The 72,089-nt window shown below is 43.3% G+C and overlaps 1 protein-coding gene across 2 annotated transcripts; it reads left to right on the top strand.

Annotated features, from left to right (window-relative positions):
- Nucleotides 1–19,374: 19,374 nt before the first annotated feature.
- On the top strand, nt 19,375–69,281 carry TRABD (TraB domain containing). 2 transcript variants are annotated; one of them, XM_073328290.1, is made up of 11 exons: nt 19,375–19,537; nt 37,783–37,844; nt 40,466–40,544; nt 41,044–41,210; nt 43,588–43,728; nt 47,629–47,739; nt 48,619–48,719; nt 55,283–55,422; nt 57,532–57,699; nt 61,848–61,959; nt 66,089–69,281. In XM_073328290.1, exons 1-11 carry the CDS (start codon nt 19,384–19,386, stop codon nt 66,264–66,266), a joined length of 1,413 nt encoding a protein of 470 aa, XP_073184391.1. In that variant the 5' UTR covers nt 19,375–19,383; the 3' UTR covers nt 66,267–69,281. The 2 variants fall into 2 exon arrangements, with proteins under 2 accessions (XP_073184391.1, XP_073184392.1); XM_073328291.1 differs by lacking the exon at nt 48,619–48,719 and having other exon boundaries at nt 57,527–57,699.
- The last annotated feature ends 2,808 nt before the right edge of the window (nt 69,282–72,089 follow it).

Below are 72,089 nucleotides of genomic sequence, written 5' to 3'. Positions count from 1 at the left end.
GAAGGATTAGATTTTTAGCTGCAAACATCTATTTCACTGTACACACATAAACGGATGAAAAAATATTTCTATTGATAATCAAAAGTCGCAGACAGGCAAAGTAAGAAAAGCTGCTTGAGAACTTAGAGCATGATTTAAGAATATTTACTTTGTATATTCTGCATGTGATGCTGACAATTTGTGTTTTAACAATTTATAAAGCATTAACTTTTTGTTTCTCAACATTTATTGTCGTTAAATTATTGTTTTACTCTCACTGTTGTCTGACACCCTTCCTAATTTCCTGCAACTGTGAAATTTTAAATGGATAAAAATAGGGAAATAAAATCTTAAATAAACATTAATATCTGTCAAAATTATTTAAAAAAATAAAATCCTATGCTGCCAAGCCTACTCATGAAGTTAATGGAAGTCTTTCCATTGACTTCAGTGGGCTTTGGATCGAGCCCTAAGGCCCTGATCCCGGAAGATACTTAAACACATTGGCCAAACCGGACAGTCTCTACATAAAAGAATTAATGGACACAAATCAGACGTCAAGAATTATAACATTCAAAAACCAGTCGGAGAACACTTCAGTCTCTCTGGTCACTCGATTACAGACCTAAAAGTCACAATATTACAACAAAAAAACGTCAAAAACAGACTCCAATGAGAGACTGCTGAATTGGAATTAATTTGCAAACTGGACACCATTAACTTAGGCTTGAATAGAGACTGGGAGTGGATGGGTCATTACACAAAGTAAAACTATTTCCCCATGTTTATTTTTCCCCCATACTGTTCCTCTCACCTTCTTGTCAACTGTTGGAAATGGGCCATCCTGATTATCACTACAAAAGGTTTTTTTTTCTCCTGCTGATAATAGCTCACCTTAATTGATCACTCTCCTTATAGTGTGTATGGCAACACCCATTTTTTCATGGTCTGTGTGTGTGTGTGTGTATGTATATACAATCTTCCTACTGTATTTTCCACTGCATGCATCAGATGAAGTGGGCTGTAGCCCACGAAAGCTTATGCTCAAATAAATTTGTTAGTCTCTAAGGTGCCACAAGTACTCCTCGTTCTTTTAAAAAAAAAAAAAAAAGGATTTTAGGCACCCCTCCCCAAACATCCCCCTTTTGTGATCTGCGCAACTGGGATTTTTTTTTTAAAGTTAAAATACATTTTTCTGTTTCAATGAAAACTGTAGGGCCTTCTTACAGTACTAAACAGTAAATCACCATACACAACAATCCTTAATGTTACTGTACCCTCTCCTGATTGGGGGGACCTTGCAGATATCAATGTATGTCTTAGGGTTGTTGTTTTTTTAAACGTTTCTTTCATGCTTAAAGTTTTGATTTGTTTTTAAATAAAATTGATGTAGCACAGTCATAGTAAACACTCTACAAATACCCATAGCTTTAAATGTTTGATTCTTAGGGATTTTTTTCATAGTTTTTAAATGTTTGATTGTTCTTACAGCAAATGCTTATTTTATACAGTATGGTGTATTTTCTTTAAAACACTGTCAGGGTCTCGACCAAATTGCATAGCATTTACAAGGTGTCACCTTGTGCTACATGTTCTTGAGTTAATGACTTTGACTATTGCATAGCATAACCTATGGCAATAACAGCGTTTAATAAGCTTTCCGAACACAGTTCAGCACACAGGTCCCGGAGCTTGCAGTTTATATCCTCTGAAGTTCAAGTCACACAGTCATGGTGCTGTTGGCCTGGCACATCTATGACACAGCCCTCACAATCTTCTACAAGCTTTTCCCTAAGACAGTGATTAAGGCCAGGATAAACAGCAACACGTACAATAGACCGCATGACTTTTTACACTCCTGACGTGGCACTGGCTCAGTTAGTTCTATGCCAACCCTCCTCATAAACTCCACATAGCTGTAATCCTTGGCATCCTCATCAATGATTTGTACTGGCGTTGAGCAAAAACAAGGCAGGCCCTGTTTATCTTCGCTGTCTGATACAACACTGTCCGGGGATTCCAGGGCCTCTAGAAAGGCATCGTCGAACTGTCGAGAGATTTTCAGAAAAGAAACAGCTGTAAGCCCCACCGCTTGTTTTTTAGATTAATGCAACCCCCAGTTCGGTTCCTACCCCATTACATCCCATCCTCAACCATCACTTCTTAATCATTCATTTACCTGAGCGACGTCTTTTCTGTTCACCTTGTCCACCAGTGATTCCAATGAGCCACGGTGGCCTTCCTCCTCTAGGGGGGTGGATGATGGGATGCTCTCACACTCGTTGCTCTTCCTCGCGAGCACTTGGGTTTTGGGTTTGGGTTCCAGTGTATCCATCAAGGGTTGGGCCAAAGGGCTCCCCATGACCACTCCCTCCTCCTCCTTGGAACTGTCGCTGATGTAGCGCTTCCTCCGTGGGCAGTCGAAGGCCCTCGGCACTAAAACAAAGTCTGAAGTTCTCATGGGGGTGGTAAAGGAGTCCATGTTTTCTCTCAGACTTTCCATGAGTTCTAAAACACACGTTCTTGGAGTGAAATTGGTTAGTCTCTAAGGTGCCACAAGTCCTCCTTTTCTTTTTGCGAATACAGACTAACACGGCTGTTCCTCTGAAACCTGTTTCTTCTGTGCAGCACTGGGGCTTCCCAGTGCAGCGCTGTGCTCTGATTGCTAGAGGGAAGTAGGGGGAGAGCTTAGAGGGGTCACATGACCCTCTTCTGGGCAGGTCGACCCCGCCCCCGAACTCTCCCCGAATTGGTCAAATCCACTCTTGGGGAGGTCCTCTGTGGCAGAAACCCATCCTGATTGGTAGAGGGTGATGGGAGGAGTTCTTAAAGGGGTCACACGACCCACTTCCGGATGGATCATCCCGCTCTGGAACTCCCCCTGATTGGTCAAATCTGCTCTTGGGGAGGTCCTCTTCTGCCTGAACCCATCTTGATTGGTAGAGGGCGGTGGGAGGAGTTCTTTGAGGGGGTCAGATGACATCTTTTGCTTCCAGTCATGTGTCTGCCTTGACCCCGGAAGTAATACTGCCAGGGGCGGGGCTTGAGGGGTCAGGTGGGGCCTGAGGGGGCAGGGCTTACGTTTGATTGATTGTAGGTCCCTTATATTAAAAATGCCGAGTCTTGTGGGAAGATTGCCTTCTCTCCAGCCTTTGGGTTATAGCAGTTTTGAACCATGCCCTTTGGCATCCATGGAGCTCCTGCCACCTTCCAGTGGCTCCATCTTCACGGTTTGTATGACAACGCCTCTTTGGATGATGTGGTTATCTGTAGACAGGACTGGGAAACCTATCTAAACCAAGAAGTTACAGTCCTCCAGTCTCTAAAGGAGGCTGGGTTGATAGCAAACACAGCAAAATGTAAAATTGGAAAGTAGGAGATGGCTTACTTGGATATACACTGCGGAAAAGCCAAGTCCGCCCCCTGACGGACAAAGTCCAAGCCTTAAAACCTACTCTGGTCCAACAATGAAGAGACAGGTTCTGAGATTTCTCAGGGTCATGGGGTATTACTGCAGATTTGTACATAGATTCTCCACGATAGCGGCCCCTCTCACGGACCTAATTAAAGGTAGTGATCCTAGAAAAGGCCACTGATCTGAAGGAATGTGAGAAGGCCTTCCAGCCACTGAAGGATTGCCTAAGTAGGGCATCAGACACTTCAGAAGTAGGATTGGGAGCCATATTGTCCCAAGATATAGATGGAGAGGAGCATCAGTGCTGTATAAGACTGGAAACATATTTTCCTGGGAAAAGGCTTACTCCGTCATTGAGAAAGATAGATTGATTGGTGGTGAAATGGCCATCATAGGCTCTGACTCCGGGGGTGCTCCAGCCCTGGAGCATCCATAGGGGAAAAAAAAAAAAAGGTGGGTGCTGAGCACCCATGGGCAGCCCTCCCATTAGTGCCTCCCCCTCTTCCCCCCGCCCCCCAGCACTTTCTGCCCGCTGCGGATCAGCTGTTCCATGGTGTGCAGGAGGCGCTGGGCGGGGAGGGGCAGAGGAGTGAGGGCAGGACACGCTCGAGGGAGGGGAAGGAACCGGGCAGGAAGAAGTGGGGTGGGGGTAGGAAGAGGTGGGGCAGGAGTGGGAAGAGGCAGGATGGAGGTGGGCTTGGGAGAAGGGGTGGAGTGGGGACACGGCCTGGGGCGGAGGCAGGGGTGAAAGTGAGCCGGTACGGCATACCAGTGAGAACCCGCGCCGGCCCGTATGCAGCCCACATTAAAACGCTGCCGGGGCAGCACTTTAATGTCCCTGCCCCTTTGGCCTCCCCCGTCAGTGGCCCTGCTGGTAGGGTCTGTACCGGCAGGGCCGCCGACAGGGGCGGGGGGAAGGTGCAGCAATGTGAGGATCCTTAAAGCGTTGCCGCGGCAAAGGACCGTCCTTAAAGCGCTGCCGCGGCAGGGCTTTAACATCGTTGCCCCTTCCCCTCCCCCCGTCAGTGGCCCTGCTGGTAGGGTCCGTACCAGCAGGGCTGCCCACAGGGGAGGCAAAAGGGGCAGGGACGTTAAAGCGCTGCCGTGGAAAGGACCCTGCAGTGCTGTAACATCCCTGCCCCTTTCCCCCCCCTCGGCCACCGAGGGGCAATGGAGGGGCAAAGGGAGCAGCAGCCCCGGGGCTGGCGATTTAAAAGGGAGCGGTAGTGGCAACGGCATCCGGAGCCCCGGGCCCTTTAAATCGCCACTGGAGCCCCGGGTGGCGCAGGCCAAGCGGCCTGGAAGGGCTGGCTGGGGGATGCTGCCCCTTCTGCCCGAGGTCCTGCCCCTTCCAGGGGCCGGAGCCAGCCTGGCCCAGTACCGGTCACTTTCATCCCTGGCTGGAGGCTGTCCTTGAAGCTGCCTGGAAGGAAGAACCAGCTGGGGATAGAGCTTACATAGATACATTTAAGGATCAGAGCCACGTTGGGACAGGTAGGCCTGTTTCATTTGTTTTTATAGCTAGTTTGACTACCCTATTGCTTTGGGACCTGCAGAAGAGTCAGTGGGGGAAAAGACTGTGAGAAAGGTCTAACTAGTCATGGTAGGAAGTAGTTCAGGGATGTAGCAGAGGGTCTGAACAAACAGACTTCCTAGGCTTCATACAGGGTCCTTGGTCTGAAACCCAGAGTAAAGGGTGGGCCTGGGTTCCCCTCCCAGCCCGCAAAGGGTGGGGTGTGAAGATCCTGGAGCCAAGAGCTGGCTGGCAGGCCCTAAAAGCCTGACATTGGGGCAAACCTCCAGTGTGATGGTGCCAAACCACTGACTTGCCTGGCTTGTTTTTTCCAGAGGAGGCATGACTAAAAGTGAGCTGCCTGGATGGCCAAGTCACAGGAAAAGGCAGACCACTACAGGGCCAGGGCAGCTGTTGGCAGGGGCCACCAAAGGAGAAGAGCTTCTACCCCATGCTGAATCCAGGGAGGCACGCCTGCCATGAGTAGACTCCGCTACAGTTTTGTAGGTTAGAAATTAAAGAATGCCAGTGTGACATGCAAAATTTAATCTTTCTGTTCACCAGAGACACAAAGAAGTTCCATGATGGAACATAATGTCAAAGCTGAGGAAGATAAGATGAAAAAGTTGCTTTTATTTAGAGTCCTGTTGCTGCATAGAAACAATTAAATCACAGGGTGCTCTCTTCAAATAATGAGTCTGAATTAAACCAGAAGAAAAGGAGAACCTGAGCTAATGCCAAAATGCCATTTGTAGCCCATGTTTTTCTGACACGGGGCAAGAAAACAGTGGGAGGTTTTGGTGTAATTCTTGAAAAAAAAAAATAGCTGAGTTAAGGATAAATGCCTTTGAGCGCATAAAACTCCTATTGAAGTCAATGGAACATTTGGATGCACTGCACAAGAAATGCAGGGGGAGAGGGGAGCTCAAAGTCTTAGATTTATTGGTGCATTAAAAGCATTACTTTACTTTTCTATTAAAACCTCCCCTCTTCCTAAGTGCACCAGTAACCACTGGCAGGCCAGTATTTAAGGCTATGTTCTGTGTGTGTGCTCATTTAAGGTCTGTGCTTGCACTCAATGAAGTCAGTGACAAAACTCTGACTGACCTCAGAAGCTACAGAGGTAAGATTTTAGATGTGAAATGCCTAGGATTTTTTAAAAATTAAAACTTCTTTTTGATAAATAAGGCATAAAAGGCTTTTAAGGAGGTTTCCTGCTTGATTTTTAACCTTTTAATTATCAGATGTATTGGGAACTCTTACATCTTAACTGAAGGACAAAGGTATGCTGAATCTCTACTCACAATCTTGTTTAATTATTGAAATTTAAAAGGTGTTAACAAGAACAAACAGAACAACAGTGGGTGGCATCCTGGCTCACTCAGGTCAATGGGAGTTTTGCCATTAATTTGAAAAGAGCCAGGATTTTCCCCAATGAGTTTTAAACTGCCATTAAAACTGGACAAGGTGGGCTGATGCTCTGAGGTGGCACTGAGCATTCTCTCTTGTGGGTGCTTGCCTGGCTTATAGGCGCCAACTTTGTGGGTGCTCCGGGGCTGGAGCATCCACAGGAAAAAAATGGTGGGTGCTCAGCACCCACTGGCAGCCCCCCATCAATGCCTCTCTCTCCCCCCAGCGCCTCTCGCCCACCATCAGGTCCCGCTGATCAGCGCCTCTTGTCTGCTGTAGATCAGCTGTTCCGTGGTGTCAGGAGGCGCTGGGGGGGGCGGGGATGAGTGAGGGCGCAGCACACTTGGGGGAGGGGGCAGAACTGGGTGGGGAAGAGGCGGGGTGGGAAGAGGAGGGGCGGGGGCAGAGCAGGGGTGGGAAGAAGCAGGGCAGGGATGGGGCATTGGGGGAAGGGGTGGAATGGGGGTGGGGCATGGGCAGAGCTGGTGGGAGCACCCCCCGGCAGATTAGAAGACTCGACGCCCATAGCCTGCCTGGTACTTGTTCACGTGCTCAGGGTCATATGTAGGGTCAGGAAGGGATTTTTCCCCAGGTCTGATTACTAGTGTCCTTGGGGAGTGTCATAAATATAAAGGGAAGGGTAAACCCCTTTGAAATCCCTCCTGGCCAGGGGAAAGCTCCTCTCACCTGTAAAGGGTTAAGAAGCTAAAGGTAACCTCGCTGGCACCTGACCAAAATGACCAATGAGGAGACAAGATACTTTCAAAAGCTGGGAGGAGGGAGAGAAACAAAGGGTCTGTGTGTCTGTCTTATGCTGGTTTCTGCCGGGAATAAACCAGGAATGGAGTCTTAGAACTTTTAGTAAGTAATCTAGCTAGGTATGTGTTAGATTATGATTTCTTTAAATGGCTGAGAAAAGAATTGTGCTGAATAGAATAACTATTTCTGTCTGTGTATCTTTTTTGTAACTTAAGGTTTTGCCTAGAGGGGTTCTCTATGTTTTTGAATCTAATTACCCTGTAAGATATCTACCATCCTGATTTTACAGGGGGGATTTCTTTATTTCTATTTACTTCTATTTTTATTCAAAGTCTTCTTGTAAGAAACTGAATGCTTTTTCATTGTTCTCAGATCCAAGGGTTTGGGTCTGTGGTCACCTATGCAAATTGGTGAGGCTCTTTATCCAACATTTCCCAGGAAAGGGGGGGGGTGCAAGTGTTGGGAGGATTGTTCATTGTTCTTAAGATCCAAGGGTCTGGGTCTGTAGTCACCTAGGCAAATTGGTGAGGCTTTTTACCAAACCTTGTCCAGGAAGTGGGGTGCAAGGTTTTGGGAATATTTTGGGGGGAAAGACGCGTCCAAACAGCTCTTCCCCAGTAACCAGTATTAGTTTGGTGGTGGTAGCGGCCAATCCAAGGACAAAGGGTGGAATATTTTGTACCTTGGGGAAGTTTTTACCTAAGCTGGTAAAAATAAGCTTAGGAGGTTTTTTCATGCAGGTCCCCACATCTGTACCCTAGAGTTCAGAGTGGGGGAGGAACCTTGACAGGGAGTTTTTGTCTTCCTCTGCATCTGCAGTGTGGAGCACTGGTTGTTTGTCAGGATTATGTGGGTATATCTCACTTACTCAATTTCCTGCCATTGCAGGGGCCACTGGCACTGGTACACTTTGGTCCCTTCTGTTCTCTGCCTGTTGTACATAATAGTTTGGTCTCCTGAGAGCTGTAATACCCTGTTCTAATTTCAGTTGTTGGGTGTAGTATGCAGGTGTTGGGTGGGGTTGGTGCCCTGTGGTATACAGGAGGTCAGATTGGATGATCTGATGGTCCCTTCTGGCTTTACATTCTATGACTCTATGAAAACCACATCCCCTCTCTACTTTCAGTTGCTTGACTTTGTGATGCCATCACTTCACTAGTTCTCCAGTCTCCATGAAGTCTTTCAGGGCAGGCAAGACCTGAATTACTAATGTAAAACACGGGTAACCCCCTCCTTCCTGCAGTTCTTTTTTAAAAGACCACACACACATACACACAAGCCACCAACACTACTCAGATTTTCTGTATACATCATCAAGAAACGTAAAAGGGCGCAGGCTCCATGTGTGTGTGTGGTCCTTTTAATGTCTCCTCAGTGCCCTGCAGTGCTGACACAGCAGCTGATCAGTGAGGTCCTGCTTTGGAGCCCCCTAGAGGAATGTGTACATTTTACTAAAGACACTTCAAAAATGTTCTTCAGTGCTCTATGGTGGTTGATGGCTAGCCACTGAAGTTCTTGTGCTCTATGGGAGTTGATGGCTAGTCACTTATGCTCTTCTGCTGGTGCTATGTTGGAGCCCCATACTGAAATACTCTATACAGTCTAGGCACTGGAGCATCTGACCTGCATGGATCCTGTATCTGGAAAAGCTCTTCCAAATAATCAACAGCTGTGAGTGGCCTATAGAGTTGGGAAGAAAGTAACATTCGTTTACTCTGATTTTATTTTCTCATTTTGCTGACAGTCCCCAATGTTTCACCTAAACATGTTAAGGAGTTTTAAAATAATCTGAAATGTGACATCCTGAGAGAAAGCATATATCAGCCCCCCTATTGCTGCCTCCCTGTTTCCCACTGGCTCTTGTCACTGGCACCAAAATTGTTCCAGGTCAGCAATGAAGTTCTCAAAAAGAGACACATGGTATTAAGGCCAACTCAAAAAGCCAGATAGATCTGTTATGCTAAGCTACTTAGCAGACAGCAATAACCTACCTAGTAACTGCTAATTAATTCAATACAATTAATTCAGCATTCAGTTTACAACAATCCTCTCTTCCCCAAAACTACCACAAAAAAAAAAGGAAAAAAAGCACAGCTGTCAGCACTGTCAACTATGTCACTTGAAAAGTTCCTGCGGAGGGCATCTCTAATGATACAAGCAAGCCTGTTTTTGTCAGCAGCTGCTGAGTCCTGCAACCCTTGGGACCCTGACTGTAGCCATGCTGCGGCTTCCTCTGCCTGATCAGTCCCCACCCTTTGGAGCACTTCCTCTTTGCTTTCAGAAAATGTTGTGCAACATAGAGCAGGCTGAAACAATACAGAGGGTACAGTCAAGAACATTGTTTCTCTGCAGAAGGCCCCTCCATCTTACCTTTGTCCTTGCAAAGGCACATTCAACCACCATTCTGCTCTTGCTGAAGCAGGAGAGAAAACAATAATCAAAAGTGGAAACATATGCCCCTGTTGACATAACCAGGGGACAGTGTCATAAACCAGGGGAACAATAGGTAAGTAGGGTCTCGCACTATCTCAAATGAACGTAGGAATTGCCAGACCAGAATAGATCGGTACGTCCCATCTAGCCTGTCTTGGATGGTGATCTGTACCAGATGGTTTCTGAAGAAGGTGTTAGAAAACCTTTAGTGGACATCTGTGGAATAAGCCGCTCATTGGGGAAGTTTCTTCCTAACCCATCGGTCAGTGGTTGGCTTATGTCCAGAAGCAAGAAGAGTTATACCCCTTATACATTGAATTGATCATATCTAATATAACTGTTCATGTTCTCTTCCATGTCCGTGTCTAATCCTTGGTTGCGTGGTAAGTACAAACTATTATTACTCTTAATGGAAAGTGTAGTTCCTTGCCATATCAAGAAACATTAACATGTTTGTACCTGATTTCCACATACTACATATTTCCGAACCAATTCAGCCCAACTCTGAGCTATAATTTGTTAATCAAGTAAAATATCTGAGTGGAAGAAAACCAGATGAGGAACACTATAAAGTTTGTGTTAAACCCTGTTCTAGTGAAAACTCTATATAAAGAAGAAATATTGTCTATTCTGAATATATAAATGCCAATGACAGGGAGGAGGCGCAGTAAAAAGGGACTAGACAAGGTATTAGTAAACAATCGGTTCCTATAATGAGCTCTCACACACCTGGCCCCACAGGAAGAGGTTTTTCAGACCCAGAACATATTCTATCTGAGACATTTTTACATGTTTAGTCCCATTTTTTGTTTCTGAAATATTGCATTATACAGCCTGTGATTAAACAAGTGTTGATTTTTCCAGGTTTTACAAGTATAACATTAACTATGCAACAACAGAGGCAAGGACGGACCATGGGGAAAGAGAGGAAATGGAATGAAGGAGACCAACAAAGTCAGGAAGGGGGACGGAGACAAAAGAAACAAATAGCAGGCGTATTCACAGTGGTCATAGCTCTGAACTGGACATGTCATAATAATGATACCTTACATTTACAGGTTTCAGAGTAACAGCCGTGTTAGTCTGTATTCGCAAAAAGAAAAGGAGTACTTGTGGCACCTTAGAGACTAATCAATTTATTAGAGCATAAGCTTTCGTGAGCTACAGCTCACTTCCTCAGATGCATATCGTGGAAACTGCAGCAGGCTTTATATATACACAGAGAATATGAAACAATACCTACTCCCACCCCACTGTCCTGCTGGTAATAGCTTATCTAAAGTGATCATCAGGTGGGCCATTTCCAGCACAAATCCAGGTTTTCTCACCCTCCACCCCACCACACAAATTCACTCTCCTGATGGTGATAGCCCATCCAAAGTGGCAACTCTTTACACAATGTGCATGACAATCAAGTTGGGCTATTTCCTGCACAAATCCAGGTTCTCTCACATCCCCCCCACCCCCATACACACACAAACTCACTCTCCTGCTGGTAATAGCTCATCCAAACTGACCACTCTTCAAGTTTAAATCCAAGTTAAACCAGAACATCGGGGGGGGGGGGTAGGAAAAAACAAGAGGAAACAGGCTACCTTGCATAATGACTTAGCCACTCCCAGTCTCTATTTAAGCCTAAATTAATAGTATCCAATTTGCAAATGAATTCCAATTCAGCAGTTTCTCGCTGGAGTCTGGATTTTAAGTTTTTTTGTTTTAAGATAGCGACCTTCATGTCTGTGATCGCGTGACCAGAGAGATTGAAGTGTTCTCCGACTGGTTTATGAATGTTATAATTCTTGACATCTGATTTGTGTCCATTTATTCTTTTACGTAGAGACTGTCCAGTTTGACCAATGTACATGGCAGAGGGGCATTGCTGGCACATGATGGCATATATCACATTGGTGGATGTGCAGGTGAACGAGCCTCCGATAGTGTGGCTGATGTTATTAGGCCCTGTGATGGTGTCCCCTGAATAGATATGTGGGCACAATTGGCAACGGGCTTTGTTGCAAGGATAAGTTCCTGGGTTAGTGGTTCTGTTGTGTGGTATGTGGTTGTTGGTGAGTATTTGCTTCAGGTTGCGGGGCTGTCTGTAGGCAAGGACTGGCCTGTCTCCCAAGATTTGTGAGAGTGTTGGGTCATCCTTTAGGATAGGTTGTAGATCCTTAATAATGCGTTGGAGGGGTTTTAGTTGGGGGCTGAAGGTGACGGCTAGCGGCGTTCTGTTATTTTCTTTGTTAGGCCTGTCCTGTAGTAGGTAACTTCTGGGAACTCTTCTGGCTCTATCAATCTGTTTCTTTACTTCTGCAGGTGGGTATTGTAGTTGTAAGAAAGCTTGACAGAGATCTTGTAGGTGTTTGTCTCTGTCTGAGGGGTTGGAGCAAATGCGGTTGTATCGCAGAGCTTGGCTGTAGACGATGGATCGTGTGGTGTGGTCAGGGTGAAAGCTGGAGGCATGCAGGTAGGAATAGCAGTGAGTAGCCTTTTTGATTATGATGTCAGAGTTGTTTCTGAGGCTGTGGATGGCATTGTGTTCCGCATGGCTGAGGTTATGGGGCAAGTGATGCTGCTTTTCCACAATTTCAGCCCGTGCACGTCGGCGGAAGCACTCTATCATAATCAAAAAGGCTGATAAAGGAGGTGCTGTTGTCATCATGAATAGGTCGGAATATGAACAAGAGGCTGCTCGGCAGCTCTCCAACACGAGTTTCTACAAGCCATTACCCTCTGATCCCACTGAGAGTTACCAAAAGCAACTACAGCATTTGCTCAAGAAACTTCCTGAAAAAGCACAAGATCAAATCCGCACAGACACAGCCCTGGAACCCCGACCTGGGATATTCTATCTACTACCCAAGATCCATAAACCTGGAAATCCTGGGCGCCCCATCATCTCAGGCATTGGCACCCTGACAGCAGGATTGTCTGGCTATGTAGACTCCCTCCTCAGGCCCTACGCTACCAGCACTCCCAGCTACCTTCGAGACACCACTGACTTCCTGAGGAAACTTCAATCCATCGGTGATCTTCCTGATAACACCATCCTGGCCACTATGGATGTAGAAGCCCTCTACACCAACATTCCACACAAAGATGGACTACAAGCCGTCAAGAACACTATCCCCGATACTGTCACGGCTAACCTGGTAGCTGAACTTTGTGACTTTGTCCTTACCCATAACTACTTCACATTTGGGGACAATGTATACCTTCAGATCAGCGGCACTGCTATGGGTACCCGCATGGCCCCACAGTATGCCAACATTTTTATGGCTGACTTAGAACAATGCTTCCTCAGCTCTCGTCCCCTAAAGCCCCTACTCTACTTGCGCTATATTGATGACATCTTCATCATCTGGACCCATGGAAAAGAAGCCCTTGAGGAATTCCACCATGATTTCAACAATTCCCATCCCACCACCAACCTCAGCCTGGTCCAGTCCACACAAGAGATCCACTTCCTGGACACTACAGTGCTAATAAACAATGGTCACATAAACACCACCCTATACCGGAAACCTACTCACCGCTATTCCTACCTGCATGCCTCCAGCTTTCACCCTGACCACACCACACGATCCATCGTCTACAGCCAAGCTCTGCGATACAACCGCATTTGCTCCAACTCCTCAGACAGAGACAAACACCTACAAGATCTCTGTCAAGCTTTCTTACAACTACAATACCCACCTGCAGAAGTAAAGAAACAGATTGATAGAGCCAGAAGAGTTCCCAGAAGTTACCTACTACAGGACAGGCCTAACAAAGAAAATAACAGAACGCCGCTAGCCGTCACCTTCAGCCCCCAACTAAAACCCCTCCAACGCATTATTAAGGATCTACAACCTATCCTAAAGGATGACCCAACACTCTCACAAATCTTGGGAGACAGGCCAGTCCTTGCCTACAGACAGCCCCGCAACCTGAAGCAAATACTCACCAACAACCACATACCACACAACAGAACCACTAACCCAGGAACTTATCCTTGCAACAAAGCCCGTTGCCAATTGTGCCCACATATCTATTCAGGGGACACCATCACAGGGCCTAATAACATCAGCCACACTATCGGAGGCTCGTTCACCTGCACATCCACCAATGTGATATATGCCATCATGTGCCAGCAATGCCCCTCTGCCATGTACATTGGTCAAACTGGACAGTCTCTACGTAAAAGAATAAATGGACACAAATCAGATGTCAAGAATTATAACATTCATAAACCAGTCGGAGAACACTTCAATCTCTCTGGTCACGCAATCACAGACATGAAGGTCGCTATCTTAAAACAAAAAAACTTAAAATCCAGACTCCAGCGAGAAACTGCTGAATTGGAATTCATTTGCAAATTGGATACTATTAATTTAGGCTTAAATAGAGACTGGGAGTGGCTAAGTCATTATGCAAGGTAGCCTGTTTCCTCTTGTTTTTTCCTACCCCCCCCCCCCGATGTTCTGGTTTAACTTGGATTTAAACTTGAAGAGTGGTCAGTTTGGATGAGCTATTACCAGCAGGAGAGTGAGTTTGTGTGTGTATGGGGGTGGGGGGGATGTGAGAGAACCTGGATTTGTGCAGGAAATAACCCAACTTGATTGTCATGCACATTGTGTAAAGAGTTGTCACTTTGGATGGGCTATCACCATCAGGAGAGTGAATTTGTGTGGGGGGGTGGAGGGTGAGAAAACCTGGATTTGTGCTGGAAATGGCCCACCTGATGATCACTTTAGATAAGCTATTACCAGCAGGACAGTGGGGTGGGAGTAGGTATTGTTTCATATTCTCTGTGTATATATAAAGCCTGCTGCAGTTTCCACGATATGCATCTGAGGAAGTGAGCTGTAGCTCACGAAAGCTTATGCTCTAATAAATTGGTTAGTCTCTAAGGTGCCACAAGTACTCCTTTTCTTCTTACATTTACAGTGTGCCTTTTATTCCTATATATTTTTATACATCATCACTGAAATATAGTCAGCTCTTCATAGAATCATAGAACTGGAAGGGACCTCAAGAGGTCATCTAGTCCAGTCACCTGCACTCAGTGCAGGACTAAGTATTATCTAGACCATCTCTGACAGGTGTTTGTCCAACCTGCTCTTAAAAATCACCAATGATGGAGATTCCACCACCTCCCTAGGCATGTTATTCCAGTGCTTAACCACTCTGACAGTTAGGAAGTTTTTCGTAATGTCCAACCTAAACCACCATTGCTGCAATTTAAGCCCATTGCTTCTTGTCCTATCCTCAGAGGTTAAGAAGAACAATTTTTCTCCCTCCTCCTTGTAACAACTTTTTATGTAGTTGAAAATTGCTATCATGTCCTCTCTCAGTCTTCTCTTTTCCAGACTAAACAAACTCAATATTTCAATCTTCCCTCATAAGTCATGTTTTCTAGATCTTTAATAATTTTTGTTGCTCTTCTCTGGACTTTCTCCAATGTGTCCACGTCTTTCCTGAAATGTGGCACCCAGAACTGGACACAATTCTCCAGTTGAGGCCTAATCAGCGCGGAGTAGAGCGGAAGAATTTCTTCTCGTGTCTTGCTTCTAATAGATCACAGAATGATGTTTGCTTTTTGTGCAACAGTGTTACACTGTTGACTCATATTTAACTTGTGGTCCACTATGACAGCCAGATCCCTTTCCGCAGTACTCCTTCCTAGACAGTCATTTCCCATTTTGTATGTGTGCAACTGATTGTTCCTTCCTCAGTGGAGTACTTTGTATTTGTGCTTATTGAATTTCATTCTATTTAATTCAGACCATTTCTCCAGTTTGTCCAGATCATTTTGAGTTTTAATCCTATCCTCCAAAGGACTTTCAACCCCTCCCAGCCTGGTATCGTCCACAAACTTTATAAGTGTACTCTCTATGCCATTATCTAAATCATTGATGAAGATATTGAACAGAACCAGACCTAGAACCGATCCCTGCAGGACCCCACTCGTTATGCCATTCCAGCGTGACTATGAACCACTGGTAACTACTCTCTAGGAACAATTTTGCAACCAGTTATGCAGCCACCTTTATAGTAGCTCCATCTAGGTTGCATTTCCCTGGTTTGGTTATGAGAAGATCTTGTGACCCAGTATCAAAAGCTTTACTGAAGTCAAGATACACCCTGTCTACCGCTTCCCCCCTATCCACAAGGCTTGTTACCCAGTCAAAGAAAGCTATCAGGTTGTTTTGACATGATTTGTTTTTGACAAATCCATGCTGACTGTTACTTATCACCTTACTATTTTCTAGATGTTTGCAAATTGATTGCTTAATTATTTGCTCCATTATCTTTCCGGGTACAGAAGTTAAGCTGACTGGTCTGTAATTCTCCGGGTTGTCCTTATTTCCTTTTTATAGATATATTATAGATATATATTTATTACAGATATACTATATTTGCCCTTTTCCAGTCTTCTGGAATGCCTCCCATCTTCCATGACTTTTCAAAGATAATTGCTAATGGCTCAGATATCTCTTCAGTCAGCTCCTTGAGTATTCTAGGATACATTTCATCAGGCCCTAGTGATTTGAAGACATCTAACTTGTCTAAGTAATTTTTGACTTGTTCTTTCCCTATTTAGACTCCCACAGTATTCTTGTCAGCAAGTTAAAGAAGTATGGGCTGGATGAATGCATTATAAGGTGGGTAGAAAGTTGGCTAGATTGTCGGGCTCAACGGGTAGTGATCAATGGCTCCATGTCTAGTTGGCAGCCGGTGTCAAGTGGAGTGCCCCAGGGGTCGGTCCTGGGGCCGGTTTTGTTCAATATCTTCATAAACGATCTGGAGGATGGTGTGGATTGCACTCTCAGCAAATTTGCAGATGATACTAAACTGGGAGGAGTGGTAGATACGCTGGAGGGCAGGGATAGGATACAGAGGGACCTAGAAAAATTGGAGGATTGGGCCAAAAGAAATCTGATGAGGTTCAATAAGGATAAGTGCAGAGTCCTGCACTTAGGACGGAAGAATCCCATGCACAGCTACAGACTAGGGACCGAATGGCTAGGCAGCAGTTCTGCAGAAAAGGACCTAGGGGTGACAGTGGACGAGAAGCTGGATATGAGCCAGCAGTGTGCCCTTGTTGCCAAGAAGGCCAATGGCATTTTGGGATGTATAAGTAGGGGCATAGCGAGCAGATCGAGGGACGTGATCGTCCCCCTCTATTCGACATTGGTGAGGCCTCATCTGGAGTACTGTGTCCAGTTTTGGGCCCCACACTACAAGAAGGATGTGGATAAATTGGAGAGTCCAGTGAAGGGCAACAAAAATGATTAGGGGCCTGGAACACATGAGTTATGAGGAGAGGCTGAGGGAACTGGGATTGTTTAGTCTGCAGAAGAGAAGAATGAGGGGGGATTTGAGAGCTGCTTTCAACTACCTGAGAGGTAGTTCCACCACTGAGAATAGTCTAGAACCATCTGGAAGAGGACAGAACAAGGAGTAATGGTCTCAAGTTGCAGTGGGGGAGGTTTAGGTTGGATATTAGGAAAAACTTTTTCACTAGGAGGGTGGTGAAACACTGGAATGCGTTGCCTAGGGAGGTGGTGGAATCTCCTTCCTTTGAAGTTTTTAAGGTCAGGCTTGACAAAGCCCTGGCTGGGATGATTTAATTGGGGATGGGTCCTGCTTTTGAGCAGGGGGTTGGACTAAATGACCTCCTGAGGTCCCTTCCAACCCTGATATTCTATGGTTCCTACCTCATTTTCACTGGTATTCACTATTTTAGATGTGCAATCACCACTAACCTTCTTGGTGAAAACCGAAACAAACAAGTCATTTAAGCACCTCTGGGTGAAGAATGATAGCCCTGTGGCCAGCCAGAGACCAACACTAATGTGAAAGAACATTTTGGTTAAGGATACCAGAGTAAAATGCTGCTCATATAGAAAGTGCCATGTGATTAAAGTCTGTGGAGAGCAGATGGACCTTGGGTTTTAAGATCTTGACCAAAATACACCCTTCACCCCATTACATGTAGACAGTAAACTGGAAAGAACTGATTAGTCTGACTTAGATGGAGGAAAGGCTGAGATGACCGGATTTGGATATGTGGGTCTAGCACAGGGGTGGGCAAACTTTTTGGCCTGAGGGCCACATCGGGTTTATGAAATTGTATGAAGGGCTGCTTAGGGGAAGCTGTGCCTCCCCAAACAGCCAGGCATGGCCCGGCCCGCACTCTCTATCCGACACCCCCCCCCCCGCTTCTTGCCCCCTATATCCGCCCCTGGGACTCCTGCCCCATCCAACCCCCACTGTTCCCTGTCCCCTGACTGCCCCCCGCCGCCCCATTCAACCCCTCCTCCCATTCCTGACTGCCCCCCCCGGGACCCTTGCCTCATCCAACCACCCCTTCTCCCTGTCCCCTGACCGCCCCCGGAACCCCTGCCCCTATTCAAATCTCCTGTTCTCCATGCTCTGACAGCCCCAACCCCACTCTGAACTCCCCTGCTCTCTATCCAACCCCCACTCCCTGCCCCCTTACCGCGCTGCCTGGAGCGCTGGTGGCTGGCGGCGCTACTGCTGTGCCACCCAGAGCACCAGGACAGGCAGCCGCGCCGCCCGGCTGGAGCCAGCCACACCACCGCGCAGCACAGAGCACCGGGTCAGGCCACGGCTCTGCAGCTGTGCTGCCGCCCACAGCATTGCACCAGTGACGCAGTGAGCTGAGACTGCGGGGGAGGGGGAACAGCAGGGGAGGGGCTGGGGGCTAGCCTCCCGAGCCAGGAGCTCAGGGGCTGGGCAGGACGGTCACGCGGGCAAGAGTTTGCCCACCTCTGGTCTAGCAAGACTAGGGGTAAAATTTTCAAAAAGTATTGAAATGACTCAGGGGCCCTAAGTGACTTAGGCCCTTAGGAATCTAAATCCCATTGCCTTTGTGATATGTAGGCTCCTAAGTGCCCAAGTCACCTAGACAGGTTTCAGAGTAGCAGCCGTGTTAGTCTGTATGCGCAAAAAGAAAAGGCGTACTTGCGGCACCTTAGAGACTAACCAATTTATTTGAGAATGAGCTTTCGTGAGCTTATGCTCAAATAAATTACTTAGTCTCTAATGTGCCACAAGTACGCCTTTTCTTTTTGCAAGTCACCTAGGTCCTATTGAAAATTTTATTCCAACTCTTTGCTACAGGCTTATCTCTAAACATCCCCTACTTGTGTCTGAAGAAATACAGTAGGCTGCACAGGGCTTCAGTCGGAGTGGGTGATTTAATGATACCAACAACAAGAGTTTAAATGTCAGAAAACTATACACTGAGCCCCCCGTAGATTTGTTTTATGAGGAGACAGGAGGTGGCCCCTGAGTAGGAGCTATAACCTTTAAACACACACTTTAAACTCTGCCTCCTGCCCCGCCGCTGCTCCAGGGGAAGGAGGAGCAGGGGCAGGACTGGATGACCGCATCTGCAGTACCGCGTGGGTCGGTTTGTCGGTTCTGCTTTGAGCACGGGGGTGGACTCACTAGAGGACCCTCCTGGGGTCTCTTCCCACCTTAATCTTCTAGGGTTCTGCGATCTGCCACACCAGGCTAAGGAGACAGGCACGCTCTGCCGCGCCCCAGCCTCCCAGCGGCTTCGCTCTGGGCAGGGGAGCCAGCCACATCCCACGACAAGCCCCCTCTCTGGCAGCAGGCGGCCGCGCTGGGCAGACGGGATCGGGCAGCGCCAGCCACGCGCCCCCAGCTCCCAGCCGGGGCAGAGGGGAAACTGCTCGCAGCAGCCTGGCACGTGCGCGGGCGGTGCACCCTGGGAGCTGCAGTTTATCATCCCCCGCTTCCCGGTGCGGCGCCGCCCGGGGGGAACTACAGCTCCCAGGGTGCAGAGCGACCCGCTTTTCTCCTCCCCCTCCCCCTCCGCCTCCCCCGCCCCGTATGAATGACTAATACAACATGTTGTCCGGCGGCTAACGTGCCCCTCGGAGCCGGAGAGCGCCGCTCGCCTCGGCTTCTCCTTCCCCCCGGGGCGGTGCCTGAGCAGCCGCGAGCCAGCCTCCCTCGCGGGGCACTCACCCTCCGGCGGCGCCCGCCAAGTAAGTCAGTGGGGGCGGGGTGGGGGCTTCATTCTCCACCCCGGCTCGCCCGGGCTCAGGGCACCGAGGCGGGGGCTGCCCGGGCTGTTCCCCGGCGGCGGCGGCGGCGTGTTGTTGCCGTGGTGCAGCTGGGCGGCGGGCTCAGGCCCCGGCTCGGGGGCTCCGCGGTCCGTGCGGCGGCCGCCCCGCGCCTGCCTGCGACAATGTGTCCGAGCATCCGGAGGGGGGTGGGGCTGTCACCTTTGTGCCTCCTGCTTCGCGTATTCCAGGCTCTGGGCAGAGATTTTTTGCCAGGGGGGAAGTTTAATATTAAGAGCCAGGATATCCGCCTTTGCTTCCCAAGCCACGCCGCCCCCGCCCACCTCTGCTTAACGACTTTCACTCGAAAATATCGCCTCTCTTTGTGATTCTCCACCCTGAAGTGGGTTTCTTCTTTGGGCAAAGGGCGTGCGTGTGAAGGAAGAGTTCGGAAAATGTTTCATAGTTGCCGAGCTTTCGTTTGATCAGGAAGTTGGTAGCATATGGGGGTGGAGGGCGGAGAGAATTCATAGCCTGGGACTTTTGTAGTCTTTCCAGGGGTCTTGTGACCAGTCAAAAACTGACCCTACCGTGCTATTTAAAGTATGTGTCACAAAGTACTTGTATGAAGCAAAAGCTTCTTCTGATCACTTCCTGCTCTGCTCTCCTTCAACTGCTTCATTCCTTTCCCAGGTGCTGGGGGTGGCTCACCTTGCTCATGACAGTCAGGTAATTAGGAACAGGGCACTTTAAAACCTATAATTGCTAGCAAGTTTTCGGCAAGGTACTGTGTACATGCATGAACAGCTCTTTCCGTGGGAGAAATCCCTTCACAAGCAGAACTGTTTGACGTTATTTTCATAGTCGGCAAAGTTCTGGAGCTTTGGGAAGAGTTATCTTTTTAACAAACTTCAAAAGAAAATCGGAAGCAGTCATGAAGGGGCAAAAGTGTGTCGACTTAAACCAAACGTTGCAAATTGTTATATCTATTGCTGAATAACTTTAAACAACTTTCAGGGCTCCCCCACACCTCACTATAGAGTGGAGAAAATAATTGAAAATCAATATTAGGTTTAAATAAACTGTAAGCCTTAAGTTCTGTGTCAGGATGTACAATGTGATAAAGGTACAATTATTGATGCGTGTGAATAACCAGATAGAATGGCTGTCAGATTTGCTGACAACAAAACAAAGTGAAGTAGCATGCTCTTGTGGACTGAGGACATGGCTGGGAGGTAGGAACCCTAACCCAGGTTATGCCACTGCCTTGCTAGATAGCCTTATGCAAGTTGCTTTAAACTATCTGCAAAAAGAAAAGGAGTACTTGTGGCACCTTAGAGACTAACCAAGTACCCCTTTTCTTTTTGCGAATACAGACTAACACTGCTGTTACTCTGAAACCATTAAACTATCTGTGCTTCAGTTCCCCTTTCTGTAAAACTGAGATAATGATATTCAGCTCAGAGAGAGCAGGACTTAAAACATTAAATCGATATATAAAGAAGAGGGGGGGAAAGCCATTTTTCCCACCACTTGGCCCTGAATGCAGCTCAAGGGACAAAGCAGCATGAAGCATTTAAAAAGGCTTTCTTCATATATCATAGCTTCCTAGTTTCCAAGGCCAGAAGGGATCACTGTTGTCCTCTAGTCTGATTGCCTGTACAGCACAGGCCAATGGCCATAGAACTTCCTCAGCATAATTTGTAGAGCAAGAGTGGATATAAACCCAATTTAAAGTAAAAAATCCATCTTTAAGACAGTGGTCCTGCAAATGGTTGCACAAATCCTTGTACAAATTCCCGTTGGTTTCAAGAGGTCTGTATCCTGGTGCATGAGTCTGTATTAACAGGCAGTATGGCAGGATCAGGATCTTGGTGGTTGCGTGGTGATTTGAAAACAGTTCTAAGAGCTTTGGACACTTCTGTGATTTTGTTTGTTTGTTTGGTTTTTGTTTTACTTCAGTCTTAAACAGCCGCCACCACCACTCTCTCCCGCCCCCATTTTTATCTTATACTCCTGTTTTCTTGTCAGATGTTAGTGTTGTCCTATAACTTAAAGTAAACTCCTGTGAAATAAAGAGCTTGAATTAAGCTCTAAAAGTAGTCATGTTTCACACAGACCTTGGTAGCAAATTTTTGGCCTCAAACCTGCCATCATTTCAGCACATGCTTAACTTTACTCAGATGAGTAGTTCCAGTGAGCTTTAAACTTGGGACTATTCCCATGTGTTGCTGTTTGCAGGATTGGAGTATTTATTTTTAACCAGTTTCCAGAAAAAGTTTTTGACTTTTGGGTGTGTTTTTTGTAAGGGTTTACTTATCTGAGAGACTTTCATTTTGTATTTATTGAAGTAGAAAACAACTTGACAACTGCTAACTCTCGCTTCTGGAGGAAAAATGCCCAGGAGATTAAACTTTTTGCAGTGACACTGTAGTTGTGCATGCATGGTACTGTCAATAACACACACACAAAATAGAGGAAACTTGCTTCTAGGAATTTTTCAATCCTCCATTTTCAGCAAATATTAAGCTTACACACAGGGAAAATACATTTACATAACATTATCTCTAGATATTTAAATTGCTTGACTGTAGTGGGTTGTATGGGTTTCTTGGAAAAAAAAAATGTAAAGGTATGCTAATAGAATTCATTATCTTGTCCTTTTTCTGTTTGTGGATTAAGCAGACTCTCTCACATTTCAGCAATTTGATTTTTCTAGGTTTTGGGTTGTGATTGGTTGTGTGTTTTTTGTTTTGTGTGTGTGTGTCATACCTGTAACATCAGCATCTAACCGTAAATCTCAGTGTTCTAACAGTATACTCATGTCTTGTTTAATTCAGTGATGACAGTGTTAAATGGATTTTTTTGGGTGGGAGGGTGTATTCTTACTGCTACATGCTGAAAAATAAGTCGGGCACAGACCTAAGGCCTTTCTTGTTTTTGGGAAAGGGAGGTGAGTGTAGAGGGGAACCACCTGGAATAGGAATAAAATATGTTTTGGAGGGTGGGTTTTTGGTTACAATTTTTGTTTATAAATACTGAGATATAGATTGCCTTATGTATCAAATGTGATTGTTCTGTCCTGAGCAATAATATTGAAGCAGGTGGGCAGACTTGTAGGAAAGAGATCTTTTATTGAGTATGTTGAGTGGACAGATCGAAAATTCTAGAGGGTGTCAAGATCCAGTGTTCTGGTTGGGTCTACCTCTAACAATAAGTTAAACAGGAAGCTGGGGGGAGCAGTAGATATGCTGGAGGGTAGAGATAGGGTCCAGAGTGACCTAGACAAATTGGAGGATTCGGCTAAAAGAAATCTGATAAGGTTCAGCAAGGACAAGTGCAGAGTCCTGCACTTAGGCGGAAGAATCCCATGTACTACTACAGGCTGGGGACCAACTGGCTAAGTGGAAGTTCTGCAGAAAGGGACCTGGGGATTACAGTGGATGAGAAGCTGGATATGAGTCAACGGTGTGCCCTTGTTTCCCAGAAGGCTAATGGAATATTGGGCTGCATTAGTAGGAGGGTTGCCAGCAGATCGAGGGAAGTGATTATTCTCCTTTATTCAGCACTGGTGAGGGCACACATGGAGTATTGCATTCAGTTTTGGGAGCCCTCCACTACAGAAAGGATGTGGACAGATTGGAGAGAGTCCAGCAGAGGGCAACCAAAATGATTAGGGGGGTGGGGCACATGCTTTGTGAGGAGAGGCTGAGGGAACTGGGCTTTTTTAGTGTGCAGAAGAGAAGAGTGAGGGCGGGGATTTGGTAGCTGCTTTCAGCTACCTGAACGGGGGTTCCAAAGAGGATGGAGCTCGGCTGTTCTCAGTGGTGGCAGATGATAGAACAAGGAGCAATGGTCTCAAGTTGCAGTGTGGGAGGTCTAGGTTGGATATTAGGAGAATGTTCACTAGGAGGGTGGTGAAGCACTGGAATGGGTTATCTAGGGAGGTGATGGAATCTCCATCCTTAGAGATTTTTAAAGCCTGGCTTGACCTGGCTGGGTTGATTTAGTTGGGGTTGGCCCTGCTTTGAGCAGGGGATGGACTAGAGATGAACTGCAGAGATCTCTTCCAACCCTAATCTTCTATGATTCTATGAATATAAAATACTACACACATACTTCATGGCAGAATTCTTTCCAAGGAAAGCTGAAGACACAAAAAAGTCATAGCTCTGCTGGGGCTACAGAATTTGAGAACTAGCAGCCTGGAGAGTGGAATCCACATGCATTCCTGCGTCCTTGGTACCCAACTCAGCTAGGTTCCTCCTAGACCCTGACACTTTCTCCAGTTCCACTCATCAGTTACATATTTCATATTTTATAACAAACACAAATAATTAATTTCTAGTCCCATAAAATGTCCACAGGCCAGAGGTTACTAGCACTTAGCATATAGAGCTCTGAGGAGGCTGTAGGTTCTTATACCATGCTTATCACCTTAATAACTGAGCTCTTTCCAGTAGTGCATTACGGTATGTGACTAATATCTATCACATGTGGCTTGTTCTGTCATCCTTTCTCCAGGAGGGAGAAGTGTGTGTGCAATGTAGTGAGGGTCTAGTGGTAGAGGTGCAATTTCCCATCACTATTCATTGGATGCATCTCTCCAGGAAGGACTCAAACCATCTTAGCACAATACCCTGGACCCCTGCTACCTCTCTTAGGTGAGACAGCAGAATCTCATGGTCAGCGGTGTCGAATGCTGAAGAGTGATTCGGGAGGATGAGAATAAATGCCTATCCTCTATCCATCGACAGCAGGCAATCCTCCATCAGTGCCACGAAAGCAGTTTCGGTCCCATGTCATGGCCTGAATCTAGATTGTGAGAAGTCTAGAATATTAGCTCCAGTTAAAACGGGTTCTTCTCTGTAAAGTCATATCTTTACCATGGACTTTAGGCAGGCACTTAGTCCCTGAGCTAATGTGATTCTTCAACAGATGACCAGACGTGGACTGTACTACTTCTGCCTCTTTATCACCTCTTTCCAAATCTGGCAACCTGTCTCTTCTCAGGGTTGTAGAGTCACTTTAAATTCAGCTGCTGAAATATGTTGATACAAGTATTCCCTGACACACAAGAAGGCAGAACCATGATCTGCAATCGACTGTGGTCAGAGCTAGTTGCTCCTGCTAAGTCTCAGAGGTGTGGGTGGTGCTGGTGAAATGTGCAAAACATAGATAGAATAGGTCACCTTGGTGATGGTTTTGAAACCAAAAAGAAAAGGAGTACTTGTGGCACCTTAGAGACTAACCAATTTATTTGAGCATAAGCTGAGTCTCTAAGGTGCCACAAGTACTTCTTTTCTTTTTGCGAATACAGACTAACACGGCTGTTACTCTGAAACCGGTTTTGAAACCGGTTCAAATTCCTAAATTTGTGTTTGTTGCATCATTGGGCACCAGATTTCAGCTGATGTGTCATGTTGGATATTTGTAGTATGTAAATAGGAAAGAGATACTACTTGGAAATGAAGATGACTTGTCTGTAAATATTGTAAGATTTTATTTATAAGCATTTAAATTGTATCAGCCTTAAATCCTTCGTACCGTTCTGTTTTTTTGTGATAAAAGTAAAAAGAGACATAGGAACATACCAGTTGGCTGGCTAAACTTTCATACTGGGTAAAATATTAGGTTGGGGAAGGGGATCATAGATACACAAAAGGGAGCAATAGATGAGTGATAAGTATGAGTCATGACAGAACCCTGTATCTTCAGCTCCAAAACACAGGTTTGCACCTACCACTTATGCAAAAAAGAGTTATTTGGTTAGTGAGGAGTAGTAGTAGGATCTTGTTAGAGTGGGATGGGACATACTTATCCAGCGTATTACATAAGCAAATGGATTCACAATAAGCTGGCTGTACCCTGACAAACTCAAAAAGCTATCTCTGACAAAATTACAGTTTTAGTATACAAAAGGAATGCAATAGATTTTTAATGTATGTAGACTTGAGTGAGATTTTACTTATGCTTTTTCATTGAAAACAAACAGATAAATTGTGTTCTGTCCAAGAATATTGAAGTATCATGGGACAAGATGGCTCAGGGTTTGCTAATGGAGTATAGAGCCTTTTACATGTGGTTGCTGGTTTGAATCCAGCCCTGGTCATTAATGACCATTGTTACATTTCGTGGCTGTTCTGTGATCTAAGTGAAGTACTTTAGTGGTCTCAGTCTAGTGTCCATAGAATGAATGTTCATATGGCAGTTTGCACTAATTGGCAGTCTTGGCAGAGAGGCCAGGGACTGAATATGCATCAAGGTGGATCGTCTTTCCTCTGAAGCACCTGGCTCTGTCCGAAGACAGGATACTGGGCTAGATGGACCATTGGTCTGACCCAGTATGATTGTTCTTGCATTCCCTACTCCCTAGCACTGATCCCAAAAGAGCAGGGCTGAGGCATATTGGCACGTCAGCATGGGGAAATATGCACGGCTAACAAAGACGTGTGCTATCCCTGTTTGTGGGTAAAGAGGACTTCAGACTGAAGGGTTGTTGGCACCAAATTTGCTCTACACAAATAAAAGGGATTGGAAATTTCAATAGAAGTTGGCACCTAGGTGCTTTTGAAAATCCCATCAGGTGCCTAAATATATTTAAAAATCTGGCCCTTGGGCTCTCAGTGCCTCAGTTTTCCATCTGTAAAATGCAATTAATCTTGCTTCCCTACCTCAGAGTTTATGACGATAAATACATTAAAGTTTGTGAGACGCTCAGATACTATGGTAATGGTGGGCCATATGAGTACCTTATATAGACATTGCAGACAATTAGGCATGTTTATAAAAAGTTGTTGAAAGTTTGTTTCAATGAAAAATTAAAACAAGTTGTAGCAAGTTCCTTCCCGCTGTTTCTGACCAGTTATACCAATGATGTTTGTGCATAGACTGTAATAAACACAGAGCAGTTCTAGAAACAGAGAAAAATATACTGTATTTCCTTAATGGAGATGATAATAAAATGTTGGGTGAAACAAATGCTATTTTTCAAGTTTCTGCAGAGATAATAATGAAGAATAAATACTGTATTGGCTTAAAAAAACCTGGTTTCAAAAAAGTAGTTGACCACATCATATCATTAATAGAAAGGGAGAGAATTTTAAAAAAGCATTTTGTTGATTGACTCCAATTCACTGTCTGAACGGAACAAGTTCTTTAATATTCAGGTGCGTTCAGACAAAGATATAGGGCCAAATTCAATCCGTGTGTGTGTGTGCGCGCGTGTGCAATTTCTACTGATCTGCCTGAAAGTCCTTTCTTCTTATGCTATGCTTGAAATATGTTCCTACAAAGTGATAGTAACAACAGAGGAGGTGAGGAATGACTCTTTGATGGTAACTTGTTTTTAGTGTCTTTCAGTTTAAAGTCCTGTCTGAACCCTGCATTCATGTGTCTGATGACTGTGTGTTTATCCTCTGTTTGCAGTGGGGAGAATAAGAGATCAGGGACAGTTTCAGGTACCTAATTATACAACAAGAACTGAAACAGTGTGGTGAACTAAGACACCATATGCTAGGAAAAAAACTCTTTATCTGCAACCAATAGTTTACTAATAGAGTCCACCCAAGGAGACAGCAAGCATTCTGACACTCTTACTCTCGCTGATTCCTTTTTCCCCGCCATCAGTGTACCTGCAGTGTCCAAGGCAGAGGTGGTGTTACGGATCATACGTTGGCTAAACATGCTGGATGCCTTCCTGAATTGACCTTGGAATACCCATCATTGACGAGGCTGCTAGGAGAATACAAGGCCTGGTGTGATACAGTGCCAGGCTTTACTTTGGGGAAATCTGCTTTTTCACTATATCCTTTATTTATTCATTTCATTTTGTGCAGGATAGGAATTACTGGAAAAGCATGTCCCTTCCTTCAAAGATCTTCAAGTAAATCTGGGTAGTCAACCTTTCCCCCGGCTCCGCGCCTCCCCGCCCCTCCCAAAAAAAATTCTTTTAGGGGAGGATATTGCAGTCTCTTCTCCCCAATCCAGGAAATGTCGGTGTAAGTGAAGATGGCTGCCCACCCAAGCTGTCTTGCTGCAGCAGCAGCAGCAGGAGGAGGAGGAGGAGGATGGTGATGATAATAATACCACCACTTAGATTTTATGCAGTGCTTTTCATGAGGGAACTTTCATCAGTTTCCCCATTTTACAGATTGTGCAGCTGAGGCACAGGGAGGTAAAGTGACTTGCCCGAGGTCATCCAGCAGGCCAGTGGCAGAGCCAGGAAAAGAACCCAGGTCTCCTGAGTCCTAATCCAATGCTCTCTCCACTAGGCAACACTGCTGTGTTTCAGGAAATGTCCCAGTCTCACTCCTGCTATAGGCTGCACGGACTCTGGGGTCTTTGACCTTGTGGAAGGCTTTGCATAACTTTGAAATATCAGTCTTCTTTTGTTGCAGTGCTGAGACCCGTGAACAGGAGTTGGGTAATTTCTTGAGATTCCCTAGTATTATGTGGTTGTATATGTTACTTGTATTACATACAAAAAGAAACTACACTATAAGAATGTTAAAATTGAAAAGTCAAGCACTGAAAAGTTAGCAAAAGCCTGAATTAAGGTTGCCCATGTAACCTTAATTCAGTCTCTTTGTGCATATACATTCTGATACAGGCGTTAATTACATGATCACATACTATTATTATTTTTCTAGAGGCCCATGCCTTATTCAGTGCAAGGGATAGATGATGCTTACTGAACAAGCAGCTGTTCAATCTTTTGTTTTTTCCTCATTGCTCAAACTGTGGCCCAGTCTTATTTACCACACACTATTCAAACACTGCTCTGATAAGAGAATTATTCATTTCCTCACGTGCGCTTTTGTATGGCATTCATCCCTGTAGCATCTAAGTGCTTCACAAACATTAATGGATTTCTCTTCACGACACCTGGGGAGCTACAGTGGTAGTATTCCCATTTTACACATGGGGAACTGAGGCACAAAAGCATTAATGTCAGAAGTGTCCACTAATTTTGGGTACCTAATTTGAGATGATATGGGCCTGAGTTTTCAAAGAACATATAATGTTTTATAGCACTTTATTTATTTGTTATGTGCGCATTTCCCATTGACTTCAGTTGCAGATGTGAGCACTCAGCACTTCTGTAAATCAGACCCCAGGGGTGTCAAGATGGAAATCCAGAAAATGAGGAACGCACAATTAGTGGCCACCTGGGAAAAGTTTGGTTAAATGGCTTGCCCAGCATCACACTGAAAACTCTGTGGCAGAGGCACAGATAGAATCCAGTTTTCCAGTGCAGCATCTAACTGACATTATTATGAGACCATCCTTTCAGTTCCTGCAGTCCCCGGGCTTCTTTACTGCAAACCTTCTGACTTTTTCAACAAATGAGGCAGGAGTCCTACAGACAACAGCCTCCTTCGCTATACAACCCCAACTCATCCCCAGAGCATGTTCCATTCTCGATACTGCAACTGTACGAGGCAGTTGTCATAGGGTGAGCTGATGTGGTAAGGGTGTCGGTGCTCAGATGCATCCTGTGTCAGGTCAGCCCACCTTCCCAGCTGAAGGAAATAAGTCCTGTGATTACAGGACTTAAGACTAGGAGTACTTGTGGCACCTTAGAGGCTAACCAATTTATTTGAGCATAAGCTTTCGTGAGCTACAGTTCACTTCCTCAGATGCATCCGATGAAGTGAGCTGTAGCTCACGAAAGCTTATGCTCAAATAAATTGGTTAGCCTCTAAGGTGCCACAAGTACTCCTTTTCTTTTTGCGAATACAGACTAACACAGCTGTTACTCTGAAACAGGACTTAAGACTGTGTCTCAGAGCCAGGCTGCTGGGATATAAAGGACAGCCTGATTTCAGGGCACAGGCTAGATATACAAAGGAAGTAGAGAGGCCCTCCTTAACTGCCAGATAGATGGCCTGGGAGTACAGTCCTGCAGGGAGCAGACCAGGAAGGTTGGAAACCAGTTTGTTGGAGGAAAGCTGAAGCAGAAGGCCTGAAGAGTCAGACCTGCTTGGAGTAGTTGGGCTCCTTCAGGAGACCCCAGGACAGGTTTATAACTCAAACTTAAGTTAAGCTGTCTTATTTTGGAGGAATAAAATTTGAGCCCTGAATTAAAAGGACTGAAATCGGGCAGCTGAGAATGCTTTATGATGCGCTAGCTGGTCAGTTGGCCCATTGGTTTACACAGGGGTGCTGTAGAAAAAAACAATATGGGATCTTGTGCAGTATGATGATCTTTAATTACATGAATGGGGGAAAACTGGCTTGGCAGCAGCACTGCTGAGAAGGATCTGAGAGTTGTGGTGGATCACAACTTCAACATGAGTCAGCAATGTGATGCTGTTGCAAAAAGGCAAAGGCATTAACAGAGGCATAGCATGCAAGTCATAGGAGATGATAGTACCGCTCTACTCGGCGCTGTTTAGGCCCCAGCTGGAGTACTGTGTCTAGTTTTGGTCACCAATGTATAAAAAGGATGCAGAGTAACTGAAAAGGATCCAGAGGCAAGTGACACAGATGATCAAAGGGATGGAATCAAGCCATATGAGCAAAGGCTGAAGGAACTGAATATGTTTAATTTGGAAAAGAGGCGATTAAGGGGGAATATAATAACGGTCTTCAGATACTTGAAAGCCTGCCATAAAAAGATGGAGAAGAGTTGTTCTCTTTTGCTACAGAGGGCAGGAGAAGAGGCAGTGGGTTGAAATGATAGCAAAGTAGATTTAGATTAAATCTCAGGCAAAACTTCCTAACTGTAAGAACAGTAGGACAATGGATCAGATGCCTCCGGAGGTTGTGGAAGCTACTTCGCTGGAGATTTTCAAAAGGAGGCTGGATTGCCATCTGTCTTCAATGGTTTAGATGCACCAAATCCTGCATCTTGGATGAGGGTTAGACTAGATCAGTGTTTTTCAAAGTTTGGGTCATGGCATGTAAGGCACTGGGTCACCTTGCTCAGCACCCAGGGACTCTGGTGGCTCTGGTTAGCACTGCTGACTGGGATGTTAAAAGTCCTGTTGGTGGTACTGCCCAGCTAAGGCAGACTAGTGCCTACCTGTTCTGACACCGCGCTGCACCGTGGAAGTGGTAATGGGAGCTGCGTGGAGAGGGAGTGGTGCCTGCAGGTGAGAGCCACGCGGAGCCGCTTGCACACCTCTGCCTAGGAGCCGGACCTGCTGCTGGCTGCTTCCAGGGCACAGCGCAGTCCGTGGTGCTAGGACAGGCAGGAAGTCTGCCTCTGCGCCACGGCTGCGCCGCTGACCGGGAGCCACCGGAGGTAAGCCCAGGCCCCAATTCCCAGCCCTGAGCCTCCCCAAACCCAGAACCCCTTCCTGCACCCCAAACCCCTCATCCCCAGCCCTGAGCCCCCCCAATCCAGAGCACTGTCCTGCAGCCCAAACCCCTCATCCCTGGCCTCACCCCAGAGCCTGCACCCCTTGTCCCAGCCGTGAGCCCCCCAAACCCAGAGCCCCAACCCCCTCCCACACCCCAACCCCCTGTCACAGTACTGAGCCCCCCATCTCAGCCCTGAGCCCCCCTGCACACCAAACCCCTCATCCCTGGCCCCACCCCAGAGCTTGCACCCAGAGCCCTGACCCCTTGCCCCAGCCCAGAGCCCCCTCCCACACCCTGAACCCCTCATTCCTGGCCCCACCCCGCAGCCCTCACCCCTGCACCACAACCTTCTGCCCCAGCCCTGAGCCCTCCCCAAACCCCTCATCCCCAGCTTCTTTGGGTTGTGGGCATCAACAGTTTTCTTCAACTGTGTCCCCAGAAAAAAAGTTGGAAAACCACTGGACTAGCTGACCCTTGTGGTCCCTTCTAACCCTATGATTCTATGAACGAGTGGGCTGAATTAAGGTTGCACAGACAACCTTCATGCTGCCATGTCCTAATTTCTGAGGGCTGGGTTTTGCAATATCATTTTGTGTGTGGGTGGTTGGGGGGCGTGTTTAAAAAGCAAACTGAAAAAAACAAATATCCTTATGTGGAACCATATTGACTCCAATGTGGGTCACCAGCAGAGTTGGAACCTTTAGATCCAGAGCACAAACCTCTGCCACTTGGGCTAAATGAGTAATTTATAGCACTGATAGGTTATCTTCTGTGTAGGCCAGCCAGCAGAGAGGAGGGGATGAGGCATGCACTTTGCCAGGGGGGTTCACAGCTATTTGCTGACAGCATAGGAGTGTTGAGACTAGGGCAGGGGTTCTCAAACTTGGGCTCGGGCCCCTCAGGGGGTCACAAGGTTATTACATGGGGGGTTGTGAGCTCTCAGCCTCCACCCCAAACCCCGCTTTGCATCCAGCATTTATAATGGTGCTAAATATATTTTAAAAGTGTTTTTAATTCATAAGGGGGGGGGGGTTGCATTCAGAGGCTTGCTGTGTGAAAGAGGTCACCAGGACAAAAGTTTGAGAACCCCTGGACTAGGGAATGTTGTGTTCCATTCCAGGCTATGGAGGAGAGTGTTCTCTAGTGGTTACAGACCCTTCAGCCCTTGGCCCCTCCAGTTTTTACCAGTCTCACCTCCCTCACATTCCCCTCTTGGCTCCTTGACCTAGTTCCCCTTCCCAACTCTTTTTGATTCCTCATCCCAGTCTCCCTACTTGCCCTTCCCCAAGCCCAGCTCCTTGCCACTCAAGCAATTCCCTCATTCTTCCCCTTGCTGCCTGGGCTCCAGTAATGGGAGTTGTGGCATTATACCCATGTATTCTTCATAGTGATATTGTTATGATATGATTATGGCATAACTATATGATGTATTTTATGCAAGATAAGGCATATGAGATATCATTGGAAAGGTTATAATTTACTGAATATGATTGTCCTATTTGTATGCATGTCTCTTTTCCTAACTTCAGACATAAAAAATATTGTCTATACATCTATTACAAATGTGATTACACCTGGAGAATGCCCACTAGGCAGACTGCAATCAGTCTAGATGGCTGGTTTTGAAGGGCCATTAGGGAAAACAATAGGTCTTAGAAGATGCTAATCTCCCACCGGGAAGCCTTCCTGGGGATGCTGCAAACAGCCTCTGAGTTATGGCTGCAGTGACATGTGACCAAGTTGGCTGGTACTGGACTCCATGATAATACGGGGGGTGGGAATCAAACTGGGAGACACAGGATTCCCGCCATATGCAAAAACTATTTAAGGCAGGGGAGTGACATCATTGTGGTTCGTTCTTCATTGACTCCCTGCCTAAGAAAAAGGACTGCTGGAAACACCTGAGAACAAAAAGACTGGACTGCGGGGAAGGGCTGAGCCCAGGTGAGAGTGTTGTCTGTCTTGTGAAAGAAATATCTGGAGTTTTAAGCTGCAAGCAATGCAGCTTGTCTTCAAGAATCTCTGCAATCTGCCTAAAAAAACATTTAGGGTGAGAATTTGTTACTTATAACCAGTTTCTTTAGTATATTTGTTTTATTTGCTAGGTAATCTGCTTTGATCTGTTTGCTATCCCTTATTATCACTTAAAATCTGTCCTTTGTAGTTAATAAACTTGTTTTTGTTTTGTCTAAAACCAGTGTGTGTTGAAATCATATGTTGGGGCAGAAAGCTGTGTATATTCCCCTCCACATTGAGGGAGAGGGTGAATTTCATGAGCTTATGCTGTACAGTTCTCTATGCAGTTCAAGACAGTATAATTTTGGGTTTACACTCCAGAGGGGATGTGAACTTGAATACTGGGCAGTTCCTTAGCTGAGCCTTCCCATGCAGAGCTGATCTCAGCATCTGTGTGTGTAGCTGCAGCTGGGTGTGTCCCTACCTGTATGTGTGCTGGTAAAGTGCAGTCTGAAGCCTGGGGGAAGGCTGGACTGGCTTGCCGCAGCAATACAGCAAATAGCAGCAATACAGGTTGGTGGGTCAGGCGGCGTCAATGGTACCCCAGTTCCAGGCAGCATCCCGAAGGGGAGGGGGGACCCATCACAGGAGTATTGTGAGCACTTGAGAGACAAGTCTCCCTACTCTCAGTTCTTCTGCTTGGTGCTGCAGCAGTCGCTGGCCGGTGAAAAGAGCAGTTGCAAGAAAAGTCCTGCTTGGTTCCTGCAACCTCGGGGTGGAGTACTCTGAGTCAATGGGATGGTGCATGTGAAATGTGGTCAGACCATAGGAGCTGTGTGGGGACAGAGCATATACTTTTCAGTACAGATGGAATCTTTGTAGAACTTCAGGCCAAACTCTCAAGTCTCTAATGAGCATGTGCAAACTGAGATTTTTTTTTTTTTCAGAGGCTCTGAACGTGGACAAATTTGAACAGATTTTCAGTAAGATTGCAAAAAGCACATCCTAGAAATTTGGCAAGGGTGTTGCCATAGTACAAGTCCATGATCCCAAGCATGGGAGTGCTAAAGCTTCTTAACAGTACCGTTGTAAGAATTTTTTAACATGGGAAAAACAATATATTTTTCTCTGGTTTTGTTTTTGGAAGTGGTTGAACCATTGTCTGAAATCTTCCTCCTTCCATCTCCTCACAAAAAAAATTGTGGACAGCCAGCATGGTAAATTTCAGCCCAAACAATTAACTTTGGCAAAGTTATAAGCAACTGAAAACAGAATCTTAAAATGGAAAGTGTTGATCAACCTCAGCTTTACTGTGCCGCATATCATTATTTGTATTGCAGTACTGCCTAGAGGACTCCAGCTGAGATTGGCGCCCCATTTTGATGGGCATGATACACACAGTGAGAGACAGTGGTTGCCCCAAAGAGCTTACATTCCAAATAGACAGGACAGACCAAGGATGCTGTTGAGGCTAGAATTAACAAGGTGAAGTTCAGAGAAGATTTTTCTGTTAATTGTGCATAGTGGCATTCACAATTTGGTGAGAATTGGAGATGGTCGTTTTAAATTTTATCTGCGTGATGATTTAGAATCACTTGATGCTTCTGTATAACGTGGCTTGGCAGAACTCAATTTTATTTTATTTTTAATAATTTCAACAGGTAATCTCAGTGTTTTATTTTTAAGCATTTTTTCAATTTTTATCAATTTAAATTTTCACCGTTGTGCAAAATTATGGGTGTGGGTGTGTGTCAGACAATGGGAGGGGGTCTGACAATGAATCTCAATAGATATTGAGATTCAAAAACCTAAAGCTTCATAATTGCTAAAACACAAATTGTCAACATCACATGTCAAAATATACAGAGTAAATATCTTTAAATCAAAGTCTAGTTCTCAAGCAGCATTTTTCTTACTTTGTCTGTCCATAAATTTCAATTATTATTGGTGGAAATAGGTTTTCATTGTTTTTTGTGTATACAGTGATACTTACTGATAAAAACCTAATCCTTCCAAGCCTATGTATAAGAGTTTGCTTTTTAAATGGAGCTTCTAATTTACTCTTTAACTCCCAACTGTAGGTAAAAGGCATGTGTTCAAACTTACCAAACCTTTCAGTTTGCCTCTAGAGCTCAGGTGTATGCGGATGCTGGAAAAACTCTGGGTATTTGTACATAAATGAGAAAATCAAGTGCCAAGTTGACCTAGTACAAAGGAATAGGTCAGTAACTGAGGCACAGCTAATTTGGAGTTATGCTTGTCTGCATTGTCTGTTTAGCATGCAAGCTATTTGGAGCAGGAACTCCCTTTCATTATGTTTATGTACAATGCTACTGAGGCATAAAAGACAGGTGTAAGTTAAAATAGCACTTCAGCTACACCCATCCCTTTACCTTAAGTTTTGCATATGTTTTTTTAAAAAGAAAAAGCAGGTGGAGTTGTGGGGGTTTTGTTCTTAACTGCACATGGTAAGAAAAATAATTCTTCTTGAAAGAATGTTAGCAGTTATGTTGCATACGTACAACTCTTGTCTGCATATGGACAAATCATCAGGAACTTAATCCCTTGGAGTCTTTGTAAGTAATTTTTGTTTTGTTAATGTAGTTTGCCCCACAGGCTCAGAGCCTGATCTGTAGCTGCTCTCTGCATAGCATTCCTCTGACTTCATGGGGAATTCTGCCTACAAAGAGTCTGCAGAGTCAGGCTTTTAGGTCTCGTTGTAATTTGTCTTGTTGCCTGAACTGCAGTTGTTCTCCCCATGCCCCTCTCCAGTTTTCTGGGTGACCAGTAGCACTAGACAACCTTATCGTGTGAATCATTAAGGCAGGTCTATTCATATGGGCAGCTGTCTGAGCTACATGCTGATGCTTCTTGCTGCCCTGTTGGATATTTTTTTCTTCTAATATCCAACTTTAAGTGGCAGCCGGAAAGCAATAAAAATCCATTTTAATGAAAACTAGAAGTCTAGCCTGCAACAAAAGACTAAAATGCTATCCTTTTTTAATGTACTGCAATAGAGGTGAAGGAGTATGTACAGTCTTTGTGTCTCTTACATCCCAGTGTGCAAAAAAGAAGATAATCTTGGGTGAGTGTCTTCCATGATCTGCTCAGGTAGACTGACTTGATGGAGGGTGAAGTCATGCCTGATTTTATTAGATGTCGTCAATGCGCTACGTGCTGTACAGAGCACGAAATAAAACCTGGTCCCTGATCCAAAAAGCTCGCATTCTAAGTGTGGTGTCTGAACAATATTATCTCCATGAACCAGGTTACAGAAGACTCTGATTCCAAATCCCTGCATGCTCATTATTTCTTTATTGTATTAACATTTGTTTTGGTGGTTTAACAATCTGTGGAAGAAGTTTGCATAAGGAAGGAATAGTCATTTAGTTCAATAGTTCTTACAATCTGCTGCATGCCCTGGACTAGAGGTTCACAACTTTTCTTATTGCACACAGCATTCCAGATCTACCAGCTGCCTGCGTACCCCTACCCCTCTCATCGCTGGTGTGTGTGTGTATGTTCTTCTTAACGTTGTCTTTAGCCATCTGTCCATATTTCACTGTTACCTACAGATATAGTTAGAATGTGACATATACAAAACCCCTCTTTCCTCCTCCTCCCTCCCGCTCTCCCCCCAAGTTCTGAGCTCAGTTAGACTGGACAGTTGTTGGGCAACTGAACCCATGCTGTACAGTGTTTGGAGGTGAGGGCTCTGTACATCAGTGTCTGTGTGTACCTGTTCTCATTGGTACATCTTGAAGTAAATACCATATTTTATATAACAAATTCCCACAGAGTTTTAAAGCTTTGTCTGAGTAGCCTATTATGAAAATGCAATAAATAATAAATAAGTGACCGTTACATATTTTCTCCCACGCACCCTCCAGAGACATCTCTCATACGCCCAGGGGTACGCGTACCACAGTTTGGGAGCCCCTGCCCTAGACTATAACTGAAGTCCCTTTTTACCAACCTTGCATGATTGGGTCCAGGGAGAAAGAAGGTATTCCAGGTATATGCTGCAGCGTGGAAGAATGCAGCTTGAAAACAAGAGTGGGATGAATTAGGCAAACTTATCTCAGCAGCCTCTAATAGAGTGACCAGATAGCAAGTGTGAAAAATGGGGGCGGGGGGGGATAGGCACCTATATAAGAAAAAGCCCCAAATATAGGGACTGCCCCTATACAATCAGGGCATCTGGTCACCATAGCCTCCAAACAGCCTGATTTTTAAGTTCCACTAAGGCCTCTTTTTCCAGACAGAGAGGTGTGTAAAGGGGCCTTAGGGCTACTGAGAGTCAGGCCTCTTGGTTCATAAAGTTTTGTGTGATGCATGACACCAATATAAATGTTCGTTATGGGAGGCAAAAACTAATGCCTGGGTTCTCAGCCTGGGGTGTGAGAGTCCGCTAAATGGGTCCAGGGTGTGGGGTTTGTGAGCACCTTCCTGTTCTTTAGCCAGGTGGCTGAGTCGTCGCCAAAATAAAGGAGAGGGTGCATAAACTTTTTTTTCTGTTGTGATATGGGTCATCTCAGGAAAAAGATAGAGAACCACATGCAATGGAACAACACTTTTCCTATTACCAAGAACTCTCTCTTCTTCCCCGACACCCTCCCTTGTATTTCCTTTTGTGTGTAGCTGATCTGCAGAAATTGATATAACCCTGTACATTGCAGAACACTGGGTAGCTGGGCTAGTAAACTCCAAATCCCCATTATTTCCAACTCCCGTTGATCCAGATGTTTTTGCTGTCTCTAAAATGTTTTCCATAAACAAGTTTGTACTATATATCTCTAGGTTGCTTCTATTATCTTTTCTGTTTATCTGGAGAAGGTGGGGGATGGAAATGCCTATACTTTTCAGTATTTTTCTTCATTTTTTCATAAATGCTCTGACCTTTGCTAGTTACAACCCATAACCTTTTATTTTCCCCCACCCACCTTTTATTTTTTTTACAGGCCTCTTCAGATTAGTGAAATTAAACTACACTTCAGTAATGCAGGAGGAGCAACAGCCCGAGGTAAGGTTTGGAATAACCTCTTCCCCAGTAGTGATGATAGAAAGCACTTGACAAGGCCCAGAGTCAGCAAGGTACTTAAGCACATGCCCACTATTACCAGCGCCAAGCATTCAAAAATCATGGGATTGGCTTAAAAATAATTAAACCGTGGGTGGTGGTGGTTTGCTGTCCAGATTTGGGACCCCTAGGGTTTATTTTCAGGCTTTTCTTTGCAACCGGGAGGGGTAGAAGTGTACCCTTTTATTTTTAAGTAAAAGCTGAGATTCTTACCTAATTACCTGACTTCAAGGGCTCATGGTAAAATAGTAGGAGTAACTTCAAGCATGCGAGTAGTCCCGTTGTAGGCACCTTAAGTACCTTGCTGAATTGTGGCCTAGATGCCTTTTTCCACCCTTGAATTCCTTCTGTTTCCCTTCTTCTCTTTCAACTCACTTTCCCATGTTCCTGAAATATTTTGCTATGGAAGACGTGTATGTGTACGTGTGTGTGTAATAATCATAAAATTAAGACACTGTTTCATCTGGCAAATAGTATTTACCCCCACCTCCGATTCACCCTCATTATATTGATAAAGCCATTACAAATGGCAGAATTTAAGGGGGTTTTCTATGCCACATATTTGAAAAATATAATATGAAATATTATTAATGTTTGAATAGAGTTGCTTACTCTGAAAGGCTCAAAGAATGGGTACTCAGAGGCTGAGTGGGTACTTGATTATATTGATGATTGTATCTTGTCTATAAATATTCTTTTACTGCAGAACAGGTATGTGGTGCACTGCCTTGAATTACTTAGATTGGGTACTCCAGAGCTGAAGTCAGAAACAGGTTGGGAGTTTGATTGCTACTGGCTGGGGTTGAGAGCCTTGCTGCATCACAGTCAATGGCAAAAATCCCATTGACTTCACTAGGAGCGGGATTTCACCCCTAGTATTTAACAACTGAGAATTACTGACTAGACTAATGAAACGCCCCAAGGATTTGAGAAGTAAAACTTCCTTGCTAAAAGTAGTGTAAAGCTTTCAAGCATCAGATATGTTTTGTCTGTCCTTACTTTCAATTAAAGTGCCCCCAAAAAGGCACCTCTAGGTAAAAATATGAATTAAATGGGATCTGTGATGGGGTAGATGCTGTTGAAACTGCCATATAAGATGAACTTGCAGTCACCAAATACATAATTTACTGTGGTATGTGTTTGTTGGGTTGTTCATCTTGGTCCAAACTTTCAAACTTGGATGCATAAAGGGTGTAGCTATATTTGTACTGAAGCACCTAAGTTGTCTGTGTTCAGGTTTTTAAATATGGGTTTGGATATTTAAGTACCCAAGTTTGTAATTGTTTTTACCTTGGATGGCAAACATGATAAATGTAAACTGTGCTAGAATTTCTGAAAGCAGAAATATTGTGGTATGAAAGAATAAGGTAGATGTAGTGAAAAGTTTCCTCCTATGAGGCATTGTTACATCTTTTGTAGGAAGAAACTAACAAACTTGAAGGTTTAAAAATAGGAAATGTACATCCTTTGGAAATTACATTGTTTACCAAGTAAATATTGGTAGGTGTTGATTCATTACCGGTGCTTCATTTGAAAGGAACTCTGAATAATTATTGAGCCACATCCAGTCACTGGCTTGAGAATGTGCTGATGAAGAATTCCAGATCCTCCCAACAATTACCAGAAATAATTTGAAATAATGCCCTTGCCTAAACATAGCTCGTAGTTGGGCTTTACTTTGTTTGTAGTATCTTTTGGCATTAATTATATTTCTCTGACTTGATTGGAGATTTGGTCAGTCCCAAAATACTGCAGGCTGAATTACAGGGAGTGCTCCAAGTCTGCATTGTCTGTAGTTGTATGATGTTAAAGCTTATATGTTAACTAGGAATTGAAGGGATTTTGCTAGTCAAAGAGCTGCTTCAGATATCTCAAGTTGTAAAATTTTTGAGGTAAATATTTGGATATCAAGTCGGATAGACCTCAATCCTTCAAAGACTTACATGTGTGCATTTACTTGAACTATTCATGTGTGGGAAGTAGCTTGTGAATAAGTGTTTGCAGGATCAGGCCTTATTTTGTAGTCAGAGTCAGTCAGAGTCTCTCTCTCTCTTTCTCTCATATAACTTAAAATGGCATAATACATAACAGACCCTTTTGAAAGAATGTAGATAGTTTGTGATATCTGATTTGCACTCTTCTTAGACTTCCAGTGGTACACAAGTTAAAAAGCTGTGAAATACGTTTTCCATAAGTAGCAATGCTTTTAGAATCATCTGTGCACAGATGATTCTAAAACACACATGATTCTTCTCTATAATATTTTAGAGAGTAGTCTGCTCGATTAGAATGTTTCATCAGATTGTGTGAGCTCTGTATTAGTTATAAATACTATCTCTTTCAAAAGATTTTAAATGCCTTTTGAATATATTTTTCTGTATCATAAATTTCCAGCTTACAAAAGAGCTGTTGAAAAAATCAGATTTTGCTCTCTGTCACTGTCTAACTAATTTAGTTGTTTAAATATTATACATGGATTAAAACTAACCAGACTAACAAGGAGAGAGGAGTATAAACCATTTCATTATAACTCCCATTGTCCTTTGAATTCTTATTTCATGCAGGCTGCTGCAGATCCAATGTCCTCCTCCGATGCACCGGAAGATGACCAAAAGGAAACTTCAGACGCATCACCAAATATTTGTATGTATTAGTTTGATCAGGAAAAAAGACATGTCATAACTGTAGAATGTAAAGCTAAATGTTTGCACTACTAGCAAGAATGTGGTGACTAGTCTAAAAAGGAGCTAATGACCCTGTGTAAAAAAGGTAGACATGTAAGTGGGGGAATTTCATCATTTCTGCCAAAGCTCTACTGTAAAGGCCAAATCTGAAAACAGCAATGATGAAAAAAGGGCATATTAGTCTAGGGTTTTATCTACTCCCATATTTTAAAACTAAAGTAAATATGTTCTGTTGTTGAGATCATAGTTATACCCAGCTTGTGTTTAAGCCGGGTCCTTCTCTCTAGGCAATACTTGGGTATGTACATATTGGATTCTGTATCATGGCACTACAATGACAGTGATGTTGCACTAGGTCATGAGGACGTTTTGTCATTGTTACTGATGCAATGTTATCGTGTTGCAATGGCCAAAATAAACTTTTTTTATAGACGTGCATATTTTAATAAAATTTGTAGCTGATGCAGATGCATTTAAAATTCTCCTGGACATGAAGATGAAGAAGAGACAGAAAAAGCCTAATCTACCAAGCACTGTGACCGAACTCGTGACTGAGGAAGGGTCTAAGGTGTTCGTGGTTGGTACTGCCCACTTCAGTGACAGCAGCAAAAGAGATGTAGTGAAGGTAAGCATGCAGGTGGAGCCATTCAGTAACATTTTATTATATGCCTGTGTCAGGGTACCTTCCCCACTCTGAACTCTAGGGTAGAGATGTGGGGACCTGCATGAAAACCTCCTAAGCTTACTTTTACCAGCTTAGGTTAAAACTTCCCCAAGGTATAAAACTATTTTACCCTTTGCCCTTGGGCTTCCACTGCCACCACCAAACGTTTATCTGGGTTTATTTTATTAGGAACGTGTTGTTTGGAAACTTCTTTTTCCCCCAAAAATCCTCCCAACCCTTGGACCCCACTTCCTGGGGAAGGTTTGGTAAAAATCCTCACCAATTTCCATAGGTGACCACAGACCCAAACCCTTGGATCTTCAGAACACTGGGAAAAAAAGCATTCAGTTCTTGAAAAGAAGAATTTTAATAGAAGTAACAGTAAAAAAGAAGTAACAATAAAAAGAATCACCTCTGTAAAATCAGGATGGTAAATACCTTACAGGGTAATTAGATTCAAAACATAGAGAATCCCTCTAGGCAAAACCTTAAATTACAAAAAAGACACACAGACAGGAATATCCATTCTATTCAGCACAGCTTAATTTCTGAGCCATTTAAAGAAATCATAATCTAACGCATATCTAGCTACATTACTTACTAAGTTCTAAGACTCCATTCCTGTTCTGTCCCTGGCAAAAGCATCACACAGACAGACCCTTTGTTTTTCCCTCCCCCCAGCTTTTGAAAGTATCTTGTCTCCTCATTGGTCATTTTGGTCAGGTGCCAGCGAGGTTATCCTAGCTTCTTAACCCTTTACAGGTGAGAGGATTTTTCCTCTGGCCAGGAGGGCTTTTAAATGTGTTTACCCTTCCCTTTATATTTATGACATCCTGGAAAGTTAACAAGAAACTAACTTGTTTTCATAATAATTAGAATTTTGCTATAGTGTCAGGGCATTTCGGGGTTAGGGTAGCAGAATATAACTGCATGATTCAGCCATGACTTTGCAACTAACATGCATGGTAGTGTATAGGATTGGGTAGCATCCCTTTAAGTAGCTTCTAATAGACATCCCTGTCTTCTATTGCAGAAGCCACTAGATCCTAACAGAGCAACAGTGTATTTATGTAGCTAGGCCTTGTATTTTTGTATACCGTCCCTCAAATCAGTTATTTGGAACCCAACTGTGTCTGTGTTTTTTTCCTCATATTCTTAAAGTTGTGTAGAGAGCAAAGACGTCACAGCTCTAATCTTGTGCAAAGTGCCACGAGTGCTGTTGTATTCATACATGGTTGAGACCTTGGTTTTACATCTCCTCCAAAGTATGGCACACTTTATAGTACCTGGGTCAATGATTCAATACTGCTGTGGAAGGGTAATTAATCACCATATCACAAGTACGTGGCTGAACTGAGAATAGAATCTAAGTCTCTTGACTCAGCCCTGTGCTTTCCTAGACTCCTTCCCTAAGGTTAGCTTGTTGGGTCTACAGGATTATGGTACGAAGTTGTAAGCCATAGTGTATAAACAATAATTTGATTAAAGTGAACTGCTAGCAAGTCCCAAATGTTATCAGTAATTGGCATAAAAGCACCTAATTGTATATTTTTAGGCCAGATGCAGGTATAGTACAGGTAGCTGGCTTCAGGGCTTGCATTCTCTCCTATTGATAATTTAATGATAGTCATTCCAGGAAACTGTAACACTTTTGTGATGCTAACACATGATCATATGTTATCGCATAGTCATTTGGGATCATGCTGAGAATGGAAGCTGGAAGGAACTTTTAATTGCTCTACGTGCTAGGACTGTGGGAAGTGGAACAGGCCTGTAAAAACTGGGATTGTTTCTCAAACTTTGGGGCAGAAATAACTGAATCAGGACAGGTCTGAAGAGCTAGCAGAGCTCCATGTCCCATGCAAACTTTGCAATATAGATTGGCCCCGCCGCCCTGCTTGGCACTGGAAGCTGAGCAGGAGGAAATCTGTGCTAGAATCAGTCCCTCCAGCACTTTGGGCTCTTCATTTAGTCCTTGCTGATGGAAAGGCCTGTCCCAACTAGGTTTGTGATGCAGAAGGTCATAAAGTACCGTTTAAAATGAACTTTGCTAACATGCAGGGAATATGTTAAAATCAGATTTTTTTCCAGCGCAATTGTTACTCCATGTTCCTGTCCCCAGATGGTTGGCAGGTGCTAAAAGCACGTGATAACTCAGAGCAATATCAATGGCCTGAAGCAGTTTATTTTTCATTGCCGTGTTAATTGAAAATGATTTTTTGGAATGGATTCCTATTAAGCCCCATACCTTACAAATAGCTCTCATAAAAAAATCAATATTTGCTGCAGTAGCTCTCCATCTTGTCCACGTTTATGTAAATAAATTCATCTTTTTCAGACAATACAGGAGGTGCAGCCCGATGTGGTTGTGGTTGAGCTCTGCCAATACAGAGTTTCTATGTTAAAGATGGATGAAAAGACATTGCTAAAGGAAGCCAAAGAAATCAATCTGGAGAAACTTCAGCAAGCCATAAAGCAGGTATGATTACCTTAGTGAAAATTAAATCTATCTGTGCTAAAAGGTAGTTCAGCAAACGGAAACATGGCTGCTACCAACTTCTACCACGCCTACTAGCACTTCAGCCCTAGTGTGAGCATAGCTGCAATGGTCAGGGCTTGTCTATGTGGGGAAATAGCCTGGAATAGCTGTTATGGAATAGGTACTCTGCACTAGCTCCCCATATGGGCACTCTTGAAGTGGATTAAGCTAAACTGCACAAAAGCACTGTTAGGGCTACAGTTCATGCTCCCCTAACCCGAAGTGTGGGGCTGTGTAGGCATAGCCTTAGTGCTAAATAAGAGTGTCTACATGGGGAGCTAGTGCAGAATAGCTATTGCGCTTTCAATTCACAACCTAGCTTATTTTGTATTAACTTCACTGTGTAGACAAACCCTCAGAGTTAAGGTTGTTTGTTAAGCCTTGGTTTCGGCAATTCCTGGCTTTTCAGTGCTTACCGCCTTGATTCTATAGTTGGATTTGTACAAGGAGCCCCTTTGATGTCAGCAGGGCTCTGCCTGGGTTTCACCATATGGAGCCTGTTGCAGGACTGGAGATTAACTTTGCAACCTTAATGTTCTTTTGACACTATTTTCTGGAATTTTAGCCAGACATCTTGTATATCTGTGTGTTCTGGGTATATAGTTTCTGAGTGGTAGATTTGGTTGCTTTTCCCCTTCATTATTAATTCCATTCTACATCATGTTAGTATTTGCTATTTGTGTTATATCATGGATGGGTTGTCAGTGGATTACGTTCAGGTCCTATCCAACTGGCTGGTTGTTAATGTGTGAGTGTGTATGCAAATATAAATTCAGCCCTTTTTTATCTTTATCAAACAGTGAATTGTATTTGTGTTTAATGAAGTAAAAATTACTCAGTGGGGCAACAAATAAAAGTTGATTAAATGGTATATTTATCATAACTTGAACAGACTACAAGCATTGGGTCACCAATCAATGGTGTCTTAAATAATCAAGTTAAAAGGACAGGTTCATAATCTACTGCAGATATTTTGATTTTATCCTGAACCTTCGGCATAAGTAGGTAGTATTGACATCAGTGGGACTGCTTGTGAGTTGGTATTTACAGGCTTGGTCCCAAAACAAGAACACTTGTTGCCAATCTGAAATCACATGTGAATAAGAAGTTAGTAATTTTCTGTGTGTGTATGGTCTCTTTCTGACTCCTGTTGCTAGAGCAATAACTAGTCCTTCCTGTTTTGTATTTATGTAGTCTCAAAGACCAGGATATTGCAACATATTTAAATGTTACATTTTTTTGTAAGGTTTTCTTTAAGCAATGACTAAAATTACACAGCCTCTGTGCAATCAAGGGATCATCATCAAAGTTTCTAAACAATTAAAATAGGAACAAAATATTACTCTTTGCTTATTATATCTAAATATGAATGCAGTAGTTTTTTGCCTTGCAACTTTGTTAGAGGAAAAGACCAATGAAAATCTTATAGAAAACTAATTTTAAATCATTGTTGGACCTTTTATATTTTTTCCTAAATAGGAGACTTATGAAAGCTCATGATGGCAGCTCTGTAGTGTCGTGTAGTCAGCAATTCCTGCCAGGACTTGGGATGACTCTCCTTTTGTGCCACTAGGGGCAGTGCGAGTAACACGATATTGGACCTTGTTCACTTTAAATTATTATAATTCTTGTGCTGTTCTTTGAATGACCATTTCAAAATATAAGGTCAATAAATAAAGTTGCCTGTGGATGAGGGTCCTTTGTATATGTAGAAACACTGTGCATCTTACCAATTCCCAATAGTAATCAAGCCTGCCTTGGTTGGATATTTTCAAAGACACCCAAGTCCCACTGACTCTCAATAAGAGCTCGCCCCCTAACTGTCATCTGTGCTTTTGATGGTTTCCCACCTACTCTACAGCATAACTGGCTGTTCTCAGCAACCTGCTCCCTGTTTGTGACAGCATGATGTGTTAGAGCAGTGTGAAACGCCCCGGATTAGTTAGCAGGGATTTTTGAGGCCTCTTTTCCAGTTTCAGTTCTTGTTGGTTCACATCCTGAGTTTTGATTTGCAGTGGAGACGCAAAATACAAAGCAAAGCTCAACCTAAACAGCAGAACTTTGCCTTGATTTCAGTCAAAGAGTCAAAGCCACCCAGTCATCATCCCAGGGTTCTTTAGCAATCAGTGACTGACAGGGAGTGCTGTACTGGGGAGAAGGGAGGGTTTCTGAAAAGTGGGCAGTTCGGGACTCTTGGAAAAGAGCAAATTCCAAACTGCTAAACCCTATAACCAAGAGCTACCTCGCCTCTCATCCTGATTTCTCCCTCCCTCTCTCCTCCCTCCCACCCCACACCTTATGGCTGAAATGACCCACCCTCCCTTATGCCAGGTGCCCATTTGCTTCCTCAAGCTAGAAATTGGCCACAGGGAGGTGGCTGGGGAGGTGGTGTTGTGAGGCCAGGCCAGGTCACCGGGAACTACCAAGTGAAGTGCACCAGGAGTGAGAAGTCATCAGGCCAGCAAGGAGAGTGGGAGGGAAGAGGGCGGGTGGTGAAAACGAGTGTTCGTTCATAGAACGCATGGGACAAATGCGTCCACAAATTCAGGAGAGATCCCCAGCAAAATAAGAGGTTTTTTAATTTTTTTTAACTAAAGCGGCTGAGGCTGGATTCCTGCTGAGATCACTTGCTGCGGTTTGCTTCTTTAGGACAGATGTAATTAATTCTCGCTTGTGTTCTGGGTTTTCTTTTTGAACAGTGATGGAAACACTCCATCCTGCTTTGTAGCAGAAGGACATAACTGCAGTGTATTTCAGTCAATCATGTTCTTAATCTGCCCAAAACGCAGTGCCTGTCCTATTTGCTCAGACTCAAGAAAATAATAGGTGATAGCAGCACAAGTCCAGACAAAGAGATTTAAAGTCTTAAATGAAAATGCACAAACAATTATGTGAGTAAAATGCTGCTGAGAGATTACTCAAATATAGCCTAAGGATGGGGGCTTGTATTTATTGTCTAGTTTATCCTCAAGTACATCCGGTTTGTTTGTTTGGTTTTTTTTTTGGTTTTTTATTCTCTTGCTGGGGACCTCTCCTGAATTTGTGGAAGCATTTGTCCTTTGTTCTGTGAATGAACACTCATTTTCACTACCCTTCCTCCCTTATTCTGCAGCCCCAGGTCGAGTTTAAAGTTGTCTTCCCTTCACGGAAACTGGCAGTGCTACAGTTGCCAGCCCCCTAAGTTGCATCCCTTCTTATGCCCACAGAGTGGATCAAGCTCAGGGTTTTTATTTAAGATCTCATCTGCAAGTCCATGAACAGGAAACTACCTGGTGCTCAGCTTATCTAGATTAGAAAGAGGAAGGTCTGATTGGACTCAGCCAGAGTTCAGCGCTGTTTGAAGAATCTAGCTGTTTCATGGTTAGATTGCTAGATGTAGCCCACTCCACTATCCCTCTAGCAGGACAAATGCAGAGCAAATATGGTCATGTTCTGTGTTACTTGTATTCGGAGGAGAATGCAGTGTTTGTTCTAATTCATTCAATTACAAATGTGTGGTATGAGCTACTCTTACAGTTCACATGGACAGATGCTTTCTTCTCACCTTGGGCAGGGGGGGCTGAAACAAGACTGATTTATTTAATTATTTATTTGATTACACACCAGATTGTTTGCTCAAAGAGCATTTTTAAGGATGATCCCGCATATAAATGATGAAAGCTGAAATAATGAGAATGGTGTTCAGCCCTAAATCAGCTCCAGAGGACGGCTACAATGTTTCTTCATCAGAATGGTTGATGGTTCTCAGTGATTGTCAATGGCACAATGTCTGCGTGTACTTCCCAATAATCCATACAGTTTGATACTTCCTGTTTAATAGTTTTTTCCCTTTTCTGGTAGAATGGAGTTATGTCAGGACTGATGCAAATGCTTCTGCTGAAGGTCTCTGCTCACATCACAGAACAGCTGGGAATGGCCCCAGGAGGGGAATTCAGGGAGGCTTTCAAAGAGGTAGGGGCTGGAAGTTGGTTGTTTCTAAGGTAAAAATATTGGTCTCTTGTACCTCAGTCAAACTAAATAAAGGCACTTGTTTGGCTAGAGTGCTCTTTTCTGATCCCTGCCTTATACATGGTGAGGCCAGAGAACTAAAGATCTTTTCCTTAAAGGTGAACTACAAAGAAGAAGGGAAAATGGTGGTGTCTGCTCCTTTCTGATGTGTATATAAAGATGGTTCCATAAAGACTTTACAAAAAAATTTGGCTTTTTTTTTTTAACGGCTTTTGTCTTCTCCCTAGAAATAGTGATATTCAGTTCTTACATCTCTGTTTTTGCTGGGGGATAATGAAATCACAGTAGGACTCCAGCTGAGAGAGAGGGGTTGCTAAACATTTCACACACAGCTTTTCTCCCAGTTTTGGCACTGGTCCTTCAACGAACTCCTTGCGGGTGGAACCCTGTTCCAATGCCTTTGTCTGGAGTCAAAAGGATTTGCATGGGTATTGCAAACACACCCACCTGTCTGACTAGACCTCTCCTCCCCTTCCAGCTGAGGGCGAGAGAGCTGCAGCTCAGGTTCATTATGTCCTGATGGCAATGTTGTCCTTCTAGTTCTCCAGATCAGCATTTCCCCAACTGCATTGGAACTCTCTATGGGGGAAGTGGGGACAGGGGACCAGAGACTTTGAATTAACAAAATGTACTACTTTTGCAATGAGCAAAAACGTAATTAATTGAATTAAATATATGAAGTGGTGGCTGTTAAAATCAACATTTGCCAACAGTTCCCACAGTTTTCCCTATATTTAGGTTAACATGTTATGTAAAATGTTATCTCACATAGCACTGTGTGGTGACTGTTGGGGGAATACTGATTTTTTTTTTTTTTAAAAGCTGTGTCTTTCCTATCCCTCGTGTGAAAGGGAGGTGGTGTGTGAGCAGGCTGGCCAGCACTGTCTGTCTGGTGATCCAGAAGCTGAACATACACATAATGGGTGAGAGAGGAAACGCTACTTCTTAAACTGGCAGTTGAACCACATGGGGAACACGGCAGCATGAACACAGATGAGGACAGCCTCAGAATTCAGCTGTCTCCCTAAGAATAAGAGATGGATTCTGCTACACTTGTGTCTGTGAAAATCTGCTGCTCCGCTCCCCAGCACCATTTATTTCCCTTTATTGTCAGTAGCAGGAAGAACCAGCCACCCTATGAACACCACCTACAAGATAAGAATGTAGCCAGTCCTGTGGAGGGGTAAATCTCCCCTAAACTGGCTGAGACAAGATGTCTCTTCATGAGCCTGGTGTGTTTTGAAACTTGTTATAAATAGAAAAGGAGTACTTGTGGCACCTTAGAGACTAACAAATTTATTTGAGCATAAGCTTTCGTGAGCTACAGCTCACTTCATCAGATGCATGTAGCTCACGAAAGCTTATGCTCAAATAAATTTGTTAGTCTCTAAGGTGCCACAAGTACTCCTTTTCTTTTTGCGAATACAGACTAACAGCTGCTACTCTGAAACCTGTTGTTATAAATAGAGTTTCTAGTGGGGCCACAATCATTAGGAGAGTCTAATAGGGTTGTGACAGGGGCAAGTTTGGGAATCCCTAGTTCAGAGGATCCTCCAGCCAAAACTGGGGGGATCCAAGATGTCTTATCTCTAATATAAAAAGACAGACTGAAAAAAGTCTTTGCAGCTCTCTAAATAGTAGTAATAAGGGAAAGGGCACATACACAATCTTTGTTTGGTTTGCAGTTCACCTTTAAGCCCAGGACAGAAACTTGTGTGATAACATGAACATGCTACAAGGATTTCATGGTGCTCCTGCAGCTTAACAATGCCAGGAAAACTGCTTTTTAGCTATATGCTATAATTCATGGGGAAATACAGTCTGAGTCCTAGGTAGAAGGACTTTGAAAGGAGTGAACTGGATGTATTAGGAAACTAAGCAGAGACCTGCTCCACTCAGTGTCTCTTGACATTTCAGTTTTACTGCATGGATCTTTAAATGCTGAATTGTTTTGATGCAGTCAAATTGAGTGAATAGTGCCATTTACTGCAGAGCTTTCGTTCAGTAATTAGTAAGTAATACAGTTACACTGATCATGCTATGTCTGGGCTGTGCTATGAGGCACAAAGCTGAATACTAATCTGATGGGACCTGTGTGTGTCCAGTCCTTTTTTGGAATGGAATGGAGGGGGGAAAAGTAGCAAGAAGGTTGTGTAGTAATATACTAACTGGTCCTGACCCATATTGTTCTACCAAATACTCTGCAGTGTCAGAACCCTTGTCAGCCCATCAGGCATTAAATTTAATAATGCTGCTAACTTGATGTCTCCTTTTTTCTGAAAGTCCATTATCAATTGAAGGAGAAAAGTAGAATCCTGCCAGTAGACTTATTTCTGTATTTTGTAAACACATTTGGTTTGATTCCTCACTGCCTGCCCCTTATGTAGTCATTTACACCTATGCAAAGTGAAAATACTGTGGTATCAAATCAGCATGGTAGCATTTTACAACCGCTTTGTACAGGTGTTGATGACTACACAAAATGCAAGGCAGTGGGGTATTCTGCCCATTGTCTTTGGAACTCCTAATGGATTATAGAATCATAGAATATCAGGGTTGGAAGAGACCTCAGGAGGTCATTTAGTCCAACCCCCTGCTCAAAGCAGGACCAATCCCCAATTTTTGCCCCAGATCCCTAAATGGCCCCTCAAGGATTGAACTCTCAACCCTGGGTTTAGCAGGCTAATGCTCAAACCACTGAGCTATCCCTCCACCCTCCAAGTACTATTGTAAATCTAGTTTTGTACAGGCTGTAATATAAAAATTATTTTTTTAAATAAGAGGAAAGAGGGTGTCAGCAGGTATGCTGATGTTAGTCTCTGCATTCACAATAATCTCAAGGAAATTTAATGTCATAATTTGAAAAATATTTTCCAGTTTTTTTCTATAATCCAGTGTGTGTTTAAGTGGAACAAAACTGACCAAATCTGTTTTATACAATGCTTGCATATCTGCATGGAACTGAATTCATAAATACTAGGATTATTGCAGTCCTTTGGTGGATAGTTGTTAGTGGGACACATTTTTTCAGCCTAGCCTTAACTCTTGTTGCACTTATAGTTTTGTGGGAACTAGTAAGTAGTAATTATAGGCATAAAATTGTGCCCAAAGTTGTTTGCAGATATAACTACGGTAATCTGGATGACTGAGTTCCTGAGCTTGCAGACACAATCAGGTACCTGATTTCCAAAATACTTTACTTGTGCTTGCAACCTATAGGTGGAAAACAGAGCCGGACCTTGTAAATCTATCCCAAATCTCTGAGCATATGGTGATGTCACTTTAAAGTAAAATTTTAGCCCTTTTTAATGCTTATCTTTTGTGGCCTCAATTTAGACATATTTACCTGAATCATCTAGTAAATTTAAAGGCTCAAGAAATCACTTGATAAAACACTAGGGAGTGAAATCCTTGTCCCTTTGAAGTCAATAGCATCAGGATTTTGTGCTGGGAAGTTACCTCTGGAATGTTAATAAACCCCAATGTATTAATCCAAAAAGGCTAAATGGGACTGAGTTCAGTCATTTGCCCAGGTGACTATGGTCCCAATCCTGTCACACTGCAGGATCAGGCCCTTGATGTGATCTATCTTATTGATCATATGAAAGACACTTTTGTCCCAAATAAGTTCCCGTACTATATAGAGAGTCTGGTTCCTTTAAATATTTGTGAAGTAAACCTTCGTATCTTTGCTTCATTTGGTTTAATGTTCCTCTCCCTCATTTGCCATTTGTCATGCTGCCAGCCATGGACTGGTTCTTTTGTGGTATCCGGCTTAAGATGTTATTTCTTGCTCAGCAGAAGCTGGGCAGAAATATGTTCATACCAATTGAGAAAGTAGTACCCATACCAACTCTCAAACCTCTTCTAAAATGATACTGATCTGAATCTTCACTGACAGAACAAAGTATTTTGAAATCATGTTTGGAAGGACCTTTTTGAGAGGCGGAGAAAGAGGTTTGCGTAAGGGTCCACCTAACATGAAATTCATGTGTTCTAGACAGGGCTTTAAAAGATCTGTGGCTTCACGTAGCTCTGACTCAAAGATCTGTTATAGCAAAATCTTTTCTCACCAGGGCAAGCCATGTAGTGTCTAGTATCCCACTTCCACCAGCCTTAGGCTTTCTGCCTCTCACTCCATATTGTGTGATGGATCCAGGATATTACAGATCCTCTGAAAGCAAAATTTAAAATAATTAAAATCATTTTTGCTTTTGACCTTATCCAGATCTGAATCCAAGTCTCGATCCCAATCCTATCAAATGCAGTCATGTGCAAAAAGCTTTTTTCTGCCTAGCCAAAAAGCTGATGACTTATTCGGTATGGTACAAAAGAAGATAGAGAGGGTCAGTGTGCTGTTTGATATGAATAGAGCCCTGGGTTTTTATTGTAATAACTGTTGCATTTCATGGAAGAAGTATTCCTTTGAGATATTACATTGAAAATGAAAATGTTATTTGCCTACAAAATATAAAATTTTTCTTTGAGTGCTAGTCCCTCTTTGTCTCCCAATGGGTGCACATGCACGCCATGCACCTGAGTCTGGAAATTTTAACTAGCAGTGTGTATGTGCACAGTAAATCTCCTCATGCTCTTGACCAAGCATAAGAGGCAATATGGGCTGACGCCTCTCCAGTTCCTTCTTATTGCCTCATGGCCTGAGTCAGCTTCTTATTCCCAGCTGCCTACTACTCTGATGACACCCTCCCCTTTGGGCTAGCAACAGCACCCAGAGTGTTTACAAAGGTTTTTTCTGTGGTGGCAGCCTAAATGAGACAGCAGTTACAATTTCCCATATCTGGGTGATTGGCACTCCTGCTAGGAGGTCAAGATGGTGATGGAGTATCTGCTCCAACTTCTAGCAGCCCTTCATTGGAGCCACGCTGGATTCTGTTTCTGTGAGAGTTTTCCTTCCAATAGAAAGACTTCAGTTAATGAGCAGCCTGATAACATGGATTACTTACAGACCAAGAAATGTGGTCAGAATGTGCCTTTCATTTTTAGGCCACATGGCTTCACTTCGGTGACACCATTTGCCAGCCTTCATCTACAATGTCTACAGGCCTGGCTCTGGTCAGTCTATTCACCAGACAAAGGTCACATCAACTCCAAGTGACCATTCCAGCCAGAGTCATTGGCTCCCTCACCTGGGTGGTGGAACCTGGAGAGAGTGAGAGTGGGCTTTGCCTCCAATGCTTCCACCCCCAGAGCCACCAGCATAACGGGAGCTTCCCTTCCGAGTTGGGGTGCTCACCTGAACAACTCCACTGCACAAGGTACCTGGACTCCATGGGAGGCCAGACTGCACATCCATTGTATTAGAATGGAGAGCAGTCCACTTGGCTTGCGGATCCTTTCTCCGGCTTATGCATTTGCTCCATATCCAAGTGATGTCAGACAGCATCACTGTGGTCCTTCACATAAACAGGGCGGAGCAGGATCTCTTCCTCTTTGACTAAAAGCAAGCCATGTACCTCCCAGGTGGTCAGAACTTTTTAGCAGACAACCTGAGCAGGCACTTCACAGTGGACCTCGAGTAGGAGAGTCATGACTCTGTCCTGAAGAAAATATTTACTCAGTGGGGTACACCTCAATGGGATCTTTTTGTTCTCCAAGCAAACGGAAAACTTCCCCTGTACCGTTTCAGAGGAACTATGAGCCATAGCTTCTAGCATGGTGATCTCCTGTTGTCATGGACAAACAATCCCATTCCCCGGCTACTGCAAGTCCTGAGAAAGATCTGTCATGACAGGGCCAGAGTCATTCTCCTACCACCCAATTGGCCCAGACAGTTTTCGTTCCCAGAGCTCCTGAAAATATCAACCTTCCCCCTGGTCCAGGACCTGCCCCTTCCCAGACCTCCTAATTCAGGAGGGGGGGCAGCATCAAATACCCCAATCTGGACCCATTCCATCTCACATTCTGGTGTTTGGATGGGCATCAGGAGTAGAACGCTCCTGTTCGGCACCTGTTCAGGCTATCCTTAGCCAGAGTAGGAAGGATTCAGCTAGGATCTGTTATCTAGCTAAATAGAGACATTTCTCTAGTTGTGTGGAGCATAATCCGCCTTCTCCAGGCATTGCAGATATTCCGGCTGTTTTAGATTATCTCCTGTATCTAAAAAACTCGGGCCTTTCCATTAGCTCACTGTGAGTCCATCTCACAGTGACTGATTAGTGCCTGCCTGCCTCCCTCCCTCTGTCTTCACCCCCCTAACTGCAGTAAGATTCAGGAGGGGCCTAGTCAGGACCTTTCCACCAGTGGTCAAACCTACACCTCAATGGGACCTCCAACCTCCTCCTGTCAACACACCCCAGACCACCGTTTGAACCCTTCGTGACATGTGTCATGTCCCACCTGTCTATGAAAGTTTCATTTTTTGTTGCAAGCGCTTCAGCCAGGAGGGTGAGTGAGTTGGGAGCAATCATGGCAGACTCTCTTTAAACAGTTTTTCACAGGGAAAAGGCATCTCTTTGCCTCCATCCTAAGTTCCTCCCCAAGGTTATTTCTGAATTCCATGTAAACCAAAGTATCCATTTTTACCTGTCCTTTTTTTTTTTTTCCAAAACCCCATGCTTCTGCCAAAGAGACACGACTTCATTGACATCAGATGTGCCCTGGTGTTCTACTTGCAAAGGACCAAGCCTATCAGAAAATCACCAAGACTTTTTCTCGCCAAAGGAGAAAGATTGTGAGGTCAAGCAATATCCTCTGTGAGAATCTCTAACTGGGTTTCTGGGTGCATCATTGAACGCTACAGGTTAGCACACATACCTCCTCCTGATGGAGTCAGGGCACACTCCACAAGGGCAAACGCCACCTCTACAGCATCCATACAAGACATTCCAATACTAGATATATGCAGACCGGCCACCTGGAGCTCCTTCCATACGTTCTCTATGCATTGGGTGCTAGTTCAGGCCAGATGCAGCAGTGAGAATTGCAGTACTGCAAGCATCTTCCTCACACCCTGCTCATATCTGAGCACTGCTTGTCAATCACCCATGTGCAGAATACATGGGACTAGCACTCGAAGAAGCAATGAAGGTTACATACCTGTAACTGGCTGTTCTTTGAGATCTGTGGTCCTGATCTGTATTCCACTACCCATCTTCTGTCCCCTCTGCTTTGGATCCTGCTGGATTTGAGGTAAGAAGAGGAACAGGAGGGGCATCAGCCTGCACTGCTTCTTGTGCTCTTGGTCGGGAGAATGAGGAGATCCACTATACATGTGTGGGCCAATGGACACTGCTTGTCAGAATTTCTGGACTCTGGCACGCATGCATACCCATGTGTGGAATACAGATAGGGACCACACATCTCAAAGAACTTCCAGTCACCTGTAAGTAACCTCCATTTACCTGATATGTAAGTGTGATGATATTTGCCCTTGTTTCCTTAGTGTTCTTTAGAACATGTAGGTTAGTGTAACTAGTAATGGTGTCCTAACAATCTGCTAACAGCTAATGTGTGCCTTCTCTTGCAGGCTGGTAAAGTACCTTTCTGTAAGTTTCATCTTGGGGACAGACCTATCCCTGTTACGTTTAAGAGAGCCATCGCTGCACTTTCTTTCTGGCAAAAAGTCAAGCTTGCCTGGGGCCTCTGCTTCTTATCTGACCCAATCAGGTATGAGTAAGTGTTTTTAGCTTTATTTGAAAGGTAGATTGTAAGTAACCGATCCTGCAGTTTGCTGAGCATCCTCAGTTTCACTTCAGTGGGAGATGAAAGTCCTCAGCAATCTGTCGGAGATGATTGGGCTCAAAATCAGCCTAGAGGAAGAATTATCAGCAAGTTCTTATTCCTGTCCAGCCTCCCTGCACCCTTTGGTAGAAGAAGGGATTGTGACAGGGACAAAGTGGAGCTCTACTGTGTCAATTCACAGCTGTTTTATGGTCCCTTAGGGACCATAGCGTGCTGTCATATTTCAGCTTGAGAACTGAGATACGATTACCAGCTCTCTATGCAAGGAGGTCTTGGCACAGAAGAGACTATGGACTGTAACCTTTAAATGTCTGACTGTTCTGTTCATTAATATCACCCTTTATAAAGGGTCTTTGTTAGCTTTCCAGGAAGTGTTACAATAATGCAATGGTTCCCATTCCCGTTGTTCTGTCTGTGGATTTTTTCCTTCCAAAAAAAATAGGTGGGGCCAAATAATTCTGCAAAAGCAGCATTAATTTGCATGGCTGAGGAGTGCATTCCTAGATGCCCTTGCAATTTACTTGTGCTCCCAGCAGATGTATAAAGAGTGGTAGTGGGTTTGCAGGGGATTGGGTGAGGAGGATATATGCGAAAATCCATTGGACCATTCTGTCTGACCCATAGCACCTGTCCAGTGCTCTTGTGACTGGAACCATGAACAGCTTAGAGGAAACTACATGGGTTTTTAGGGACCTAGAACTGAACCAAGACGGTTTCACCTTCTGTCTCCCATCCTTGCTTTAATTTAGGTTTCATTTATTGCTGTTTCCATTTATGCATATATTGCCAAATCCAGTTTTGGAGCCAGTGTCTGACTCTTTCTTTTGACTTGTTAACTAGCAGCTGATCTACAAAATATGGGGGTAACTAATATGCTTCATTGTCAGCCTGTGACATGAATTTTGCTCTTATTTTAAGAAAATTTTCATTGACTGAAAGGTGGATTTCTGTGCAACTCCTCTCTGCATTTTCCTCCCAGGAAGACATTGATCATTAAATAAGAACAGGCAAATTTTGTTGATTATTATGTGTATGGGAAATGTCCCTACACAGGTGAGCTTACAATCTAAGTTTGTGTGTGACAACAACTGATGGTAACAATATAGAGGGTAAGAGGGAGGTAAGGAAAGACAGCGGTAACGTTTTAAGATCATGATGACTCAGTTCTGGTACACTCATATCCTGATGGTTATGTGAAGGGTTTTTAAATAAATATCTACATTTAGTCCAAACAAGCTGGAATGATCTCCTTAAGATACTCTGTAGAAAATGCACAGTACACTTCTGCTTTTGGTTGTCCTTGGCTCCTGTGGCAATGTCCCCAGTCCCAGAACGTTTCATGACTCAGCTATATGGAAAGTAAGCAAATAAAACACATTTTGGTGTCTTCATTACTTTTATTTACATAAACGTTTATTTTCATGTTTCTTTTAACTATCGCCCGCGCTACAACTCTAGAAACAAACCCAAGGCTCAGAACTCCCAGAAATACTACAGTACTACGTGGTAAATGAGCTGAATTTGCTCTGCAGCTTCTTACTCATCCTCATTCCTCACTCCCACTCAGGGGATTGCCAGCTCAGAACTTTTTTCCTCAGATCTTCAGCGGGGGTGTCCGACTTTAATAGGAACATACAGAATTCTTCCCGTTTCCTCCAATTCATGGCTTTGAGGGTACACCTTTGGAGGTGTCCTTCTGTTCCTCTCCCTGTGCATGCTCTCAAATGCTCTGTGTTGTGGTGACTGATCTTGCTGCTTCAGGACTGCTTGACAAGCCCCAGGAGGAGCACTGTAAATAATGCTCCTTAACTGGGCAGTGGTGATAGCGCCTTCCCTCAAAGCCTTGGCACGTTGTCAGGTGTGCGGCCAATTTATGTATTTGTTTAGCTTCCCATGAGTAAGGCGTAATGACTGACTTCTATTGAATAGCTCTTAGATGATTGACCACTTTCTTTCCCTTTCACTGAGTTCAGACACACTGCTTAGAATATGACTCTACAGACATTGGGACTGTTTCTCTTTCTTTCAGTAAAGATGACGTGGAGAAGTGTAAACAGAAGGATTTACTGGAGCAGATGATGGCTGAAATGATTGGAGAATTTCCTGATCTTCATCGAACAATTGTATCGGAGCGAGATATTTACTTGACCTACATGTTGAAGCAAGCAGCTAAGCGAATAGAACTACCTCGTGCTTCAGAAAGTAATTGCTTTAAAGCAGATTCTTAACTTTGTGTTTAGCAAGCAATATGTTCTTAATGTAGTACTCCATGATTTTCCTTCTTCTCAGGAAATCTGAAAAGCTTTGCCATCTTGCTTTGTAGATAGGTACCAGGTGTAATAAATGAGATGTCTTCGTAAATTATAATGCTTAAAAAATAAGGGAGAATATTGTTAAATTAGTATGACAGCCTCTTCTACAAATAGAAGTAGAATGAAATTTTTAGCTTTATGAGAGTGCTTTGAATAATGGATTCCTCCTTCCCATCATGCCTATTTCAAAACAGGAAAATACTAATTAGGCTGCTAAAGTTTGAAAAATGCAGGAGTCAATATTACAGCACAGGATGGGACTCTAGTCTTCTTTTATAAAAGCAATAATATACTTCAGGGAGGGTGCGCATACTGAATATTGTTTCTCATGTCTCTAAAGGCACTTGGCTGTCACTTTTGTGATCCATAATCCCTTGGGATGCATAAAATAATAAATTATGGGTTATTTTATACCTGATATCTTAAGAAGATCTTAGATGTAACTTTAGTGTAGGTCCACCGAGACTGTCTCCCGCTTTTAAAATTTCACAAATGTTGCACTTGGGCCTCTGCTGCTCCCTCACATGGTGTTTTCCTCCGTGATTCCAGCTGGAGCAGCAGCAGAGTGAAACTGGAGAAAAATCATTCAGTTTTGCTGTCAGTCCCATTTGGGTCATGAGGGAAGCAGTAGGTGTCAAAGCAACATGTGAACTGTCTCCCTTTACTGTTGGGTCTGGAGTTCTCCGAGAAGAAAAGGTGATAAAATTTACCACCTCTCTCCTCCCAAATACCTCAGCAGTAGTGGAGGATAGTTTGTGCAGTTTCTCTGCATGGCACTTCCCATGTGACCCAAGAGGACCAGGGTGAAACTGCTCAGAATCACATAGTTTCCAGCAGCAAAACAAAACTGCTTTATGCAAGATCAGCATGGCAATGGCCTCATGCATGATTGAGCCTGGTGATGAGAGATGAAGGAGGAAAAGGGGGGGGGGGTAGATTAGATTCCATCACTAAAAAGGAGATGCTCCAAGGGACACGAGTAGAAAGGGGCTCCACCCAGGTCCTGCTCTTCATGCTGGCACGGTAGCTCCTGCTTCTCTTGGTGCTGGAAAGCAGGATGGGCCCAAGGCCTACCATTGGGGAGGCATAAGGAGCAGGGATTGTGGTGGGTGAAGCAGGGGCTCCTGGAGTTTGGGAGGGTATAGCAGGGGGGCTCCCTGGGCTGGGGCTCCTGGCAGGGGGTGGGTGTTAAGGGCTTATAGGCCAAGGGAGTCAGGCTGAGGGTAGGGGTGGGCAAGGGAGGCTCAGGCTGGTGGGGATGGGGTACTTGGGAGGGGAAGAAGAGAAGTCTTGGCAGTGGTGGGGGCACCTGGATGAGGAAGAAGAGTGGGATCTGGTTGTGTGGGGAGGAGAAAGTCCAGCTGTGTGGGGGGGGGACACCTGGGCAAGGAAGAGGAGGGGGGTCAGGCTGTGTACGTGGCACTGTGTGGAAGGGGAAGGGAGGTTCAGGCTTGTGGTAGGGGGGACACCTGGGAGGGGAAGAGGAGGGTCAGGCTGTGTGGGGAGGGGTGGCACCTGGGAACTGAAGCAGTGGGGAAAGCAGTGGCTGTTTTTTTCGGACTCTTGGAGGTGGCAGCTCTATTTGGGTTCTGACCAGGTTTGGCCCAGCTGCCCTCTGACACCCCCCTCACCATGGCTTATGAATGGAAGAGGGGGGCAAACATCAGTGAGTGGCATTGTGACCTGCCACACAGCATCACAGTGCCACTCAGGTTTGGCTCCCTAGGGAGATGCAGACAGGTTTGGCACCCTGGCAGCTGGGCTGCTTCTTGGCTGTCTCTGGGATGGCCATGGCGATCAGGGCCATGTAAGAGTAGGGGAACTTCAGGGTGGGGTCTGGTTTCTCAAGTCCCTTCTCAGGGTTCAGCTTGTGCTTGGCTCTTTGGGCCTCCTTGCTGGCACTGGTGTCGTGACCCATCAGGTATCTGCTTTGGGGTCCTGGTGGCTGGCCATTATGGCACCCATGTTTCTTCTTCCCAGGGGTAAAGAACCAGCTTTCCTGCTCCCTCAGCTGCTGAAGCCCAATCCCACAATCAGTGTCTCAGTCCCTTATTTGTATCAATTTGGATCAAACTTGCGTCCAGAGCCAGCTGAGACTCAATGCCCCTTTTCCTTAGGAGCTGGTAAAGTTCCTCTTAGTTCTGCCCCTTTTTTAAAAGGCAGCGAATTGTCTCTGGCTCAAGAGCCTCCGAAACCCAATGTACCAAACTACTTGCTCTTGTGTGATTTGTATGGTCTCCAGCAAGTTTTGTGTTCGTCCGGATCACTTTCCCTCGAGGTGCAGAGCCAGCTGAGCATAGTCAAGCTCATTTCTAAGTCATGTTGCATAAATATAGCCAAGTGATTAGCCTACTTAGGTAACATTTCCTGGAGAAAAAGGAGAGTGGGTATTAGATTTTTTTTTTAAATTAAATTGCCATGAATATTTAAATATTCTATCTCTATTAATATATTTCATATTTTTAAAAGTCTCCTCTGATCTAATAATAAATGTAGATTTTTCTTTTATTTGCAGACAATATATCACATGCTCTTGTTTAGTTTAAGGGAGGTGGGTGGGCTCCCAATTCCATAGTTCACAGGGCCCCAAAACTCTTTAATCTGTTCATGCTGGTGAAGGGGGAGAAGAGAAGTAAAAATGGGGGGAGCGTGGAGTAGAGGAAGGGGAGACAATGAAGCAAAGAGTGGAAAGGAAAAAACAGTAGGGAGGATAGATAAAAGCTATTTGGAACAAAGAGAAAATTCAGGGGAGAGATCAGGCAAAGACCTAGGGGATAGAAGAAAGCAGCTGGATTTTCAAGGAGATTGTCTGTCTCTGAGGCTTTTCATTTATTGAATTGTTAGCTGAAGAAGTCTAGCACACAACTGTGTGTTGTGTGTGTGCACGCATGTGTGCACGTCACAAGCAATTTATGGTGTCAGAAAACACTAGTGTGAATTTCTTAGTGAATCAGGCAAAAAGGAGAATCTTGTTTGTGTATTTATTATTTATATGTTGATTTATCCCCATCATGCTGATCCACCATACCTGGCAGAGAGAACCAGAATGGCACCAGTCTTGCTGTAGCATTTACTCAAGTTGGGGAGCTAAAACCTTATACCATGTTTTGAGGTTCATGTATTCAAAGGCCATGTATTCAAATAGGACCTCAAAATTTGTTCTTGAGACTTTGGTGGGCTAAATAGTGAGTGCATATTAGAAGGTGATTTGAGGTTCATTTTTATTTATATTTGAGCAAGGGATATTAAGTGCTTGAAACACAAATTGGAAATGCCGCTCCCAAAACAAAAATAAAGAAGACCATCAGATACTTTAAAAATAGGATAATTGCCCAGTCATGTAAAGAGAACCAGGTGGGCCAAACTCTGTGCTGCTTAGGATCCCCACTGAAATCAGTGGCACTCTGTGTAGACGGAAGGGTCCAATTTTGCAGAGCTCCCTTTGCAGGCTCGGGGCCCAAACGTGTTTTGTATTGTACCCTGATGGTCACTAGACTCGGGTGATCTAGGTTACCCAAATTCCAAAGATGGGCAATGGAGAGTGACTTACTACGATATGTAAGCTTCCAACACCAAGTGCTTATCTGTCAACCTTGACTGCCACAGCTGGATATAATAGGAGAGGAGGTCTTTCAGGGGACCAGGTGTGAGATCATTCAGGGCTTTTTGGATCATTGCTGAAAACCTTGAATGCTGCCCTTCAGAAGCCAATAAGAAGGCAATGCAAAAACTTCCCCCAATTTTATGTGCTCATGGCAGGCTGTACTAGGGAGGAGCTGCATTCTGCCCCAGCTGGAGCTTCTAGGACTTAAAGTAGCACTAGAGCTAGTCAAAATAAGTTACATATGGGGGTGTGTTTATACATGTGTTTTTTAACTTTTTGAAAAATTTTGTTTCATGTTTACGGGGCGTAATTGAAATTGTTCCCTTGAAATATGATTACTTTTTTTTTTTAATTTAAAGATTGCTTACAGTTTGGCAATGTTTTTCTCACTGGAGAAGAGACTGATATATTTTTTTTCCCCTCTTCTCTCTTAGCTGAACCCAGAAAATGTATCCCGTCTGTTGTAGTTGGAGTGGTTGGGATGGGTCATGTGCCTGGAATAGAAAAGAACTGGAACACTGACTTAAACATCCAGGAAATCATGAGGTAACTTTCTTTCCTTTTTGGGTGTTGATTTAGTAGCTCCTCAGCTTTACAGTCTGCAGTAGCCTTTGTTTTTAATGCTTATAACATCTTGCTCAGGTCACCCAGAACCGTGAGCCACACTGTTACCAGTCTGCCTCAACAAGAATGAGCTTTGCTGCTGCTAAGCTGAGTGTCAGCTCCCCGCTTCACCAGCTTGTCTGCCTTGCCAGCAAACTCTTCAGGACTCTGTCAGTCCAAAACTTGCCTTGTAGGTAACAATCAGTGAACCCCAGTTCCCAAGAGACATCTCTCTGGAGTGTCCAGTTCCTCTCACTGGAAGTTGTTAAGTTCACTGCCTCCAAAGAGATGGTGCCCACATTAGCTTGTTAGGTTAGCTGAAGACCCACACTTCACTTTAGTACAGCAGCACTGAGAGAGAGTCGTGTGTTACTACAAAAAAGTTTATTAACAAACAACATAGGTTTAAGTGTCGGTCCCAGGGTATTAGAGAGACGGGGTGGGTGAGGTAATATCTCTTATTGGACAGACCTGAAGAAGAGCTCTGTACGGCTCAAAAGCTTGTGTCTCTCACCAACAGAAGTTGGTCTAATAAAAGATATTATCTCACCCACCTTGTCTCTTCCGGTAAGAGTGAATGAGATATGAAAGGTTACTAACAAAACATGCTTTCTAGTGACTAAAACGTAATGTCAGCAAGTTTCAATCTTTGTCTAATCAGGTCTCTCACCTATAGTACATTCCCAGGGACTTCAACCCCCTTGGTTGAAGGATCCACCTTTCTCAGATGTCTAGAACTCTGGCCACATGTGTTTTTCAAGTGATGTGGCCAAAATGTGTTTGTTTCTACTTATAATTCCTAAAGTCCATTGTCTCTGTTTCAAGAGCCAGGAAGGCTTCCTAGGGGTATAGCCTCCATCCCTCTTGTAAGTGCTAAGTGATCATCTCCCCCACTTGCTGGTTTGATAGCTGCGTTTACTGTATGTGTAAATATACTTCCATTGTTTCTGGGCTCATCAGGCTCCATTTACACTGGAGACACAATCAAGCAGGCAAAACAACATACCTTTGTCTAGGACAGGCTGGGCTTTTAAGCATGCTTGCCAAATGCCTTTTACAAACACATTTGCAGCACACGTCTATAATTCTTTATACTCTGCATGTACATACGTCACTCAGTATTATTAATGACCAGCATATTATCAGTTCAGGTAGGTTACCTTACATGACACTTTTTAGATACAGGTTATGACAACACTGAGGTGGGGCAATGTGTGTGCCAGGCCTGATGTGAGTTGTGCTACGGTGTGCCATCTGCCAGCTGGCATTGTGGGGCTCTGGGGGTCAGCCGTGAAATGGTGTATAATACTTGCAGATTGTTCTTACAACAAGAACATGAGAGAAGCTGTAAAGGGAGGGGGGAAGCTGGATTTCCAGGGTGAGGCATCTGATCAGAAAACTGTCATGCCATGGAAAAAATTGTATTGACCTATGTTTAGGGCTTTTAAAATGAGTGTAGAGTATGTGATTCACAGGTGGGACCTGTAGTATGTTAAAACAAGAAGCTTCAAATATATTTTAACCAAAGAGTGAGACATTGTTGACCTCTGGGCTTTTGTTGTATTCAGGCAGCACTGCCTCTTGAAGTGCAAAATCACAGTTTCTCGTAATCCATTTACTAAGAATAGCAGTGAAACTGCGGCAGAACAGGAGACTACAAAGACTAGCCCCGCCTGCTCAGCATCTTGGGCAGCTGCTGCCCATGCTGCCGTGGCTTCACTGCTATTGTTCCTCAAGCTAGCTTTAATTTTTCAAAGCTAGCATGGGTGTGTCTACATGTGCTGCAGTCACAGCTCCTGATTTGCAGTGTAGACATACTCATAATACCTTGGAATTCAGCCCAGATTAGCAAATTCCAGAATTCACCATTTGATTTTTTTTTTCCCCTTGAATCTATTATGCCCCATTATTGTTGTACCTGAGTGCCTTAATTTCTCTAATGTATTTATCCTCCCAGTACCTCTATGAGGGAGGGAAATCCTTTTATCCCCATTTTACAGAAGGGGAACTGAGGCACAGAGAGGCTTGTCCAAGATCACATAGGAAATCTGGGAATTGAACTCAGGCCTTCCAAGTCATAGGCTTGTGCCCTAACAACTAGACCGTATCTTTTGATGGCTGGTTAGTATTCTCAGTCCAGTTGCTAGTGGACAGAGATCCACATCAGAGTCACAGTAACTGGCATTATTGGTACATTTGTTTGCATTTTCATTAGTGAGTTTGAAGACTGAATGGCATGGAAATTCACCTACCTATCTTCATGCCTACACAGGGGATCCCTCTAAGTCAAGCTTAAGACATTTTGACTGAACTGACACTACTCAAGGCTCTGACTGTGGAGGAGTTGTCAGTCCAACATCTTTCATAAGGCACTAAGTTTGCTTAAATTCTCCTGTTTTTTTTAATAGTATAAATAGGTGTGGCAGAACTTGGTTTGGTATTTTTTTATAATTTTTAAAGATATTGATAATTTTTAAGCATTTTTCAATTTTTATCAGTTTACACTTTCACAGTTGCGGGAAACTGGGATGGGTCAGACAAAAATTATTTAATGACAATGGGCATAGATTCAAAAAGTGAAGGCTTTATAACCGTTGAAACACAAATTGTCAACTTCACGTGTCAAAATATAAAAAGTAAATATCTTCAAATTGAGTTCTAATTTAAGCAGCATTTTTCTTACTTTGCCTATCTGTAAAATTTGATTATAACCAAATAATGGAAATAGTTTTGTCAGTTTGTGTGTGTACAGTGAAATTGATGTTTACAGCCATTTACTGATAAAAATTGAATCTTCCCAAGCCTAAGTATAAAGCAAATAATAACCCTCAGAGTACAACCATTCTCAAACCCCGACTTCTTGGCTGGTGTATGAACTTTCAGCTTTCTCAGCATATTTGAGATGTACAGTCTGTGTGGTTACGGCTGTGTATTCTCTGGGTATTCTTCCTAGATTTAAAGTTCTCCTGCTGTACTGCAGATACCTTTTTATTATGCCTCATAAGGGGCACAGTGATCTGGAAATAACCTTTCTTAGGATTCAGAATCCAAATGTGTATTTCCATTTACAGATTTTTGGATCATCCTATATTGAACTTACTGAACCCCCTTTTGCGTTTATATTCAGAGGTGATTTAAATTAGTTGAGAGACTGAAAAAGAGGGGAAAGCTAACTAATAAGGGGACATAAAAAGATGGAAGCTAAAGTAGTTGTTGTATCTCTATCCCCTGTCCTCCTCCCCCCGCCCCCACATTCTCTCTCTAAGTTGTACCTTTTTTCCAACCCCTCAAAATACAAGATCTTGTTTATATTAGGAAACTTTTATACTCATTGTAACTAAATTAATTTAAAATCAACCTAGTGACCCGGTGCAAATCTCTAATATATGTACACATTTAACCCAGTTTAAATCATGGTAATAGAGATTCAATTTAATCCAGTTTGTCTGTATTACAGGATGGCACCAATGTAATTAAATGTAAATACACTTATTTGTACCAGTGAAACTTTTTGTAGTAATGGCAAGTCCTGACCCTCTTTAAATCCTCATACTGATGTTTAACTTATGCCACCTCACACATTACCTTTGATTTTGGTTCTTTGTAGTTAAATGAATAGTCACATTAAAAACAATTCTGCATTGATTTCAATTTCTCCACAATACTCCTGACAGCATTCTTTGTGTTTGTTAGGGATTCTGATGGTAAAAGAGGTCAAGCTCCTTAGGGAATTAAGTTGTGCCCTATGTGGCTGGAAAGGTCATTGGTCCAGATCCGCAAAAGTATTTAGACTTCTATTGATTTCAGTGGAAGTTAAGAGCCTAAGTACTTCTCAGGAGTATACTACTTACCCTTAGATTTGGAATAAGATGTTGGATGTAATCTATGACCTTGAAAGAATCATTTGCTCTGTCTTAATATACCCATTCCTTGCAAGGGCTCCTGTACTAGTAAAGTGTGTTGTAATGACAAACATTGTGGCAAAAATCATCAGCATTTAATGAAGATGGGGAAGGATCTTTTTCTTCCAGCTATGTGGATGGTAACTTTGTCTTTATCACCTTTACTTCAGTGTGCCTCCACCGTCAACTTCGAGTAAGGTTCTCAGATTTGTCATAAAGGCAACAGTTTTCGGACTGATGGGATATGGCTGCTACCGGGTAGGACAAAGGACAGTTCAATTTGTTCTCTCGATGCCAACAACACAGAACTGTCTTCAGAGGCTGATGGAAATTAGACCTCGACATTGAACGCCCAGTTGAAATACTGTCTGGAGATAATTGCAGAAAAGAGTGCTAAAGACAACACATGCTAATTGGGATGAAAAAGAGGGACTGAGGATTCTAGTCATAGATTCCGTTTGATGCTGAGCCGTGCTGAATTGCTGTGAAGTAAATGGGTTGCTATTAAAAGCTACACCAGCTGTGACCTAATGAATGAGTCTGCTTCCTGATAAGTGTGTGGTATGAAAGTACATGAGTCCAGTCTGAGGTAAATGAAATATGTTACACATATTATATATCATATTATATATTATGTGTATATATAATATATATTTATGATGATGTAGTACAGACAGTGTAAAGAGTGTATATTCTTGACTTTTTCAGAGGAACAAAGCGACATACGGTAACTTAATTGTGTTTCCGCTCAACAGCGCAAGGACACCTCTATGAGTAGTGTTTCGGTATAATACCAAATGATCGTTCCTGGTGCTAAGCACCTATAAAATGATTTAGAAGGACATCTTCTTACAGAAAATTTTGTATACATTTAGGTTTTTTTAAACTTCAGAGCTTTCAAAAAAAATCAGAATGGTACAGGCTATCAGACGTACACCGCCAAGTTTCTTTATGAGCCTTATTAAAGAACTGAAACGTTGCCTTTAGAATTGCATCTCTCCTTACAGACATCAGTAATAGTTTTCTCCTCTGTTGGAAAGGTACACACAGTAGCTTTATCAGCAGCTGTTGGTTAACTTCCAGTGTTTACAGGGCACTCTGTTCCTTTTGGATTTGATTATTTAACCATATTAGTTAGCCAAATCCTTTTGGCTTTAAGTTCAGTATTGTAAACTTTTGAGGCTAGAACTACTGTCTAATTTACTTTTCATGTTGCAAAGCTTTTTCTTTCTTTCTTTGGACAATGTGTCTGGGGTTGATATGCAGTACTTGACCTTACTGTTTTCCCTCCACACATGCAAATGTTTTTTTTTTATCACTATAACTTTTCAGTGGATGAGTATTTTACCTATTTAATAGAAAGAAAAGCAAAAATCAATTAATTTTTTTAACTAGCTATGAGGTTGAGTTTTTTATCTTTGCTGTTTGTTTGTAGAATTATGGGTATGACTTCAATTACTGTAACGTTAAACACTTTTTTTCAGTACATCTACTTCTAACCCTATGTTCATTATGTTTTATAGTTCTTTCTGTATCCATAAGACAGGATTGCCCTTGATTATAAGTGCCCTTGGAAACAAACTATTCCCTCCCCGATGGTATAGCAATCATACTTGTCATATCAATAATGTTTTAATCTCTTAATTTTATGTAAAAGAGGTCCATGTGCTACTGGAGCTCCTATGCAATTGCAAATTGGTTGAAGTGAAGTCCATATCTGTTCTAGTACCTTTACGTGGGGAGGAAGAGCTGAATCTGAGGGATGGCAGCAAGGAGAGGTTGATTTTGGTTTTCATACAGTTCAATAAGGTTAACAAACTGTGCTTGGTTATTAGTAGGGTATGTTTCCAAAGTCTTGTGTGGGGGAAATGTCTTCACACAATCTATTTTGTCCAACGTTTTTGTGCGTGTAACCTTCATGCAGAGTCTTTTTAGAAGCTTTTTCTCTTTAACCCTTAAGAAATGAATGGCCTAATCCTGTTTGCATTTATGCCACTGACATCACTGGCAGGCTGGTATGTCCATTGGGCCTGATACTCCATTTCCTTGCACCTTGTGTAGTTATTTAGATCCCAATCCAGGAAACCACTTCTGGAGATGCTTAATTTAAAGGATGTGTTTAAATCTATCCCAATTAAAACACTTATGTATTTAAGTGCTTTTCTGAATTGGGGTATATACCTGTGCAAGGGAGTGTAAAATACTGCCTACTCAGAATGGCTGTATTTCATACTCACTTTTCACAGATGCAAATGACAATGCAGGACACAGCGGAATTGGGTCCTTCGTCTTCAGTTTTCCATTTATTAACGTTTGAGAAACAAGCAGTGATCTGTATTGAGCTTGAAGGCAGCATTAGCAAATAACTAAGACTAGAAAGACCACCTGAATTCTGAGTCTTGATCTTTTGTAATAATTTAGTAACCTGGTTAGCAGTCCTATTTGAATAATTTTATTACATTTTTATGTACATTTTTAAAGAAAAAGCTTAAGCCCATTCTTCTCCTGGCTTTAGTGACCTACCAAAAGATTGGGAGTTTTTTCCCCTCCTGAGATTTCTCTAGGAGGTTTAGTTCAATGTATTAATGTTTTTTGCTTTAAAATATCTGTGAACATATCTGTGCTCAGGTAATTTTACACAAAAGAAAAAAACTAAGGAAAATTGCAGACAAATGAGCCTTAAATTTGTGTGGGGCTACCACTAAATGATTGTCTTGGAGCATTTTCAGATGCTTAGTATGTTATTTTTTCCCACATGCGCACAATTACCTGCACCCCTGGAAAATGGATATGTCAGTTACTCTTTGATTTTAATGACAATTTGATAATTACCAAAATTTGTTTTTAAAAGTATATTGTTTCCCCCTCTGTATCTCTTAAAATATATAAACAGATTCTTGACACAAGCTGTTTGTTGATGAAGAATTTGTTTTCAAACTGGCAGATCATCAAAACCCACAAGTGTTTATCCTGGGGCAATCAAATGCCTGATGAATTTGCAGACCTAACAATCCTATGAATCCACATATAAGTGGTGTATGTTGTATACTTGATGTGCTATACTATCTATGTAACATGATCAATGTTTTACCCTCCATTAATTTCCTTCTGTATTCTACAATCAATCCTTTAGGTGTTAACAACATTCAGTGAAATTTAAACATGTTGAATTGTCCCAGCCCTCACTCAACCCTGTGAAGCCATATTGTACTTTTTGGTAAACTGTGCATTTGCTTTATGCATTTGTACATCTTATGTAAATCTGAAGTATTTTTAACAAGCGTGTGCCTTTTAGTCTACAACAGTTTAGAGTAAACAGCAGTATGTTCTATGTTATCCAAATAAAATATTTTAACCACTGTTTCTCTTGAAGCCATTTATTTTTTATATTAGTCATCATTTTTAAAAAACAAATACTGGTTAACTAAAATAGATGCAAAATATGCACACCACCTAACGTATTTTTCTATACCATGACTATGTTGCTGAACAGCTTGGCCCAAATCCAGCAAAGCACTTAAATCCATGCTTAAATTTGAGCACATCAGTAGTTTCATAAGAAGTAGATCATGTGGTTAAGTGTTCTGCTTTGGATCAGAACCAGAACACTCATACTTTGAAGGACTGAGCCTCATAAGAGGCTAAAGGTGCATGAATTTGTGGCAAAATAAAACCAGAATTTATTTAATCTTGAAAATTGGACCAGATTAATCAAAATAACCCTTGCAAAAATATATGTGCAGAGCTTTAATTTTGTCAGGATAATGTTCATATTGAAAATAAATCCATATGTAACACAGTTAGATATATAATAGTCGATTTACTGATAATGGAATATGCTATGTGATTTGCCACTCAACTGCCTATACTATTTGTATGCATTTTTGTGAAGAAAGGGAGCTTATGACCACAGGGTTGCATAAGCATTAAGTCCTGTTATCCTTTCTTTGCCATCAGCAGAAGTTTTGCTTATGTGATCTTTGACTGAGTGCTGAATAGGCTATTTAGATGGAAGCAGACGCTGTTTTTAAATAAATGTTAAAATAAAGTGCTAGCCATGGAACTTCCCTCTGACATGCCACGGAAATTGTTAAATGAGTTCTGAAAGTACTGTCTCAGTTGCGGCCCAATCTGGCAAGATGTTGAATGGAGGAGGGTCCTTGTTCCCTTCCAGAATTGGACCCTCATTTTGCTGCTGGAAAAAAAGCCTTAAAGTAAAACAAAAATTACTACACTTCCAGCAAAGATGATCAGTTAGCTAACCCAATGGAAATAATACACGATGATTGGGCATGCAGTATACAGAAGTGCTTAGGGTGAGGCAGCTAAATCAAAGGAATGCCATGCTCTCTCTCCTCCAACCCGCATCCCTTCTAGTATGTTTTTAATCTACTCTTTTGTGTAGGAATAGAAGCCACCTACTTTTATAATCTATTGTTTATCACTGCTGTATACATACATTTGGCCAAGATAGTATTTATGATGAAAGGTCTTTTTAATAGATGCTGACATAATACTGAATCCAATTTAAATTATTGAATTAAAAATCACCCAGAGTTCCACTGGAAGTTGCTTATCTGAAGCTATGCATATGAAATGTAAAACCCTTTAAAAAGTGCCAGTTATGAGAAATATAACACGTTATCTCAAAGTGCCAGACAGTAGTGGGAACTACACATTAAAAAAGAGGAAAATTATGTCATTTATGTAATTCTAAGACAAACTTGTAGTTGTTTGTTGTTTCCCTCTGAAATTAAAATAAACTTTAATTTTAGACTTTGATGTTTCAGGACTGTTTCTTTACTTCAAGTCTAATAACTCCTATCTAATAACATATTTTTACAGCTGCACTGATGAAGGGCCATATCCAGCATGAGGCTAAGCTCATTCACCTGCCTTTTGATATTGACTGCAAGTCTGAGCTATAGAGGGGAGCAGCTGAGTGTCAACTAGGCTAAAATTGGGAAATACCACTATGTGGTAGATTCCCGTGGCACTGTGCAGCCACAAAGAGTCCCTCTGTGCCAGCTATGTGAAATGGAGATGTTCTGCTCGGCATTCCTATGCTGAGGCAGATGTGTGACTTGTCAAATTGCCATGTATATTCTTCTTCTTTTGCCTGCTGTATTCTTATTGGGAGGGAATCAGATGAAAGCTTCCTCTACTGGGGGAACCAATAGCAGCGAAGAAATGGAGTTATCCTTTCTGCCCCCATTAGCAGTGGGGGAAAAAGAGGTAACTGGGGGAGACAATTAGCAAGGAGGTTGTGTCATGTTTTTCTTCACAGGTCCTCCCCTTCAGCAGTGTGTCCCCTGCCTCTTGCTTGATGCCCTGGCTGGTGTTCCAAGAGGCTGTGCTGGTGCAAGGGCAGCTCTGAAGAGCTCACAGCTTCTGACGTAAGCACTTTCCTTTCACTCATCTGGAGTGTTCTTTATTTTTTAAATGCTGCAAGGGGAAGACTTCTGATTGCTGGTTTGGATAAACAAACTGAGTCATACAGTCACTTCCACCTCTCACCCAATCCCAGCTTGATGCAAAATATTTTAGATGTGTGCTGTGCTGAGGAAAGAAGTGAGAGTTCAGCTTTTTTTAAAAAAAAAACATAAATGCATCTCTTCAGCTTTTTAAATTTTTTTAAAATAATCTCCTCCCAGCAAAGAGAAACTCCATGTCAAACAATGGTACAAACTACCAGCTATCAACTATGAAGGTAACACACAAAGTGCACAAAATAATTAAGGGCCAGTTTCTGACCCTCTGGTGTTTGATTAATACCGGAGGCCCATAACTACAAATCAGCCCCTTTGGTTTCAGTGGGGTTACTTGCAGAATAAGATATTGCTCAATATGAGTAATACTGGCAGAATCTGGCCCTATTTTACTTTAACTGCTGTATTTTGCATGCTTTAAAATATTTAGTTCCATCAACTGGCTGCAAGGGGTATGACAATAGCAATATATATTTTTTTAAGTGGAGGTAACTAATGGACTCAATAAGAGGATAGTTGTATTTTGAAATGTTCCCCAGTGATGGCAAATGCACATAGTTCTTAAACTTTTATTTTTTGACTACGGAAACTCTTACAGTACAAACTTGCATCCAGACACGATCAATCATAATTAGCAATACAAGCATCCTATATAGTAACTGCCTAGGAGTCAGTCTCAGGA

This window comes from Lepidochelys kempii, chromosome 1 (assembly GCF_965140285.1).
Source record: "Lepidochelys kempii isolate rLepKem1 chromosome 1, rLepKem1.hap1, whole genome shotgun sequence".
NCBI classification, from domain to species: Eukaryota; Metazoa; Chordata; order Testudines; family Cheloniidae; genus Lepidochelys; species Lepidochelys kempii.
The sequence above is the reverse complement of the archived record's forward strand: the minus strand, read 5'-3'. Positions and strand labels throughout refer to the sequence as shown.

Excerpts from the sequence above, each read along its gene's own strand:
- TRABD (XM_073328290.1), top strand. The coding sequence starts at position 19,384 with ATGACTAATACAACATGTTGTCCGGCGGCTAACGTGCCCCTCGGAGCC. Across the intron at positions 19,538-37,782 it reads CCTCCGGCGGCGCCCGCCAA|GCCTCTTCAGATTAGTGAAA; the intron begins GTAAGTCAGTGG and ends TTTTTTTTACAG. Across the intron at positions 48,720-55,282 it reads GCTGAACATACACATAATGG|GCTGGTAAAGTACCTTTCTG; the intron begins GTGAGAGAGGAA and ends CTTCTCTTGCAG.